This window comes from Citrus clementina, unplaced genomic scaffold (assembly GCF_000493195.1).
Source record: "Citrus clementina cultivar Clemenules unplaced genomic scaffold, Citrus_clementina_v1.0 scaffold_7, whole genome shotgun sequence".
Classification (NCBI taxonomy): Eukaryota; Viridiplantae; Streptophyta; class Magnoliopsida; order Sapindales; family Rutaceae; genus Citrus; species Citrus x clementina.
Genome location: NW_006262075.1, coordinates 9,830,976 through 9,889,192, shown reverse-complemented (window position 1 = coordinate 9,889,192; position 58,217 = coordinate 9,830,976). Strand labels below are relative to the sequence as shown.

The 58,217-nt window shown below is 35.3% G+C and overlaps 4 protein-coding genes and 2 pseudogenes across 6 annotated transcripts; 1 reads left to right on the top strand and 5 right to left on the bottom strand.

Moving 5' to 3' along the window:
- Window positions 1-3,639: 3,639 nt before the first annotated feature.
- LOC18036905 (F-box/kelch-repeat protein At1g15670) lies at window positions 3,640-5,125 on the top strand. The gene has a single exon (XM_006427024.2). It carries the CDS (start codon window positions 3,898-3,900, stop codon window positions 4,963-4,965), a length of 1,068 nt encoding a protein of 355 aa, XP_006427087.1. The 5' UTR covers window positions 3,640-3,897; the 3' UTR covers window positions 4,966-5,125.
- A 9,411-nt stretch (window positions 5,126-14,536) lies between these two features.
- On the bottom strand, window positions 14,537-18,623 carry LOC18036904 (annotated as a pseudogene).
- A 1,044-nt stretch (window positions 18,624-19,667) lies between these two features.
- Window positions 19,668-22,622, bottom strand: LOC18035873 (annotated as a pseudogene).
- Window positions 22,623-30,812: 8,190 nt separating this feature from the next.
- Window positions 30,813-33,464, bottom strand: LOC18037170 (probable disease resistance protein At1g61300). The gene is given in 2 exon segments (XM_024180895.1): window positions 30,813-31,582; window positions 31,585-33,464. Coding segments are annotated over 2 exon segments (2,619 nt in total). The 5' UTR covers window positions 33,437-33,464; the 3' UTR covers window positions 30,813-30,815.
- Window positions 33,465-40,194: 6,730 nt separating this feature from the next.
- LOC18036867 lies at window positions 40,195-45,979 on the bottom strand. Its single transcript, XM_006427020.2, has 5 exons — window positions 45,782-45,979; window positions 43,941-45,063; window positions 42,651-43,567; window positions 42,109-42,165; window positions 40,195-40,597 (listed from the first exon to the last, which is right to left on the bottom strand). The coding sequence occupies exons 2-5, from the start codon at window positions 44,917-44,919 to the stop codon at window positions 40,352-40,354; spliced, it is 2,199 nt and encodes a 732-aa protein (XP_006427083.1). The 5' UTR covers window positions 44,920-45,063; window positions 45,782-45,979; the 3' UTR covers window positions 40,195-40,351.
- A 3,285-nt stretch (window positions 45,980-49,264) lies between these two features.
- LOC18036866 (protein MLN51 homolog) lies at window positions 49,265-57,937 on the bottom strand. 3 transcript variants are annotated; one of them, XM_024180260.1, is made up of 12 exons: window positions 57,657-57,937; window positions 54,406-55,122; window positions 53,475-53,577; window positions 53,158-53,366; window positions 52,259-53,055; window positions 51,478-51,592; window positions 51,018-51,140; window positions 50,712-50,761; window positions 50,578-50,629; window positions 50,236-50,460; window positions 49,760-49,848; window positions 49,265-49,662 (listed from the first exon to the last, which is right to left on the bottom strand). In XM_024180260.1, the coding sequence occupies exons 2-10, from the start codon at window positions 55,029-55,031 to the stop codon at window positions 50,421-50,423; spliced, it is 2,115 nt and encodes a 704-aa protein (XP_024036028.1). In that variant the 5' UTR covers window positions 55,032-55,122; window positions 57,657-57,937; the 3' UTR covers window positions 49,265-49,662; window positions 49,760-49,848; window positions 50,236-50,420. The 3 variants fall into 3 exon arrangements, with proteins under 3 accessions (XP_024036028.1, XP_006427082.1, XP_006427081.1); XM_006427019.2 differs by lacking the exon at window positions 57,657-57,937 and having other exon boundaries at window positions 50,236-50,314; window positions 50,391-50,460; window positions 54,406-55,521; XM_006427018.2 differs by lacking the exon at window positions 57,657-57,937 and having other exon boundaries at window positions 54,406-55,521.
- Between the last annotated feature and the right edge of the window lie 280 nt (window positions 57,938-58,217).

Genomic DNA, 58,217 nt, shown 5'->3' with positions numbered 1-58,217 from the left:
GATATTTAACCCAAATAAATAAAATCTTACCAAGTTAATTGGAATATTGAACGCAAAATTACTGGAATAATAATTGAAACATATAAACCCACAAGGGAGAAAGTATAACCAAAATTAGGGACTTATTTAACCAAAAATAAAATTACAAAAAAATAAATTTGGTGCTTAACGCAAATAATTGGACTATCTCCAAGTTAATAGGAATATTCAACACAAAACTAGAGGAATAATTAGATGAAACATTTGAGCCAATAAACGAGAAAATCTAACGAAAATTAGGAACTCATCCAACGGGAAATGAAAATTACTTGGAACTAACCTAAAATATTGGTATTGAACGAACTTAGTAGGAAAACCTAACACAAAACTAGTAAACTAATAATTTGAAACATGTGAACCTAAATATGAAAAGGCTTAACCAAAATCAGGAACTAATTTAACTAAAAAAAGATTATTTTGATATTTAACCCAAATAAATAAAATCTTACCAAGTTAATTGGAATATTGAACACAAAATTAGTGGAATAATAATTGAAACATATAAACCCATAGGGGAGAAAGTATAACCAAAATCAGGGACTTCTTTAACCAAAAATAAAATTACAAAAAAAAATAAATTTGTTGCTTAACCCAAATAATTGAACTATGTCCAAGTTAATGGGAATATTCAACGCAAAACTAGAGGAATAATTAGATGAAACATTTGAACCAATAAGCGAGAAAATCTAACGAAAATTAGGAACTCATCCAACGGGAAATGAAAATTACTTAAAACAAACCTAAAATATTGGTATTGAACGAACTTAGTAGGAAAACCTAACACAAAACTAATAGACTAATAATTTGAAACATGTGAACCTAAATATGAAAAGATTTAACCAAAATTAGGAACTAATTTAACTAAAAAAAACGTATTTTGGTATTTAACCCAAATAAATGAAATCTTACTAAGTTAATTGGACTATTGAACGCAAAATTAGTGGAATAATAATTGAAACATATAAACCCATAAGGGAGAAAGCATAACCAAAATTAGGGACTTATTTAACCAAAAATAAAATTGCAAAAAAAATAAATTTGGTGCTTAACCCAAATAATTGGCATATGTCCAAGTTAATGGGAATATTCAACACAAAACTAGTGGAATAATTAGATGAAATATTTGAACCAATAAGCGAGAAAATTTAACGAAAATTAGGAACTCATCCAACGGGAAATGAAAATTACTTAGAACAAACCTAAAATATTGGTATTGAACGAACTTAGTAGGAAAACCTAACACAAAACTAGTGGACTAATAATTTGAAACATGTGAACCTAAATATGAAAAAGCTTAACCAAAATCAGGAACTAATTTAACTAAAAAAATCTTATTTTGGTATTTAACCCAAATAAATGAAATTTACCAAGTTAATTGGAATATTGAACGCAAAATTAGTGGAATAATAATTGAAATATATAAACCCATAGGGGAGAAAGTATAACCAAAATTAGGGACTTTTTTAACCAAAAATAAATTGCAAAAAAAATAAATTTGTTGCTTAACCCAAATAATTGGACTATGTCCAAGTTAATGGGAATATTCAACACAAACTGGAGGAATAATTAGATGAAACATTTGAACCAATAAGCGAGAAAATCTAACAAAAATTAGGAACTCATCCAACGAGAAATGAAAATTACTTAGAACTAACCTAAAATATTGGTATTGAACGAATTTAGTAGGAAAACCTAACGCAAAACTAGTAGACTAATAATTTGAAACATGTGAACCTAAATATGAAAAGGCTTAACCAAAATCAGGAACTAATTTAACTAAAAAATGCTTATTTTGGTATTTAACCCAAATAAATGAAATCTTACCCAAGTTAATTGGAATATTGAACGCAAAATTAGTGGAATAATAATTGAAACATATAAACCCACAAGGGAGAAAGTATAACCAAAATTAGGGACTTATTTAACCAAAAATAAAATTACAAAAAAAAATTTGGTGCTTAACCCAAATAATTGGAATATGTCCCAGTTAATGGGAATATTCCACACAAAACTATAGGAACCATTAGATGAAACATTTGAACCAATAAACGAGAAAATCTAACGACAATTAGGAACTCATCCAACGGGAAATGAAAATTACTTAGAACTAACCTAAAATATTGGTATTGATTGAACTGAGTAGGAATACCTAACACAAAACTAGTGGACTAATGATTTGAAACATGTGAACCTAAATATGAAAAGGATTAACCAAAATTAAGAACTAATCTAACAATAAAAAAATTCGAATATTGAACGCAAAATTTGTGAAATAATAGTTGAAACATATAAACCAAAAAGGGATAAAGTGTAATCTAACCTAAAATATTTGTACTTAACCAATTTAGTAGGAATATTATATATAAAACTAGTAGATTGATAAGTGGAAACAAATAAACCAATTATTGAGAAATTTTAACGAAAATTAGGGACATGTGAAATTAATTTGAAACGTCTACCTAATAAATTGATATTTAACCAAAAGAATTTGAACATGGTTATTTTACTCTTTTTTTTAACTTTCTTTTAAATTAAAAATATTTTTCTCACTCAAATCTTTTTAATCTTAATTGTTTATAAATTTCTTTTTTTTTTCACATTAAAAACAAATTTTTAAAAAATTATTAGATGAACAACCGGTAAAATACCAGTTGTTCAAGTTTTTTTTCACTGTTGAAGCAGTTGCATTACATACAGCGGCGTACTATATGATGACTCGATAAGATGACACCGTCCTTCGTTATTTACCAACAGAGAATTATTATTTTTTAATTAAACTAAAATAACAAATCAAGAAAGAGGTGGTCGCCCGCTATTTATATCCATCCACCTGTCTGCACATGGTCACCAAATAAACAATACCCTAAAAAGCCCTAATGCCGTTATCGTTTGCCAATCTTTTTAATATTTTTGTTTTAGTTCCCATTGGCACAACACAACCACAAAAATCATCAGCTCAATTTTTTAGTACAATTATTTCTACTAATCAAAACATCTATATACGTACATAATTACATTTTATTGCCACGTCACTATCTATCACAAGTTGACAACGAATAATAACGTTTTTGACCGCCAACGGAATAAGTCGCAAGGATTATTAACTTATTATCAAATTGTTCCATGTAACTAGAGAAAAACTGATTTGATCCATAAATTCTAACATTCCTAGGAAATTATGGAGCTAATAGTGTCAAATATAATCAAATATTATTTTTATAAGTCACAAAGAATTAGAGATTGAAGTTCAATTTGAGATTGGGACCAACTACGGTTAAACTATTCAATATTATATTATATTTTTATTTTAATACGGTGTATTGTGGCGGTCAAATTATTTAACTACCACAGTTCAATATTTCCGTCAAAACATTATTTTAATTTTTTTTCTTTTTTGGCATAAATTCTTTAAAAAAATTATGTGTTACTACTTTTATTTTGACAAATTGTTAGATGGATAGCAGTCACAGCATGGCACATGACAATGACGGGGACTAACTTGGCACGTACGGTAAACGCATCGGTCCGTAAAGTGAGATGTACAAACTATAGGGACAATTCTGATAATGATGACCACGTAAAACAGGAATAACGAGAGGAAACGACTGGCCGTTTCCGTGAGGCGGCTTCTGTGGTCTCCGTCAGTTTTGTTCTAGAAGAGCCAATCTTATCTCAAAGCTTCTAAAATGTAGAATTCCAACACTGTCACTCTCTCTCTATAAAAAGAAACTTCATCAATCATCTTGATTCGCTAAAACCCTTCGCCAGCTTCATCAATCATCTTTATTCACTAAGACCCTTCGCTTTAAATTTCTTCCTTTTAAAAGGGGAACAAAAAAAAAAAAATTCGACTCAGTAATGGATCTAATCCCGGATCTTCCCAACGAAATCGCCCTTGAATGTTTATCTCGGGTTTCCTACAAGCAGTTCGCCACCATTTCGTCCGTTTGCAAAGGCTGGAAGTCCGAGATATCGCGTCCCGAATTTCGCCGAAGCAGGAAAGACACACGCTGCAGCGAACAGCTTCTGTTTATGACCCAAGCCCGAGTTGACCAGAGCAGGAAATCGGGCGTTCCAAAGAGATTCGCTACCCCTGTATACCGGATTACGGTTTTGGAGCTTGGTTCCGGTGAATGGTCCGAGTTGCCGCCGATTCCCGGATTTCCTGATGGGTTGCCTCTGTTTTGTCAGCTCTCTGCTGTCGGGCCGGAGCTTGTAGTGATTGGCGGGCTCGACCTGGCCACGTGGGAGGCATCAAGTTCCGTGTTTGTTTTTAATATCATTTCTGCAACATGGCGCCGTGGGGCCGACATGCCGGGTGGACGGCGGATGTTGTTCGGATGTGCATCCGACGGCGATCGGACGGTGTACGTCGCTGGGGGGCACGATGAGGACAAAAACGCTTTGAAGTCAGCAATGGCGTATGACGTGGCCAGAGATGAGTGGGCCTCGCTTCCCGACATGTCAAGGGAGCGTGACGAGTGCAAAGCGGTTTTCCACTGTGGCAAGCTCCTCGTCATTGGAGGGTACTCGACCAATGCGCAAGGTCGTTTTGAGAGACATGCCGAAGCCTTCGATGCCGCCGCGCAGCAGTGGGGCCCGGTTGAAGAGGACTACATGGAAACGGCCACGTGTCCCAGGTCATGCGCGGGTGTCGACAGCAATGATTTGTACATGTGTCGGGAAGGCGAGGTGATGGCACTGAGATGTAACACGTGGCAAGCTGTGGCGAGGCTACCTGCTGATGTGTGCAGCGTGGCATTCGTGACGACGTGGCAGGGGAAGTTGATGGTGACCGGTTCGGCTAGATTCGGTGAGCCCCACATGAGTTACTTGTTGGATTTGAAGAGCTGCAAGTGGACACGAACGGTGACTCCTGATGAATTTTCAGGACATGTTCAATCTGGTTGTTACTTGGAGATCTGAAGAGACGATTGCTCGTTCTTCTACGTACAAATACATGAACATAAAAATAAAATAAAAAAGGAAAAATAGTTTTTTTTTTCCTTTTTAAAATTAAAATAGAATTTGTATTGTTGTTTTTTTTTATAAAATAGTTAATGAGAAATTTTCATGATCAACTCAAGATAATCTAGAAAGACATAATTATTAATGTTTTAAAACTCAACTGAGTTACTTACTAATGGAATTTCAGCTCATCAAAAATTTAATACGCTCTAATGAGATTTGAATGAACAAATTTGAATGAGTCCAACAGAAGTTATTTATATATGTTTATTGTGAGTACCAATTGTTTCAATTGTTAAATTAGCTTTAAAATGGCATCACACGCTCATGTCATTTAGGATTTTAAGCCAAAGTAATTGAAACCCGTGGCAGTAGCTATTTTGACGGTGGTTTCAAACGCCAGCAGAAAATGAAGTTTCCCGATTCAAGATCACTATTTTTGGAGTATTTAAGGCTAGTTAAATAAAAGGATAGACATGAATCGCCTATATTTGCCTATTCGATGAGCTTAAGAGCAATCTATGTTGAAAAACTGAAAGTGAAAGAAACTTGGCGATTAAGAAAAAATGTAAAAAAATATATAAACAACTTTTGAAAAGAGGGAACTTATTATTCACCGACAAATTGTTTTTCACTTTTTTTTTCTGAAAGAAAACGACGAAACGGATAAGATGTGAATGAATGGAAAAGCGAAAAAATACAAATAAAATATAAAACATGAATACCATTCTTCCTCTTCGACTTTTTCAATTCATAAACAAACAGTGATTGATTGTTCTGTTTGCTTGCCGCAACTCTCTCATTTGACGATACTTGATAAATATACAGCATGTGAATTGTCAAATTTTGGCTGTAAACTGTTAATTTAATGTAATAATTAAGATTTCAATATTTATTAAAGTAGTTGAATTCTGGACTTTTTTTTTTAAATGTATTTTGCACCGTGAAAGACAAACAAAGCTCCTCCTTAAAGTAAGAAGGAACTAATCTCACAACCAATAAATTGGGAAGTAATTCTTCTAATATATAGAAAATTTATAATATCTTTTATTATTTTTTGTCAAAAAAAATTATTTAAAAGCCGAACATCTCCTCAATACTAAATAGGGTCTTAGCCAAATAGGCCAACTACTTTTGTTATGACCCAACCCAGACCTGTCAAGATATTGTCCGCTTTGAGCCTTAATAAGGCCTGCACGGATTTGTTCTAAGGGCGCCCATACACCCCAAAACGCGTCCTGCCAATTGAGGTGTGGATCAACCCTTATAAACCCAGCATCTCTCCCGTGCTTTGCCGATATGGGATTCGCCTAGTGTGTTACATCGGCAAAGCATAAGAGAGATGCTGGGTTTATAAGGGGTGATCCACACCTTAATTGGCAGGACGCGTTTTGGGGTGTATAGGCGCCTCAAGAACAAATCCGTGCGGGCCTTGTTAAAGCCCAAAACGGATAATATCTTGCCAGGTCCGGGTTGGGTCATGACATTATGGTATTAGAGCAGCTACGCCTGTCCTCTTGAGCGATGGTGGGGCAAACCTCAGCGAGAACGCTGAGTCCCTAAGGCGGGGTGTATGTAACATCCTAGGCGAATCCCACATCGGCAAAGCACAGGTGAGATGATGGGTTTATAAGGGGTGATCCACACCTTAATTGGCAAGACGCGTTTTGGGGTGTATGGGTGCCCCAAGAACAAGCCCAAAGCGGATAATATCTAGCCAAGTCTGGGTTGGGTCATGACATTATGGTTTCAGAGCGGCTCCGCGTGTCCTCTTGAGCGATGGTGGGGCAAACCTCAGCGAGGACGCTGAGTCCCTAAGGGGGGTGTATGTAACACCCTAGGCATATCCCACATTAACAAAGCACGGGAGAGATGCTGTATTTATAAGGGGTGATCCACACCTTAATTGGTAGGACGCGTTTTGGGATGTATGGGTGCCCCAAGAACAAATCCGTGCGGGCAGTGTTAAGGCCAAAAGCGAACAATATCTTGGGGCACCCATACACCCCAAAACGCGTCTTGCCAATTAAGGTGTGGATCACCCCTTATAAACCCAGCATCTCTCCCATGCTTTGTTAATGTGGGATTCGCGTAGGGTGTTACATATTTTTACTAGCAAAGCCCTCGTTAATTATGGTATAAAGTGAATATGGAGAATTTTTTATGCTCTTGGCCATGTGTACGCTTGTACTACTCTTTTTTCATTCACTTCTTTCCATGTGTACGCTTCAATCAATCATGATAATACGTATCGCCATATGGTAAATAGTGAATGAATAAGGAGCTAGCATCAAAGGTTTTCCTAGTGAATATAGATGCACCTTTAATATCAAGGATGGTTATGCTGGTATTTAGAGTATTAATTCGAAATTTGGAGGGTAAAGTTATGTTTCAAGCTAAGGGTCTTGCGGAAATATTTTTATCAAATGCCTCAAATCTTAATAAATGCCTCAAATCTTAATGATCATTATCACATAAGTTCTTTAGTATCATCTATTAATGGGCAATTACAAAATCCCAGCTTAAACAACTCTATTTTAATGAATAGAGAAGAGATTATTAAATTTGGTTTCGGAAGAATAGTAATCTATGTTTACAAGATAAACTCTTGCAATGGTAATGTTCACGGACTCATACGAGACGACAGGAAAGGAGATTAAAAGTTTGAAATTTAATTTGAAGGAGAAAACGAGAAAAGATAGAAGATAGAATAAATAGGATACAGGAACAGGGTTAGAGAACTAAAAAATCAATTTATAGGATTAATAACCTACAAATTTATAATAGAACAAAATGTACTTTTAATTATTTCTTTTCAATTCTTTCATCCTCAACCTTTCCTCCAATTTTATAATAAAATATTGAAAATCCATCAAACCCTTTATACTATGCAACCGATGAAATAGTGACGAGCTCCTAGCCTCGAAATTTCAGGAGGTTCATGCCTCTTCTTTAATCATGACTACAACACAAGTGACAAGCTACTTCATTTTCAGTCCTTTTTTTTTCATTTTTGGGTTTCCATTTTTAAAACTCATATTGAATTTATTTTATAAACCATTATTTTATTGGTTTAAAATCTTATATTTATCGAAATATGCAACGAGTACAAAATCATTTGCTTGTACCAATTAATGCAATTATTACTTTGTTTTTTTAAATTTTACCTTTGAACGATGGGATCCAGAAGCTTGATTTTAAAAATAGTAGAGTGAATAATAAATGTGAATAGACTAGAGGTTAATATATAACTTATTTTATTTTAATAAAAATTGTTGATAAAAGCAGCCGTTGTCAATCACGCATCCGACTTCCAACCATGTTCATCATCCGCCCGTGGATGGCTGAGATTGAGTGACATTAAATATATTATATATTTTAAAATAATAATAAGCAGTGGAAGAGAACTCTTTTAATACATCATATTTGATTAATATTCTTAGTTCCTCCTCCCCCCCCCCCCCAAAAAAAAAGAAATATTGCCTTCTTAAATATATTTTTTTCCACGGTCATCAAATTTTATATAATTTCCTAATGCCGTTTACATTCATCAATCTATAATTTCTCGTCAGCTCAATTTGTCATTATCAAATTATTCAATGTAATTAAAGAATGACAAATTGGATCCATAAGTTTAACACTTGAGCTAAATACTTTCGCAGCCAGAGAGAAACCTGTACATTTTGTCGAATTTTATTCAACAGAGAGGGAGAGCGCTCTGTTGACCAGCTTTGGCTGGCCATATAAGACCTGCTCCCCCCACCATGGTTGAGTGGGTCTGGTCATCTATGTATATATATTTTTATTTTTATTTTTTTTTACCATTTAATTTCATTTAATAATATATTAATTACAGTCAATAATAAATCTATTATAGATCGTAGGCGGCCATTGTTAGTCATCGTCAACTACTCATTGCCACGGGAAACTATAGCAATTGACAGCCGACCACTGCACTTCGGTGTCAATTTATAATAAATTTGATACTGTTTGAATTCTCATCATCGTAGCTACAGAAATGTACAAATATCATTTAGAAAGTGAGTTTTTGTTCATTTTAGATTTATCCGAGACCATGATTGTAGATCTATAGCGAACGAAAACTCCGTTTTCATTTATTAGATACCATCGTGCAGCTTCTGTGACGAAGATTTTAAAGGTACAAAATTGAGTTAATTAATTGGACAACAAAGTACAGTGATTAATTAGTGGTAGCCATTGGCGATATTGTTATTTTTACATAATAAATATAGTATTAGCAGTAAAAATATTACTAATTTTTTTGTACACAAGTTTTTATTCATTAGATGAACATTAACTCAATGGTCGAGATCAAAGCTTACATGAATTTTGTATTAGAAGTTAATGAGTAAGCAATGGATCTCATCAATAACCATAAATTACTTTCTCATTTTATTTTATTTTTTTCCCTCTACCCCTCGTATTACGATTTTATGCATGGTGTGTTCTCAGATTTCTCTCTCTTGCTTGTTGTGTTCTTCATTTCGTGATAATCACACTTCAAGTTATGGTTTAGATAATCATTTTTTACGCTTAATTTTAACATGGAAACTAAAACAAAAATTTTAGAGTAGTGTTATACATCCTATTTTTTTTTATTCTAAAAATCTATTTCGAATGATATAACATTTATCAATTAGTTTGTAAGATAACACAGTTAATTTACTTGAATTTTGTAAAGATTTATCAATCAGTTAATGAATAACGCATAATTTAGGATGCATGTTATTACTCAAAATTTTATCTCGATTTTCTAACTTGCTATATATTATTAATCAACAAAATACATATTATTCTTACAAAATTCACACGACTAAAATCAAAGCCTGGCCATTTGGTACAAGCGACATTGAATATTTTCCGTTGCTGAATATTGACGAATTCATCAATAGTATTCCTAACCTAATCGAACAGCCGTCACCTCTTAGTGATCATCAATATAAATTGAAACTTCAGCATCGTAACTATTCGCAAAACCCTTCGTTTTATATTTCTTGCTTTTAAACAAAAAATTAGAACACTTTTTTTCCAGTTTTTATTTCATATTAAGAAACTTCCAATTTCAGCTTAGGATAGTTTAGAATTAATAGAATTAATGGCAAATCATAGTGTTTTAAAACTAAGTTGAGTGGTATAATAATGAAAACTATTTAATTCCATACAAATAAGCTATAAATAACAAATTTGATTCAGTCAAATTAATTGAAGTTTGAATTCAACAACGAGTTAATTGGAAAAATATTTTACCTTGAGTGATTCTCGAGGAATGATGGATTTCTCTTCTTTGAACTGTTACTTACAGCTCAAGGTTCAAAGGTTGGTCTGAGACTAGATCTGTCATTCCTAGAATTTAATCTAGTCCTGTAATTTCGAAATTATTATATATTTTATAAAATTAGTGTTCTTCAATAATTTTTAATGAATCACGTGACTTTAGGTGTCTCATTTATATTTGGAGAATTTGCCATATGCTACTTGATCTTTTAAGTGATTCACACGACCTTATATGTTTTCTAGTGTTTCACACTCATTCTATTTGCTTGCCTCCATAGTCATCGACTTCAGAATGCTTTCCTTATTTTATTTATTGCCAATAGGTGGCACGATATAAGGGGTTAATTTTATGACACTTACCGTTACCGAGGGTATTTCAACAATTTTAGACATGTGACTCTCATTTATTGGTTGTCCTCCCTCATGTGAGGATATTTGAGTAATTTGTCTTATGGCCCCTTGATGGTAACACATATGAGCTTGGTAGGTAAGGAAACCTCCAACCGCCTTTTTGCCTTTAAAGCTGAACATGTGGTAGACTTCGAACCCCATGGTCATGTTACTTTTTTGGTGGTATCAAAAGAATAGCTGATGTGACCTTTTTTTATTTCTTAGCTAGAGAATCTCAATTCTTATTGGCTTCTCATCTTTAGCTAAAAGAAGATATTTTTGTTCTTTCTCATGATAGTGTGCACTGTTCACGTGTTGACCCTAATTTACAAAATCTATCTTCTAATAATACCTTTTGATGTTGAGTATTTTGCCAAAACTGTCTATTTCTTCAGGAAGCTTATCTATTAGTTCTCTATGAGCTATATTGTCATTCAGTCAAACGAGCTAACCTCACTTATTTGACATTCTTTACCAAGTGTTATTGAGTCATTGGTCTATATCAGCATCCAAAATTTTCCCCAATCATAACCTAGTCTTGACGCAACCGATAGGATTAACCAAAGTAATCTAATCAAATCCAGTTAAAACAGAATCAATCACACACTACAAAAGGTTTGCAGTGGTTCGGCTATTAATGTGCCTACATACATAGTTAAAAGAGTGATAAGATTTCACTATTCCAAAGTGTTCGAGATACAATCTTGAAGAAGAGATGTAACTCTACACAATGATTCTCAGATCTGATCGTAAGGCCTTATACATACAAAAGAATTGATCCAGGAAACTCTCCTGATAACCAGCCTATCGTTTCTAGGTTCGCTAACGGAACTCAGGAACTTCCCGCTTAAACCAACAGAAATAACAGCTCGCAGGACCACTAGGGATACGTGCCAAATGTTCATTCAATCTGAGCTTTAAAACGACGTTAAGCACTGCCGTTTAGCATAAGTGACACACGTGACAAATCACAGGAGTAACTTACTTCACCATCCGACAATACGTCATTGTCACACATCTATCTGAAGCTGTAGCACCGATACGTTATATTGGAACGAACGACACGTTGTACACCTCTGGAAATAATGATTGACTTGTCATGCTCAAACATAAACCCAGATTTGAACTTCACCTTTCAACAACTGGCTTATAAATGGCACTATTCATGCACCCTAAAATGAGCTTTCACAGCTCAAAATCATGATTTTTGGCGATTCGAAATCTAGGTTAGTATCAAACGAATGGATAAACAAGAATATCTTAAACAAGAATATCATGATTTTTGAGCTTTCGCGCGACGTTGGATGTCTCATCCATATTTGGAGAATTCGTGACATGCCAAATGATCTTTTAAGTGATTCATGTGACTTCATGTGTCCTCTAGTGCTTCACACTCATTCTATTTACTTGCCTCCACCGTCATCGACTCTAGATGGTTAATTTTATGATACTTACTGTCACTGATCTCATGTTACTGTAATAAGAATATGTTTGTTGTGGGTAGCAATTGATTCAGTTGTTAAAGGGGCTCATAAATGACAGTAATCATGCATCTCAAAACGAGCTTTCACGGCTCAAATCCTGACATTTGGACAATTCGAAATCGAGGCTAAGTAACAAACAAAATCATAAACATAAATATCTTTGATCTATCTATTTGACTTGAAGAGTAGCTAGTGTCCACGTCCATTTGACAATTTGAAAGGTTTCTGTTATATTAATTAGCTTACTGGTCGGCTGATAAATTGCTTATTTTGTCGTTTGACCTTCTTTAATTCACGAACACATTATGATTGTTCTGCTTAATTGCTTGCTTCAACTCTCCCCATTGACAATAATTAAGAGAATATATTATCAAATTCCGGCTGTTATCTTATTGTGATGATTAAGATTTCAAAATTACTTAAAAGTAGTTGCATTCCTTTTTTTAATCAGGCTGCTAATTTGTCGTGATGATTAAGTTTTCAATATCTGTTGCAGCTGTAGTTGAAATTAAGACCTCTTTTAATGTACTATCATAATCGTCTTTTGATTCTTTATTTACATTTTGAGGCATTTTTATCAGACATGTTGCATAATACTCATTGAGATTTTATTTTATTTTATTTTTGCCCTTTCACGATAATTGATTAATTAGGTGAGACTGTACTCTTTATACCCATAAATTCATGAAAAATATTATTACTAAAATGTCCTTGATCAAAATTACATTTGTGTACAAAAAGAGTACATTTTATGTCTTCTAAAAGAAATTCACTTCCAAAAGGATGTGATAAAAATATTGTATTTTTTGCACTCTTCTAAAATTCATATCATCCTATTCATGATTGTTTAATTCAATTAGCAAGTTAATTCTGCGTTCATTAAACCTTATCACTATTTGCTTTTCTAGCTTAATTACTTACTCCTTGTGAATTTTGATAGAGGCAAATCACTCTCAATTTTATGCCATGTTTACGCATAAGTATACTAAATTATTTTTCATTTTTTTTAAAGAAAACTCAAAAGTAATACGGCTATTATTTCTTTTTTATTTGAATTATCAAACTTCTAATCAGATCCTATTTGGAGGTTTGATTGCATTCTTTACAAACGATACAAAACCATTAAATCAACAATGAAGAAGAAGAAGAAGAAATAGAAAGAACATATATATCACCTTTTTGTCTCTTTTATCAGTTTAAATTCGAAATAAGTAATAAAAGTTAACAAAGAACTATTTAAAAAGTATGACAGATTGCGTCATTTTTTTATCATTTTATAAACTTGCAAGCAAAAAAAATATATATATATATATTTTTTAAATTCAAAGTGCATTCAATAAGCAAAAGCTTCAAGAAAAAGAAGCATTTGAAAACCGAATTACGATAATTTTGTAGCTATATTTGAAAATTTAATCCCAAAAATAGAGCATTTAAATCTGCTCTGAAGTGGGATCATGAAACAAAGTGAACTTTGTGCAGTGAATTATAAAAATTTAGAAACTTAATTGTTGACATAAAACAAGTTCTCTCTTTCCTTTTCAATTATGTTATGATAAATGTATGTTACAATCATACGTCTAAACCCATATTATGATAGCATGGAAGTAGTGTTTTGAGAACAAAATCTACTCCCCTTATAAAAATTAAGAGAGAAAAACTACTCCCAATTTTCATTAGTGGGCTGAGAAATAATTATTGAGTTTTTCATACTGCTTAAGTAGAGGTCAAAGCACTTGAGATAAATCCTAGAATATTAGATTTTCGATAATAGTACAGCCACATGAACCCTTTGTATAGCCACACGAACACTTTGTATAAATAAGTATATATAAATTGATGTGATTGAATAAAAACATCATGCGGCTCACATAATTACTATCATTAACTGCTAATAATTAAAGGCTTTTTTTTTTTTTAAAAGTAAAGGCTTAGTTTTCGATTAATAATTGTTTTCATCATTCGTATATGCAATATCACTTTGTATATACTAATTAGCACATAGTGTTTATGACTGTAATTTATTCTTAGATTTTATACATATCTTAAAAAAATGTTGGACATGGCCTTGATGCTTGAAATTAGGAAGATGGAAAAGCAAATGTAAAGCACAAGATCACCTGGGCATATTGAATTTATTAAAATGCAGACAAAATATACGAGTTTTCATATAATCACATTACACGAATGAATAAATTTTCTCAAGAAAGCAAGTACACCATTTGGAGTCCGCACAGCTGCGCACACACAACAAATCTCTGACAACATAAACACTTTGCAGATTGGATGCACTTCTTTAGCTCTCTGATCAATCTTCAAATTCTATAGTAGTTGGCCAGAAAAGCATTTATTTATGGAGACAATCAAACAATGCTGCAATGCAATGAGAAGCAATAATTATGTGCGTTACAAATTGGAAGAAATTAAAAATAACAATGGAGGAAGATGAATTTTCACCTGAATACATTTCGTCGATCACAAGATGCAGCATGCATGGGTGATTTCTTCAGTAAAGACGCTACAAAATTATGAAGCAGCAGAATAATTATATTAAGGCATTTAATGAATTTCACCATTACATTTATTTATCACTACTACATGAAAATTCCATGTAGGCATGTAATTTTTTTTTCCCAATTTATGTGAGCGGGGTGCAAAACACAAATTTACAGTATTTACAATCTCAATGCACATATTTTAAAAATGAAAATTTGATTATATATATAGTCATTCTCTAGTGCGGACGCCCTTATTTTTTTTTTCATACGAACACACTTTAAAATTGCAGGGTTTAAGAGAGTTAGTTTTTAACTCCCCTTAAACCACACGGTTTTATAATTCATTCAATAACTAACTCTTTTAAACTGCATGGTTTAAAAGTATGTCTGCATTAAAAAAAATGCAGGTGTCCACACCTGAGAATGTGTGTGTATATATATATATATATATATATATATATATATATATATATATATATGTAATACATTAAATTTTCCACTTCTATGCATATTAATTCGTACCTTGGCCTTATTGTTGCTTCGTATGTATAACTTGGCTGGGGTATAGACATACCAGTTTGAGGAGTTGTGATAATAAGTTTTGAACTGAAAACATGCTTAGTGGCTTCATCATCCCACTCCAGTTGGTTCCACCATTCTTCTTCTCCAATCAAAACTCCATTTCTCTTTCCACTCTCTAAGCTCAAGGGGAGTTTTCTTAAACTTGGGCAACCGTGTACATATATCCTTTCGAGGCAAGGAAACGCCAGGGCTTCGTGGCATATGCTCTTCAGATTTGGTAGCTTGAAAAAATATGCTCGTCTAATTAAGATGAAGGAACATACTGAGATTTTCTTCTGAAGGCTCAGAGTGCAGATCAATAGCTATTATTTCTTCGAGCGAAGGACAATCTTTCGCAAATAAGAATCGAAGGCGAGGAATGTAGAGAATGCATGTCAGATCTTTTATTGAACAATTGATGATGGATAGATCTTGAAGGTTTTGGGAAAAATGGCCCTTCATCATTGTTGTCAGACTTGAAGATGATATATCAATTAGTGATGATAACTCTGGGAGCCCCATCACTTGTCTTCTAACGCAACTCTGTAACTTTGAAGATGATTTGAGTTTATTGAGAGAATCAAGTGTCAATATGATGACACTTATTTCTTGCAAGTGTTTCAAGCTCTCCAGCTCCTCTAGCAACAAGACTGTGACACCAGGCACTGATGACCCATAGTTAAACCCAGCATATCTAGTTGGTACCCAGCTGAAAACTCGTAGTGACAAAAGACTTGATAGCATTCCTGCTGGAATAGCTTTCAGATTCTCTGACCATCTAATAAAAGAGTCCGCAGCTGAGTGCAACTCTTAATCCCAATTGGCAACTCGCATATATTTGTATTTGACAAATTAAGATATTGCAAGTCGATCAATTCACCCTCCCCCACATGCAGCTTGGACAATTTTGCGTTTTGTGACGAATCAAGAACTCTCAAGGCATGCATAGATTGAAAAAACTTGTTTTCAAATTCCTTTATCATAGTGTATCTTACAAGCAAAGTTAAGAGACGGGGACAACATGGCGGTGTTGGTGAGAGAGAGTCGATACTAGGACTCCGCCACAGTGATACTCGTACAGCCTCATTCCAGCTAGCAGTTTCTTGGACTTTAATCGACTTATCAGTTTCCTGAAATACCAAAATCTTGCTGGCCCCTTGTGATGAAGCAATCCACAATGCCATATCACGAAGTATGTCATGCATCTTGAAAAAATCTTCAGAATTATTAACTTCAACCTCCTCCAATAGGCAAGCAAGTTTCAGACTTTCAAGAATCAAGTTTCCTTCCCTCTTTGCAGCAGCAATGTTGTGAGAATCACGTAAAAGTCCCTCGCCAATCCAAAGCTCAATAAGTTCATCTTTCATAATAATTTGGCTCCTTGGGAATAACGAACAATATAGGAAACAAGTTTTGTGTGTTTCACTTGTCAATCTATCGTAGCTGAACTTTAAAAGAGGGAAGACACGAGTCCCCATACCTTCAAATCCGGATGGATACCTTTGCAACTCTTCAATTGCATATCGCCAATTATCAGGGTCTCTCCTGCTAGCCATGGCGCTTCCAATTGTAACAAGAGCAAGCGGCAAGCCTCCGCACATATCCGCCACAGTTTCAGCAAGTTCTCGTATCTCGGGATGAGAGTTTAGAACGTCGTCAGTCACCTTGAGTCGGAACATTCTATTCGTTCCCGTAGATCATCAAGCAACAAGGCAAACTTTTTGTTGCTTAACCTCCTGAAAATTTCTGCGGCGCTGCCTTGCTCATCTCTGTTCTTCCACTTGTCCCCTTCCGGATCAATCCCTAATCTAGATCGAATAACTTCTTGAATTTTACCCATGTTCAATTCAGTGGATGCCTTAACCATAATCACCGCACCGAATTTATGGCTCATATCACTGAACATATCGTTAAGTTGCTTTAACAGGGTGCTCTTCCCCACGCCTCGTACTCCATACAGGCCAATGATTTTGACACCATCATCTTCAATGTATCTCCAAACTTCACTCAATCTAGATACTATGCCCACAATGTTATTCTCCTTCGGTAGAATCTCGACGACTGGTGGTGGCCGTGGATCAGCAACAACATCAAAGTGCCCTTTGCTAGTTTGATCCTTCACAGCCTCGGTCATTTCAACAACTTCTTTGCCCACATTATAGCCGGACCAACAATTCTTGGAACAAAAACCTCCCAAACATAGCTTTGCTTTCTCTTTTTCACCTCTCTGCAAAAGAGAATCCACTTCCTTTACCTTCTGTTCTGATGTTGCCAACCAGTCTTTCACTTGCTCTCTAGGCACAAGATCAGCTTCTATTGCTCGCTCAATTCTCCCACTGACATCTTTAAAGGTGCTGTCAAGCTCTCGCTTTGCCTGACTCAAAGTGTCTACGTTGGCTTCGAGATGACGGATGTAAGAGCTGGCATTGGCGGTGCAATTCTAGCATCCTTTGACAATGTCCCAGATAATGCCCAAAAATTCCATGGTTTCTTTTAGGAAGGTTACAGAAACTCATAAAGCTGAGAAATCCTGTATGCTATATTAGGAAATTCATAGGATGCGCAAGACACTTCAGCGAATGCTACCACATAAACACAGTCAAGTTACCTGTGTCGTCTTATCATCTAACCAGACATTAAAAATGAGATAATAATTAATTGGCGCTTTATTATATTTCCATTCAATGTACATTCAAAATGAGAAACAACTACAGACCCATGGTTTCCAAGTTGCTCTGATCAATTTGAAGCTAATAATGAGAAATAGCCACGGTCCCATGGTTTCCAAGCGGCCTTTAATTTGTCAACATACCATCAACTTGGAATTAAAAAATGAGAAACAACCATAACCATGGTCCATATCCAAGTGGCCTTTGTCAACTTGCTATCTACCTGAAATTTTGAAAAGACAAGACTCATAGGTAAGATAAGATCACAAACACACAAATGTAGCATTGTTCTCTTTCCAACTCATTTCTTTTCCATATCCCCTGTTTCCTCCCTATACTACAGCACCATTTGCAATCTTTCAATTTTCTTCTCTATACGAAAGACATATCTTTAATTGAACTAGTTCCTTATCAACTATATCAAAAGAGAGAGAGAGAAAAAAAGTTATTGAGATGGTGCAGGAAGAAGAAATGAAGAATGCAAGTGTCATACTAGTGTACATTAATTAGAACAAAAGGAGCCTTCACTGGACTTTCTCAATTTATCCGCGGTCAAGAGTGATTATTTCTTCTAATTATGAGAAATTCTTTATCAAAAGATTTTCAAGTGTAGGAGCGCATACGAGCCATGACAAATCTTCTATCTGCGAGCAATTACACATTAGTACATAATTAAGCTTGCAGAAACCATTATTAGAAGTAAACCCTCCTATACTCTCCATTTCTTCGGAACAAAATTTAATCTCCTCTAACTAGTGACAATCACCTATTGTATCTCTAGATTCTCAGTTCTCCCATGATTGAACAAGATACATCAAATGAAAGCAATCCTGAGGATTTCATTGCTAATCCTTTAAAACAACTCTGCAACTTTCAGGATAGCCTCCAGCGTAGATAACGTGACACCAAGTTCATTTATATCTTGCAAAGTCCCCAACTATTGTCATATCATCAAAACATTGATTATGCAACTCATTTGGTCAGCCATGATATCACTCCAGCTGGAATAGCTTCGAGGTTACTCACTGAATGCTGAACACTTGTAATTCATTTATATCTTGCAAAGTCTCCGACTCTTGTATCACAAGTTCTGCATGACAGCGATTTGCAAATCAAAAGTCGAATTTCATTCAAGGAATTTCCTTCCCCCGTTTATCTCCATGATTCTCTCTACAATATTATCTCCTTTTAAGAAAGTGTTTCCAGTAATTTTATTCTTAGCAATGCTGCAGTAATTAAACTGCATAAGTTTGCCTTTTATTCTAATATGCATATAAACAAGGTACCCTGCTACATAGTAAAATACGAAGTAGAATGTGAAGCAAACATGATATTTGGATATAAAATTATACAAGTCAATACAGAGGCACAATAGCAATTGGAGTTTATCAGGTTTTGTACAATCTTGAACCTGAACAATTTTCACAACCAACACACTGAAAATAGAAATGCTAGAAAGATGACATGATGGGACCAAACACCATTTGCATTCTACAGTTACCCTTAAACAACAGATTCGACACACCAAACTCTACGAGCTCTTGATTCAATCTTCAAGCAACACTATCTGGGGGAAAAAAAATTGTGGAAACAATTAAACAGTATGGAAAGTTTACTGTTCATATCATCATCATAAATGGCATAATGTGAAGGCATCAAAGCATAAATCATTGCTGTTGACAATCAAGAAGAAGCATAATGCATTGTAAAATATTGATATCTAAGTAAATGGAGAAAATTTTCAGATTTTTTACCTCCCTGTTTCACTCAATTGTTTCTGTTTATTCTAAAATAGTCAAGTACTTATCTCCATCATACGATGGAATGATGAGCCAATACAAAGCAATTATCAAAAGAAAAAAAATCTTAATGTTCTACTTAATTACATCAAAAAGTCACTAAAACAATAATGAAAATATATAACAGATCAAGAAAGGTTTGAACATACCTGTATTGCAAATGCTTCGTATCTATGTGTCTACGCTTTAACATGATGAATTCAGAGTTCACGGAATTTTGCAGCAAAGACATGCTTGGTGGCTTCATCCTCCCACTGTAACTGCTCCCACCATTCTGCACTTCCTCGTATTGAGACTAAACTGTTCTTTGCACTGTCGAAGTTAAAAGGGAGTTCTCTTAAATTTGGGCAGTTGGTTACTGATACATTTTGGAGAGAAGGGAACGGCATGGTTCCATGGCATATCCTTTTTAGGCTTGGAAGACTATCAAGATCAATCACCATTAGATATGCGAAATAGTTGTGGCTTTCTGCAACTTCTGAAGACCCAGCTGATTCTATTATTTCAGATAATGCTTGACAGTTTACTAAAGAAAGAAACTGAAGGTTTGGAGCTTCTCTGATCCATGTCAAATCTCTAATAACAGGACATGCACGGATAGACAGATGATGAAGGTTATGGAAATTGGTCCATCCATTAAAAGTAGGATCTACCCTCTCCAGAGAACATTCAACTATATTAAGTGTTTCAAGATGCCTCATATTCCTCAAGTCGATGGAGTGCGAGTCCAAATTGTGCATGATTGTTAGTCTTTTAATACGGCTACATAATTTCCAAGAGAAATTGATTTTAAATAGGGCACTGGCAGAACCTAAAGTGAAACTTATCTCATAAATTTGATTTCCCAGGCACTCTAGCTCATCTAGGATGGTTGCATCATTCGGAGGCGTACAATGCAATTCAATAAGTTCAGTTGAGAACAAGCTAAATACTTTTAATGACAAAAGACTTGAGAATACTCTTGCTGGAATTAGGTGAAGATGCCGCATACCATTTAAAAGTAAAATTTTCAGGTTTTTCAAATACATAATCTCACTTCTTCTCAAAAAAAAAAAAAAAAAATACATAATCTCACTTGGCAACTCTTCTACACTTGTATTTGAAAGATTAAGATAGCGTAAATTGATCAATGCACCAATTCCCGCAGGCAACTGAGTTAAGTCAAGATTGTATGACAAGTCCAAAACTTTCAAAGCACCCATAGATTCAAAGAATCTATGTGGAAATGTTTCCAACACAGTAAACCTTACAAGCAAAGTTTGTAGATGAGGACAAGAAGGTGTTTCAGGGAGAGATTCGATGCTTGAACCCCACAGTGACAATCTAAAAGCCTCCCTCCAGCTATCAGCTGATTTATTTGTGCAATCACTAGACCTTTGTACCAAAATCTTGCTCTCATTAGAAGCTAACCACAATGCCATATCACGAACAATGTCATGCATCTTAACAAAATTTTCAGAATATTCACCAGTTTTAAGTAGACATGCAATTTTCAAACTTCCAATAATATATTCTCCTTGATTCCATGCAGTAGTTATGCTACGGAAATCACTTAAAAATCCCTCCCCAATCCAAAGGTCTATAAGCTCACCTTTCCTAATGTTAATCTCCTCTGGAAATAAGGAACAATATAGGAAACAAGTTTTGAGACTATCGTCTGTCAAGCTATCATAGCTAAACCTCAAAATAGGAAAGACAAGATTCCCCATACCTGCAAATCTAGATGGATTAGTCCGTAATTCGTCAATTGCATACTGCCATTCCCTGGGGCTTCTCCTACTAGACATAGCACGAGCTATGGCAATAAGAGCAAGTGGCAAGCCTTTGCATTCTCCAACAACAGCTTGAACAAGCGTTGGTATCTCAGGATGGGAGTTGAATACATCTTCTCCCACCTTGTAGCGAAACAAATCCAGGGCTGCTTCTGGTGACAAACACTCCACTTTAAATTTCCTTTAAGCTTCCATGTGACCACATACCTCCTCTGAGCGAGTTGTAAACACAATTTTGGACCCATTTTGACAGTCAGAAAGCGAAACTCCTGTTTTTGAGAGATCTAATCGCTCCCATACATCGTCCAGTAGCAACACAAACTTTTTTCTTCTCAAACTTATCAAAATTTCAACAGCTCTATCATACTCCCCTTTCATGTTCCAAATGTAATCGGAAATGTCCAATTTTTTGCGTATAACCTCTTGAATTTTCTCTAAATTTCCTTCTTTGGACACCGCAACAAAAATCACCAAATCGAAACAATGATTTACATCCAGAAACTTATTGTTAGGTTTCTTTAAGAGGGTGATCTTGCCAACACCTCCCATTCCATATAACCCAATAGTTTGCTCACTCTGATCTTCAATGCATCCCCAAACTTCATCCAGTTTTGAGTCTGCACCCACTGTTTTCTCCGTCGCCATCCCATCCACCGGAGGTCGTGGTAGCTTGTAGGTAAAATAAACACTTTCAAAATCTTGCCCTTCTAGTCTCAGTAATGTTACTTTAGATATCTCCTCAGTCACTGTCTTTCCGATCTTGTAACTAGCGTAACAATTTCTAGTACAACAACCTCCCAAACATTTTTTTTCAATCTCCTGGCATCCCTTCTGTAGAATACCATCCACTTCTTTTATTTCCGATTCTACAGCATTCAGCCAGCCTTCCACTACTTTCTTACGCTTACGCTGTTGCTGCTGCTCTTCTGTCTCGACCCTTCTCTTGATATCTTCATTGAGATCTTCAATTTGACTCTTCTTTTCACTCAAAGACTTTAGGTTATCTTCAAGATGCCTGATGTAAGAGCTTTTAGCTGCAGAGCAGTCCCACAATCGAGTAAAAATGTCCAAGATTGGGCTCACACAATCCATGACTCTTTCAGAGATCCCCAGAACAAAGTTCCAGTTCAGAAAAATGGAAATTGTAACATGCCCTCACAATAAAACTAAAGGATTACTTAAAAGATGCAATTGTTATGATTATAAAAATATTTACTGAAAGCCGCCAGAAAAGACTTACTCCTCAAACATGAAAGTGAACTTTTGAGCATCAAACTCATAATAATTTTAAGGGTTAATATCATTTGACCTCACCCCAGTCTGTTAAATGCTATTTCGTCCTTGAATAACTTAAAAATGAATGTCAAATTCAAGGGCAATTGCAGCAACCGCAGCGTACCTTCACCGGTGAATGCCGTCCAGTGCGTCCACTTACGCCGCCGCCGCCGGCAGTTACACCAATGGGTTGCTACTTGCTAGCACACAAGGATCCATTTTACATCTCTATACCTTCTGTTTTGGGATAAATTTGTCAGTTGATTTTGTGAAAAAGTTTTTTTTTTGTTTTGCACTGACAGTCAACCGTTGGACCTAACAATGCTGTGAAGTCGGGTCCGGAATAACTAGTTCTGAAAGGTCTGAGCGTAAATTGAGGTTTTCTTAAACATCGAGGGGGTTAATTAAAATTAATCCTGATTTTAAATAGAAGACTTGATTTTGTAATGAATCAATTGAGAGAGTACTCAAATATAGTACAAAAAAATCAAGGGACCCCCTATAAGGCTATAACTCTCTCTGGACACTGGAATGATGATTGAAAAGGTTGATTGTTGATCGGCTGCTGCTCTGTTTTTATACTTGGTTTGCAAGTTTGTTACAGAGCTGTAACAACTTTAACCAACTTGAGCAGTGGCCTTCGCCACATCAGCAGCCACTTCACCAACGTAAGATAGACAAGACTTTTGGGGTGGGTTTGGTAACCATTTTTGCTGGGTATTTTTTGTTTTCCATAAATGAAAAACACAAAAACATGTTTAGACTTGGTTAAGCCGATAATTCTTAAAAAAAATTAGCGAACAAAATATTTTTATTTTTTTAACTTTTGTAAAGAAAAAGTCAAGACACTTTGGAAAACAATATAAAAAAGGCAAGACAAAAAGCCGGCGCTTGCGAAGAATTTCAAAATACTAAAGATAAAAACCTGTAATTAAAACCCAGAGAGAATGTCGGAGAGCTCTGAAACCCCTAAACCCTACGAAAACCCTAGTTTACTGAAAACGATTCCACCGCCGTTAGCTGAAGATCGTTCCACCAAAGAGGCTAGGTTTCGTAGCCATGAAGCGGACGCAGATAATCCAACCCCCCTCTCTTTTAAGGATGCGCTTGTGCACCCAGAACAATACAGAAACTCTGACGATACTGAGATGAAAGAAGAATGGGACCTTAAACTTGGAGATATAACCTTAGGAGATGATGGCACCATGCCCACTATCAAATTCTCAAAACGAATCCAAGATAAATTGATTAAACCTTGGCAGAACTCTGTAGTGGTGAAGCTGCTGGGGAGAAACATTGGGTATAAAGCCTTGTGTAATCGGTTGAAGGTTATGTGGCATCAAATTCATGATTTCTCAGTGATTGATCTTGAAAACAATTACTTTCTAATTCGCCTTAAATCATCGGAGGATGTTGTATATGCATTAACCGAGGGGCCATAGGTTATCTTTGGGCATTATTTAACAGTGCAGCCGTGGACGCCTTAGTTTGACAGCACCCTTACTGATCTTGACTCTGCCATTGTTTGGATTAGGTTACCTGGCATGGCTTTTCACTTATATGATAAGAGGATTTTACGGAAGATTGGTCAGCTTGTGGGGACCGTTATCAAGATTGATTACCATACTGCACTGCGGGAGAGGGGAAAGTTTGCAAGAATTGCTGTCCGCATCTCTCTTTCTCAGCCTCTGCTGTCTCGTTTTAACATGGACGGGAAGATACAGAAGGTTGAGTACGAAGGGTTGCCAATCATATGTTATCAATGTGGAAAGTATGGACATAATAGTATCATTTGTCAAAGCAACCAAAGTATGAATGAGGCCAATAATGGTAATTCTGAGAGCATTATACCAACTAATGCGGCAGGGGAAAAAGATGGTGCTGTAGACATGAATACCGAAAAAAGTGAAAAGTTTGGACCATGGATGATTGTGGCACGGAAAAGGAAGCCCAAGTTCGTAGTGGAAAAGGAGAACACTACTGCTGTAGAGAGGAATCAGCGAAGTAATATTCCTGTTACATCTTGGTTTGATGCCTTATCCGAGGATTTGTATACAAATAATACGGTGGAGGTTGCTGTAACTATCCCAACCTTGAACCCTCACAACGACAACCTAAATCCGTTACCGATCACTTCCACACTCGGAAGAACCTGCCTTTGAAAACTCCTAGCATTCTTAAACCTCATAACCAACTCTCCAAAGGAAAGCAAGTGACCAAATCACAACACCCAGTATTGAAACAGCAGACTATCACAGCTTCCACCTCCCTGCATGCAAACCTACGACCCAATAATACAAGAATCCTACCCTCCATTTCAAATGTTTCCATCCCGAACCCTTCAAGCATTTTACCTAGCTTCCCCCGAGAACCTACCTCTACTATTACTTTAACAACCTTATATCCTCAAAATCATACTGCTATAACTTTTTCTAGAAAAACCCATGAAACTGTAGGCAACCCACCAGGTTTCCCATGTAAACAAACTTCAGTTAACTCTGATCAGCAACCTCACTCAACAAAAACAAAAGAGCCTTCTGAGGGCAAGGATGAAGGAGATATAAAATCAATGGAGGATTATGCTGGTGATCCTCAGTTTGCATTCGGTAATAATGCGGATGCCACCATGTCTGATGATGACAACTCCTTTGTCAATGAAACCCCGGAAATGTGTGGCGAAGCAGAGCTGGAGCTTTGCACGTAAATCTCTCACGCTCACCCTTCTGATTATATACGCTTCATGACGATATCAATATTATTCTGGAATGTACAAGGGGCGGGGTCCCCATCCTTTCGAAGAGTTTTTGCTACATTAGTTAAAAGCTATAACCCTACAATTGTCGTAATCCTCGAGCCAAGAATCAGCGGTAAGAAAGTAGATGACTTCATAAAAAAAAGTGGCTTTGACCGCTCTCATCGTGTGGAGGCTACTGGTTTTTCGGAGGGTATTTGGTTATTGTGGAGAAATTTTTTCGACAGCGAGATCGCTTTCAATCATTCTCAGTTTATTCACTTAAAAATCAGTGTCCAAAATGTCATCCAATCTTGGGTCACTGCAGTCTATGCGAGCCCAAAATTAGCTGGACGTCGTGCTCTTTGGTATCATTTGAATAGCATTGCGGAGTCGATGCATGATCCTTGGATTATGGGGGGTGATTTCAATTCAATCTTATATGCTGCGGAAAAACGTGGGGGTTCGGCGTTGAGCACTGGTATTTGTCCTAACTTTAATTCATGGTTTCATGCTAATAACATTGTTGACTTGCAGTTCAGTGGCCCTAGATACACATGGACTCGCGGGAATCTTTCGAAAAGACTGGACCGTGCTATGAGCAACCAGGAGTGGATTCTAAAATTTGATAACTATTCGGTTACTCATTTACCACGAGTTGAATCTGACCACAGGCCGATTTTGGTCCGTTTTGAGCGACAGTTTGGATGTATGGGAAGTGCTAAACCCTTTCGCTTTTTAGCTACTTGGATGACTGATAACCGTTTTGGGGACTTTATACGGGATAGTTGGCATAAAAATCTTCCTTACTCGCAAGCAGCTTCTAATTTTACCAGTAAGGTGGTTAATTGGAATAGAGAAATTTTTGGCAACATATTTAAACGAAAAAAGCAGTTGCTAGCTCGTATTGGCGGGTTTCAAAAGGCCTTAGAGAATAAACCCATTCGCAGTTTGTATCACCTTGAGGCAAAGATAAAACAGAAGTTAGAAGAAATTCTATCTCAAGAGGAATTATTGTGGTATCAGAAATCCCGCAGAGATTGGATCAGATATGGGAATCGGAATACCTCTTTTTTTCATCAGAAAACTATTACAAGGAGGGCTAGAGATCGAATCAATGTTATTAAGGATGATAGAGATATTTGGCTTTATGACACCAATGACATTAAGTCCCATGCTGTGTCTGTCTTCTCCACTCTATACTAGTCCGATCAAGACCTTCATCGCCCGTATACTGTGCAAGGGTTTTTTCCTAGAATTGATCACAATAGACTGTCAATTCTTGCTAGCTCGATTGACAACAAGGAAATTCGTCAGGCGCTCTTTCAGATGAGACCATTCAAGGCGCCTGGAATTGATGGCTTCCCTGCTGGATTTTATCAAACCCAGTGCCATATAGTTGGAGATTCTTTTTGTTTTGGCATAAAGGATATTTTCAAATCCCACAGTGTTCCTAGTGAAGTTAATAAAACCCTTCTTGTACTCATCCCAAAGTCCGAGCATTCCACTTCTTTTAAGATGTATCGCCCTATCAGCCTTTGCACCGTTTTCTACAAAACAGTGACTAAGATTATCGTCAACAGATTGCAAGTTATACTCCCTGATCTAATTGGCCCCCATCAGATAAGTTTTGTCCCTGGCCGACACATCACTGAAAACATTATCATTGCTCAGGAAGTGGTCCATTCCATGCGACGAAAAATGGGCAAAAAAGGTTTCATGGCTATCAAGGTTGACTTGGAAAAAGCTTATGATAAATTGAGCTGGAATTTTATTTCTGAAACCTTAACGGAGCTAGCCCTGCCTTTGGATCTTATTCGTTTAATAATGGAGTGCATTACTTCTACTAGTATGAATATCTTATGGCATGGTGAATTAACAGATGACTTCTCTCCCAGTAGAGGTGTAAGACAAGGTGATCCTTTGTCTCCCTATATTTTTGTTCTTTGTATTGAAAGATTGAGTCATGGGATTTATCACTCAATTCATCAAGATCGTTGGAAGCATATCCGCTTATCTCGGCTGGGTACTCCCTTAAGCCATTTTTTTTTCGCAGATGATCTTCTCCTCTTTGCCGAAGCTACTAGTGGGCAAGCGCAGTGCATCAATTCAGTCTTAGGAGATTTTTGCTTGAGCTCGGGCGCAAAGGTTAATCAATCTAAGACACATGTTTACTTTTCTAAAAATGTCCCAAATGCTGTTGCCATGAGAATAGGGTGAGATTTGGGGTATACAGTCACGAAGGACTTGGGTAAGTATTTGGGCATGCCTTTGCTGCACAGTCGTGTCTCGCAGCAAACATATCAAGGGATTTTAGACAAAATGGACCAAAAGCTTTTGGGTTGGGCAGCCTCTCAGCTTTCTCTTGCAGGGCGTATCACTCTTACCCAATCTGTCCTTCAAGCAGTCCCTATTTATGTTATGCAGACTACAAATTTACCGGGTAGTATTAAGACTAAACTTGATCAAATTTTTAGACGTTTCTTGTGGAGTGGAAATGATGATCTACGAAAAATGAGCTTAATTAGTTGGCACAACATTTGCCAACCAAAAATGGCAGGTGGTCTCGGGTTTAAAAGGTTGGATATCATGAATGAAGCGCTGCTATTGAAGGTTGCTTGGCATTTAATCATTGAGCCTAACAAACTGTGTGTCCAAGTGCAATCCACAAAATATAGAGTTCCTCCATCGGAAATTTCTCATGCTCTACCTACTCGGTACGGCTCTCATTTGTGGAAATCTGTGGGTCGAGTTTGGGATTATGCTAAGCGCAGACTACGCTGGAATGTTGGTAATGGGTTGAAAGTTAAATTCTGGTAGGACTATTGGGCAACAACACCTCATAATCTTGCGGATTTAGCCTTACAACCGATACCTCCTGAACTTTGTGAACTGTTTGTTGCTGACTTTGTTTCTACAGATGATTCCTGGAATTGGCCAAAGTTTAGTCACATCTTACCCCATCATGTAGTGATGACATTTGCTTCAATCCACCCCCCGTCAGCTTGCAATGGTGTTGATCAAGTTTACTGGGCAGCTTCACCACAAGGAAACTTTACGGTTAAATCAGCATATGAATTGTTGGATCACTCTCGTGTGCAGGAAAGGGACACTTACTGGAGGATAGCTTGGTCATGGAAGGGCCCGCAAAGTATCAAGATTTTTATTTGGCTGGTGCTGCACAATAGATTAAAGACTCGGGCAGGACTAGCATCACGACGTTTGAACATTGATCCATCTTGTGAAAGGTGTGGTGCTGGTTTAGAGAATACAATTCATGTGCTCTGTGACTGCCCCTATTCGAGAGCGGTTTGGCTACGGCTTATTCGAGGTAACAGTCAGCAACATTTCTTCGAGTCCAGCCTTGCAGACTAGATTTCCGAGAACTTGCAATTCCAGAGCACCTCCCTAGGTAATAAATTTGGCGAGTCATCTTTGGCGTTGCTATTTGGCGGCTTTGGTTTTGGCGAAACCGGTTTATTTTCACCAAAGATCATTGGGAGAGCAGTACTATAGCAATGGATATAAAAGTCAGGGCAGCTCAAATTCAAAGATGCAATTCTTTCCTCATTGCCACTGACAGGATCCGTATCGAAAAATGGATTCGCTGGGTTGGCAAATCGGATATTGTGCTAACTTAGGCGTTTGCTCAGTAACATCTGCTGAGTTGTGGGGTTTATTTCATGGGTTGTCCATAGCTTGGCTATATGGCTATCGTAGGGTAATAGTGGAAGTAGACAGCAAGTGCATCTTGCAGTTAATCTCTAATTCAAGCCCCACCATCAATGAGCATCTTTCTCTAATCAAAGCCATCCAAGAGCTTACCAGACGAGATTGGTTGATTCAAATGAACCATATTTATCGGGAAGCAAATACAGCAACAGATTTTCTTGCTACCTATAGTTTATCTTTTCCTTTGGGTCTACATTATCTTCAGTCTCTTCCTTTAAATATGCTTAGCATATTAAACAATGATGTTTCTGGGGTTGCACACTCCCGTTTAGTGTTGCCTTAGCTCTTTTCCGAGCCCTTTATTAATCAAAAAAAAAAAAAGCTGGCGCTTGCCCACAGCTATTATTTATTTAATTATTATTTTATTAATTCTTTATTCAATTACTTTCACCTTATCCTCTCAATTTTACTTCCTCCATTCTATACCTTATCTTTTCCTTCTCTATTGTAACCACTCAACAGGCTCTTATCATATAATTAACACAAATGAACTACTTAAATGTCTATTATAAATATAGTGGTGGTATAGTGGTATGAATTTTTATTTTGTTATATCCTAATTAATTCTACATTTTTTACTTTATTTTTCATTTTTATTTTGTTATATACTAATCAAAATGAAATTAAATTTCATATAGCAATAATAATTTTAAGAAAACCCTCTCATAACAAAAAATAAAATGTATAAACAAATTAAAAAAATTATTTTATAAAAAAATCTATATTTTCAGACAAACAACCAAATACATTTTTTATTATTTTTCACATTTTATATAAACAACCAAACTCATTTTTACTGTTTTCATTTTCATATGTTATTTTAAAAATAAACTATCAAACAAATTTTCATTTAAAAAAATCACATAAAAAATATCATTCTCTTTCTTTAAAATAAGAGTTAAAAACATTAGTTAAATAGCATTATCATACGCACCCTTAACAGTTTTGAATAACTTACATGGACGATATAGATATAAAGCACTGGCAGCAGGTTTATTATATGTAAGAACAAAAATCACAGGCCACGAATTTGGTAAAATCTCTCTGTATCTACTTGAACACTTTTCAGACCCAACACAACTGAAAAGTAAATAATAAAAAAGACGCATCACCCGCTATAAACACCAGTTGGGGTCACATAGCTTGTACGAACATTTCTTCCAACTTTCCGAACCCTTGATGATTCAGTCTTCATATGCAATCTTCAAGCACTCTTCAGATGCTATCTGAAAAATAATTTTGGAAATAAGTTGTTTAAACTCATAACATTGTATGGGAAACAAGTTGTTTCGAACAGTCATAAAGAGAAAAGTGAAAAAAAAAAGAAAAAAGAAAGCGAGAGAGAGAGAGAGAGAAAGAAAGCTACCCTTCCGTGTTATAGTAGATCTAAAATAATGGAGATATGCTTAACAAAGGATTAGTGATATACCATATTCTCAATTTAAAGATTCTGTTAACAATCATATGAAGTATAACAGATTAAACGATTTTGAAGGTGATATATGAGATGACAAAAAACTAAAACGTTTCCAATCTAACATTAATTTCAAGGTAACAAAATGAAAATGAGAGGTCAAAGAAATTGAACATACCCATACGATGAATTTAAAGTGCAAGAAATTTTGATGCAAAAACATTCTTGGTGTCTTCATCCTCCCACTCTAGCTGATCCCACCATTCTCTACTGCCACGGATTGCATTCAGACTATTCTTTGCACTTCCAGAGTTTAGCGGGAGTTTTCTTAAACCTGGGCAGTCGTATACAGATATAGTTTTGAGGGAAGGAAGCGGCACTGCTCTGCAGCATATGCTTGTTAGGCTTGGTAGATGCTGAAGATCAATGACCATGAGGTTTGAGAGAAAGTGATGACTTTCTTCAATTTCAGAAGTCCCAGGTGATTCATAAGTGCCAATTATTTCAGATAATACTTGACAGTCGCTAACATAAAGAAATTGAAGGTTTGGAGCGCATCTGATCCATTTCAAATCTGTCATAAAGTGACAGTCTTTGACAGATAGATGACGAAGGTTGCGGAAACAGTAGGTCCTTCCCTGATCTCCAAAATAAATATTTATACTCTCCAGAGAACAATCAACTATTTCAAGTGTTTCAAGATGATCCATCCTAAAGTCAAGTGAGGAGAACCAAGGACTCGCGACCGTTAGTCTTTTGACACAGCTTTGTAACTTGGGGGAGGACTGGAATCTACAGAATGCATGGGTATCCACAAAACACAAGGTGATACTTATGTCATGAATGTTTTCCAGGCTTTCCAACCCAGCCAAAACAGTTGTAGCACAGCAAAAATTATGATGCAACGCAACAAGTTCAGTTGAGAACCAGCTAAATACTTGTAATGACGAAAGACTGATATCACTGCTTGAGGTATAGTTTGAAGATACAACATACCATCTAATCGAAGAATTTTCAGGTTTTTCAAATATTTAATCCCAGCCGGAAGTTCTCTTATTTTTGTGTTTGAAAGGTTCAGATGGCATAAGTTAATCAATTTACCAATCGCCTCGGGCAACTCAACTAAGTCAAAATTATATGACAAGTCCAAAACTGCCAAGGCATGCATCGATCCAGCAAATCTACTTGGAAATTTTTCCAATACACTGAACCTGATAAGCAAGGTTCGCAGACGAGGACAAGACGTTGCTTCATGGAGAAAGTCAACACCGGAGCCCCAAACTGACATTCTTAAAGCCTCTTTCAAATCATCAGACTTGTTCTGTTGGTTAGGCTTTTCCCGTACCACAATCTTGCACTCCTTAGAAGCTAACCAGAAGGCCATCTCACGAATAACGTCATGCATCACAACAAAATCTTCAGAGTATTCCCCCTTTTCCAGTAGACATGCAAGTTCTAAACTTCCAATAATATATTCCCCTTCATTTCGAGGATCAGCCCTATTTAAAAATCCCTCGGCAACCCAGAGTTCGATAAGTTCATCTTTCCTAATATTATGTTCTTTTGGAAATAAAGAACAATAAAGGAAACAAGTTTTGAGGACATCATCACTTAAGCTATCATAGCTAAACCTCAGAATAGGCAGGACAAGATTTCCCATACCTGCAAATCTGAACGGATTACTCTGTAGTTCATCAATTGCGTGCTGCCATTCCCTAGGGCCCCTCCTACTAGACATGGCACGTGCTACAGTTATAAGAGCAAGCGGCAAACCCTGACATTCTTCAACAACAATTTGAGCAAGCCTTGGAATCTCTGGATGGGAATTGAATACGTCTTCACCCACTGTGAGCCGAAACAAATCCATAGATGCTTCTGGTGATAAACACTCCACTTTAAATCTTCTATGAGCTCCCATTTGACCGCATACTTCTTGCGACCGAGTTGTAAATACAATCTTGGACCCTTTCTGATTGTCATAGAGAGACACTCCTATTTTTGAGAGATCTAGTCGCTCCCATACGTCGTCTAAGAGCAACACAAACCTTTTGCTTCTTAAGCTTATCAAAATCTCAGTAGCTTTGTCCTCCTCGCCTTTGTTTTTCCACATTTGATCCGAAATGTTTAATTTTTTCCGGATGGCTTCTTGAATTTTCTCTAAATTTGCTTCTTTGGACACCGCCACCCATATCACCAAATCAAAATGATGATTTATATCTATAAACTTATTGAAAAGTTTCTTTAAGAGTGTGGTCTTCCCCACACCTCCTATTCCATACAACCCGATGATTCTGTATCTATAGTCTTCAATGTGTCCCCAAACTTCATCGACCATGGAGTCAAAACCCACAGTCTCCTCCATCACCATCCCATCTACCGTAGGTCGTGGCAGCTTGTAGGTGACTTGAAGATTTTCGAAAATTTCTCCTTTTTTAATTAATTCTTTTACATCACGGATCTTATTAATCACTTTCTTTCCAATCTTGTAACCAGAGTAACAGTTGTAGATACAACAACTTCCCAAACATTTCTTTTGAACCTCTTGCTCTCCTTTCCGCGAAATAACATCCACTTCCTTTATTTGCGATTCTACAGCATCCAGCCAGCCTTGTACTACTTTTTTGCGCTTACGCTGTTGCTGCTCTTCTTCCTCAACCCTTCTGTTGACATCTTCACTGAGATCCTCGAGTTCACGCCTTGCTTCACTCAAAGACTTGAGGTTCTTTTTGAGATGCCGGATGTAAGAGCTGTTAGTTGCGGTGCAGTCCCACAATCGAGTGAGAATGTCCAAGACTGGGCTAACACAATCCATGACTCCTTCAGAGATCACCAGAATAAAATTCCAGTCCAGAGAAATGGATAAGCTAACCTTGTCTTACGCAAGAATAACACTGGCACACAAGTTGTAAATTTTGAGGATGGGAGATGTTTTCAGATTTCTGTCGATGAAATTGCAAAATGGCCTCACAATAGAACTAAGGGTTAGGTAGCGTCGGATAAGGATCATAGGCTGTGAGAAGACACAAGTGCTACCATTGCTTTCCTCGTGTTATAAAAATTTATTTACTTTTTTCTTTTTTCAAAGAGTCTTTGTGGTTCATGTTTATTGGAAGCCATAAAGAAGACTTTCTCCGACAGTCAATTTTGGAATTAACCGGCAAAGCTCTAGCTTACTTGTTAAGGAAGCTCATTTGATACGGAAGAAGGAGGAGGAGAATTTTAAGCTAAAGAAAGGAAACATAATTGTGACGTCAGAAGCCAGTAAGCAGGATGACAGCTCAGCACAAGTCGTTAAAGTTTGTTACGAAGCAACTGTGTGCTGTGTGTTGAAGTTCAGCTTGTAATTAGTTAATAATTAGTTATCAATTAGTAATGTGTGTGTGGCGTTTTAGAGATGTATAAATAGAGATTGTATTTCTTGTAATTGATTAAGCTGAACAATAGAAATAATACAGATTTCCAGAAGCATCTTCTCTGAGCTATTTTCTCAGCAACCAAACAACATATCTGTTTTTCTTTCATTACTTGAGATCAATTTAGTACTGTGATTGGGCAGTCGTAACAATATAATGTTTATAAATTGATTTTATTTTAAATTTATATAATAAAAAATTTATAATATCTTTAATAAACACCTCCGAACCAAAACATTTTACACACAACATCAAACTAATAGTTTTAAAGGGTTAATACCAATTAACGCCACCCCAGTCTCTTAAATGCTAAATTCGTCCTTTGATAGCTTAGAATGAATATCAAATTCAACGGCAATTATAGCAACCGCCGCGCACCTACGCCGGCGAATGCCGTCGAGCGCGTCCTCTTACGCCGCCCGGATGGCCGCTTCCTAGTTCTTTAATCACCATTGAACACGTCTGAGCTCCCAAAACTTCGACCGACACAAGCCACTCTGCACCAGCGAGCGCGTACACTGTACGGCCGCTTCCAGCCGATGCATCGTAGGCGTATTTGAGCACATTAATTATCAAGCATCATCATATCATATCCACAAAATCAGTTGCTACCACCGCACGGCTCCATTTACATCTCCATACCTTATATTCTGGGGATAATTTTTGTCAATTGAAGAGTAATATTTTGTCGGTCAACGCCAGTCAACCATTGTAATTAGCGATTTTGTAAGCAGCTCACAATTTTCACAAAGGTCTAGGTGTAAATTGATGTTTCCTGAAACATGAGGGAGTAAAGTAAAATTAAATTAAATTTGAAGGGTGATGATAATTTTACTCCAATTATTAAAGGTATTGTGGTATGTGTTTTTTATAATGTAAGTGTATAGGTAGGATTTAATATTTTTATTTTTTTTATATTTTATTAATTACTAATCACTCATTAATATTTTAGACAATATGAGATTAGATTATAAGAGACACTTAATCTATTTCACTCCACCCCATTCTTTTTCGAATTTCAGTCTACAGCAAATTGGCATCTACAAATGGCGTAGATTTCATCCATAAAATCACTTGCATATGGCAATTAAAACCTGAAGAAAAGTAGAAGTTTATGGTTGGTAATTGATTTTTGCTAACATATATATATATATATATATATATGTCGGTGACCCATAAAGAGAATTACCATGGGAGCCTACATGATCAAAGTTTCTCAACTTGATTGAAAAGTAATTTAAACGTCTAAAGAACCAATCTTGTTCCTCAAGTCAATTTCTCCCATTCCACCTTGCTGCAAATCTGCTTTCTTTTTTTTTTTCTTTCTTTTTTTTTTGTTTTCCAACTTTCTTTGTAGCTCTTGATAATCAAACTATTGGTATGATTTCTTGTGTTGTTAATAGTTTTATGACATTCTCTCCTTCATTGCAGAAGAGTTCTGGAAAACTTGGCAAGCTTCCTTGCATACTGAGCTTTTCTTTTTTGTGAACCGTTTTTTCGGAATATTCTTTTTCAAGAACTTAGAAAACAGGATGTGAGTAAATAAGAAAATTGAAAACGAGGAAAAAAAAATCATTATTATGGGGTAAATTTGGTATTAATCGAATGTAGTTCAATTTGGAATGTCATTATACAAATATTAGGGGAAAATTAGATGTGACAAAATGGGTCACGATACAATTACACGTTATGGACACGATTGTTTCGTAATTCATTTTGACAAATATTGACATAGTTAATAAATAGATTTGCATAATACAATACGATAAATGAACGTATCATGACACAAAAATTAACTAATATATATATATACAAACTGAACACTAGATTAATTATATTCGTGTCATATACATATGTATCATAAACTTCTTCATGTCTTATTTAAGTCATATTAACTTATTTATAACGTATTTTATTGATATATTTATTATTTTTTAAATTAATTTTTAATTATTTATTAAGTGTGTTAAACATATTAGCACAATTAATATAATTAATAAATGAATAAACACAATTACATCAATCGATTGCTCGGGGGAAAATCTACCCTAATTTTAAATAGAATCTATGTTTTGAATTCATCAAAAACAATAATAAAACATTTCATTTTTATCCAATCTAAGTAGGTCGATTATACTTGAATTTCCTTAAATTGTTAGTTTGAATTGAATTTCAATTTGAAGTAGAACGATTTCAGGATGATGATCGAAAAGATTGGTTGTTGATCAGTTGCTGGCTGTTGCCAGTGACCGTGCTACTACGGGATTTGCGGGGCAGCCACCACATGTCTTAAAATTTTTAGAAGATATATTTTGTCCTTTTCAATTGAAATTATAAACTTAGCGGCGTTTGTTTTTTTTTTTTCTGACATTTGAATATATCTAAATTAGTTTGAATTCTAAATAGAATTGAATATTTGAATCTAAATGATATGTTTTTTTTAATTGCGAAATATAAATATTAAGTTGTTTTTTTTTTAATTTGAAAATTTTTAAATTGGTATTTTTATATTTATACCGTTACAAACTATAAATGTTAAACAAATAATAGACATCTCAAAGAACTTAAATAAAATAATACATTATCATAACATAAATCATGTTCAATTGAATACAATCATTTATATTCTAAATTAGCATATATTAATCAATTTGATTGTAGTTTATGATGCTTTTATATGAAAAATATTCATAAAAAATTATGAAGATAAATAATGCTAATTTGAAGAAATTAAAAAGATGAAAATAATAGTAGTCTTTCACTATATTATCGCAAGTTTTAGAGATAGGAAATAACGCTAATTATTAAATTCTATTTAGATAAGGATGAAAATTAATTAATTAGATAAAGATATTTTGAAAAATATCTTTGTATAATATTATTCAGACTTTTTAGATTAAGTAAAAAGAAAAAAAAATTGGCTTAATAACTCAATGATTTAATGACTGAAAATTTTCATTAAATTGAAAAAAATAAACAGACTTAATGACTTAACCGATTGAAATTAAGTCATTAAGTAAAAAAAAAAAAAAAAACCTTACCCTTATGATATTCATTATTTCATTAATTTGAATTTAAATTATTTTTAAAGTATCTCATCTATATATTTATAATTTTTAGCCCAATTGTAAAATTTAAATTAGGCACAAATACCAAATAAATGCTTAATCAAATGTAATCCATTGAACTCATTTTTAAGAAAATAAAACAAACTAAATATCTAAAATCGTATTTTAACTTTTCATGATTCGGACATTTTGCTGCCTTTCTCTTGAAGACTAAAGCCTCGATTTCTAAATAAAACTTTGGTACGATGACGTACACGCGTTTATCATTTCTTTACATTTTATATTAGTTAAATAATAATAATAATAATAATAATAATAATGATAATAATTTCCCGTAGATTCGATTTTCTGACCTAGCCATCGGCTGCTGCTGTACCTTTATACTGTTTGTTACCGAGCTACAACAACTTTAACTAACTTGAACAGCGGCCTTTGCCACATCAGCAGCCACGTCACCTACCGAATTAACAAACTTTTAACAGTTTTTTTTTTTTTTTTTTCTTTTGCAGCACACCTTTTCTTCACAGTTAATCGTTTAACCTTTATCAGATTCATTAACATGTAAGTTAAGATGTAAAGCACCAAAAATGCAAGTTTAGTAAAGCAGGAACAAAACAATCACAAGCACAAGCCTCAACATCAATAGAAGTTTATCAGGTTTTGCACAATCCTCGCATCGTACACGGTACATACCAAAACACACTGGAAAAATAAACGCTAGAAAGATGCACCACGCGATAGAAACACCAACTGGGGTCACGCAGTACTTTATTTTGGGTGATGGAGCCTACTTTTAAAGTGACTCTGATTGTGAGAGTGTTCATTCTAAGTGACCTTAATATCAGCCCTTGGATCATTCCCGTTCTGTTTGGTTGTTTCTTTTTCTTAAAAGAGAATTTTTGCAGGGAGATTGAAGAAAAGCCGATTGAATCATAAATGAGAGTCCCTCGCAGATACAATTCAAGCCACGCAGTTTCTATTGCTGTGCCACTTATTGGCTTTTCTTCAATCTCCCTGCAAAAATTCTCTTGCAGGGAGATTGAATCAAGCCGATTCAATCATAAATCGCTTATCAAACGATTACCGGGATAACACTTCAACATCTGTTGTCACATGGAGAGAAATCCTTTCTCTGATTGATGTAATGTTCGGATAATGTGCATTTACTTTTCATTAAAACAAGCATTGTCATGTTGTTGAGAAACTATTACGTTAAACTGTTCAATTTAATTTTGACAAGTGAGAGAGAGGGATGGGACCATCCCATTAAATTTAAGTTTCGAGTGGGCATTACCAGCATTGTAATCATTCTTTCATTTTCATGCTTGTCAAATCTAAATTTGAACACCTCACCGTGTCAGAGTGGTTATATCAGAATTGTCTCACCTGGGTTTCTATTCTCATGACCTCTTCTAATAGAAAAAGTCTTTGGTTATTCCTAATCAGTGGCAGAATCAAGATTTTACTTCGAACAGGCTATAGTGATTAAACAATAATCTTAAGTTGGTTGTGACATAAAGATCGGTGTTATAAAGTGTTTTACAACATGAAAGATGATCATTCTCTGTTGTCGCCTCTTTCATTGGACTTTTGCCACTTGCATGCCGTGAAATTTTTTTCTTCTGAGTCAGGTTAAAAGCCCTCGTTTAGCAGGTTAAGAGCGGCCAATAATTTGAAAAAAAATTACTAAAATTCATTTAATTGATGAATGTGACATTATTTTGATAAATCAAGTGAAGGCGTGATGTACTGGCTTACTTAAAATTATTGCTTGAGTTCTCTTTAAAAAAAAAAGAAAAAGAAAATTACTCGAGTCTTTTTCAACTAATTAAAATATAGCTAATATTATTAATGCTTTGTTGTTTGCACCAGTCTTTTTCTCCATTGTTTTTCTCCTGTGTTTTATCCTTAGGCTCCCATTTTATCACATACTTCTTGTGACCAAGTTTTAAATACAATTTTGGACTTTTTGGTTGTCATAGAGAGAAACTCTTATTTTTCAGATATCTGGTTACTCCAATACAAGAAACTTTAGAGTACATCAAAGGTATTATACCCAATTAATATATTTATATATATGACATGTATAATTCAATTAAATATAACTATTAATTAATCTTAACAATCGTCACCCTCTCACAGTATTAATCTTCTCCCTTGTTTCCTTGTCCTACCACGTAGTTCATGCAACAACAACAATTCCCCAAACATTTTTTCTCCATCTCTTGATCGCCTTTTTGTAAACTGGAGTCCAATTCTTTTAGAATAACTTCTATGCTTTGTAGCCACGCTTTCATTTTTGTGTGTAGGCCTTGCACGTTGTTGCTGCTGCTTCTTCGTGACATCAACTATGCCTAGCAAATCTTCTCTGATGCTCTAGAGTTCATGCTTCGCTTCTCTCAAAGAATCTTGATTCTCTTCAAGATCGAGGATGCAACAGCGATGTTTGGTGATCAATTGCAATATCGCCCAAGACTATGCCTCTCAGCCAAACCATTGCTCTTAGGATGTCACAGAAAGAAAATTTCAAAATACTTACGCAGATGTTCTGTAAATAATCTTTGCGAGATGAAACAATGCACTTCCTAATGGTTTTAGAATTGTAAACAAATCAGTCCAAGTCAACTTTGATATAATTTCCTTTTAAATAATCAGGTTGTTATTCATTTTCAACAGATTACGATATTATTTAGTATCATAGTAATCTTTTGATCAGCAGATATTTTAATTAAAGATCAAATTTGCCAATTGATGGTTTAATTTCAACTAACCTGTCTTCTTTTATTACTCTTTAATTAATATATGTTGAAAAAAATCAAAAACAGGGGAACCGAAGATTTGTTGCTGTAAACTGCAGTTAAGAGAGAAAAAATGAAAATGAAAAAGAAAAGAAAAGATTTAATTTTCTTTTCTGGAACAGCAAGCATTTGGTTGTTAAAACATTTGAGGTTTTTGAGTTTTCATGCTTTTAGGCTTACCCCGATTCATTTCATTCTGTGGAAAGCACAGGAAGAAATTTTATATACACAAGAAAGAGTGAAACTGTTTATGAAACAAACTCCAGAGCTACAGATACAAACCAGGATAGCTTTTTGATCAATCAACAAGCATTTCATTTCCTTAGGAATATCACAAGGCAATAACGTTGCATCGAATCAATTGGTTGGAGTGACTCATCTTGACAATATTTGTATCACCCTTTCAATTTCCGAAAACAATTAAAGAATGAGTATGAAGGGGTAGGCCTTATTTGGGTTTCATGCATTTGTAGATAACCTGTGACAATTTCTTGTACATCTGCTTCTTCAAGTACATTCTTTCCACCTTTTTTCTTCCTTCCATCGCCATGCGCTCTCTCACTGATGGATTTTTAAGCAAATATCTGAGGTTTTGAGCAAGAACTTGAGCCCCTGGATGGCCTGGAGGGTGAAGAAGCCCTGTTACATTATGCTCAACAATTTCTTTTGTGCCTCCAGCATCTGTTCCAAGTACCTGTTCCAAATATGGGAAGAAAAACAAATTCCATGACCTGTTTTCGTACTTCTTCATATACACAGCTTCGAAAGAGGAAAAAAAAATCTTTAAAATGCGTAATACAAGCCTAAGAGAGATTAACCACCTGAAGTGGGGTCTTTCCTAGAAAGCTCTATTTGTGATATATTTTTCTGACAAGATAAAAGGCGTATGCAGGATGTTCAGAAAAATTATACAATTGTTTGATACTTCATTTTGTCAATGATTTCACTCTACCGACACAATACTAAATAGTTCTTTTGTTCATACATTCGAAAAAAAATTTACTGTAACAAATAAAAAAGGGACTTGCTCCCGTGGCTTATCTTCCCTACATGTTTTAACTTTCAAGATCACATCTCTTTGATTTTGTCTAAAATAGGCCACAATCCATAACTGGTAACTTTGTATGTTCAGGTTACTGCACACCACACCACAAGGGGATAGCACACTAGGCTTGCCTCTTGCAATGGAAGCAAGAGGTCTAGGGAGATCTTTATTTTTATTTATTTATCTCTTTTGTAAGGAGAGGGAAGACCTAGCATTTCATTGGAATATTATCGCCAGGAGACTACATCAACAGAGTTAGATTACACGTTTGAAAAGGCAACATACAGTCTCAAACATATGGACAACACACACTAAATTTACTAAATTATTCTGTTCTATATACACCCTTTGCATTTATCTTTCTTAATGTCCATTCAAAACCATTAATTTAGACAAATTTTTACATCACAATAACAGCATACAGAAAATGCAAAGCAAACATCAGGGATATGTTATTGTAGAAAAGCAAAAAGCTTCTAAGAAAATATTCCAGTAGGTAGAACAGAACGAAGTCTGGTATAAATGACAGATTAAGAAAGATAAATTTCTTTTAAAGCTACTTAATATATCAAGAACTAGATATGTAATCCATGAATTAGGCTGACAGTAACATCTCAACAAACTGCAACTAGACCAAATTCAGAAAGTTGACCAAAATTATGATTGCAAGCACTCAAAACATACGCTTATACAACGCATGAACATGAATACGCACAGAAGTATATGAGACGAATCTTGGAAGTTCAAGCAAACCTCACTATATTGGGTATCTAGATGCATATTATACATGACCAATGAGCGTATGCAAGCAAACATTAAATAAATACAACTGCATTTGTATGTTTCCCTTTGATGCAAGCAAGCAACATTTCAGAAAGCCAGACAGGTTGTGAGTTCAAACTGCAATGCCATATGTCATTGATTACGCAAAGCATGCAAAAGATAAACGAAATGTGATGTGTTGCAGCAATCGCTTTTCATTTTTCTGTTCGTTTCAGGGCTAAGCTGCAGAAACTAATGGATCATGTAACAGCAATCACTCATATGCTTTTAATTTTCTGAAATCTATGAGTTAAGAAATAACTCCGGATAACAACTATCAACATCAGCCAAAAGATAGGGCTCAATAAACTTGGATGAAATCCAAGTTGGATGCTTACCGGAACACCAAATGCCATTGCTTCAATTGTCACTCTCCCAAATGTTTCTCCCAGTCCCTGCGTGTCAATGTTTAATCAATTAGTGCTCCTGATAAGCAAGAAGGTCCTCAAGCTGACTAGCTGAGCAATAATCTTGCTACTATTGTGGATTATAAAAAACAGTAAAACAATAATAATAACAATTCTTCTACTGCCAAGAATTCTAAAAGTTTAGTTAATGCGATAGAAGCTCAAGTATGTTATATTTCTTCCCCTAAGCATATATTCAAGAAGTAGGCTCATTTACTTGTGCATTTGCATTTTATAGCCATGGTACAAATAAACAATCATGTCATTCACAGAATTTGCATGAAAACATGAAAAAAGTTAAGGAAATAAAGCACTGAACCTTATTAATCATTCAATTGATCAATAAATATACACATCAACTCTCACATTTACATGAATGCATACATGTACACACATCCGCACACAAAGATCACACACACACCGCATAGATGTGCATGAAAGAAAGATAGCTGAAAAACACAAAAAGAGATTACCTGGGAGTTTATAACATAAACATCTGCTGCAGAGTAAAGTGATGCAACCCGTGTAGTTGCTGGAGTCCACAGCATAGCCTTTGACAAGTTCGAATGCTGGGATAAGAACTCTAGAATCTCCTTGACATAAGGCACTTTATTGCTCTTAGATCCAACAGACCCAATAAGAATTTTAAGAGCCTGTTGCTGTTTCCCGTCAGATTTAGACAACACTTTTCTTCTTAAATGACCACTACCGAAGCTCACAGCATCTGTATTGCCGATTGAGGTAAAGAGACTAGGCGACAGTAAATTTTTCCTTACAGGTTCATTCAATTGGGTAAAAGACTCACTGGAGACAGACAATTCATTCGAAGATAAACCAACATCATCTGACATTTGAAGCAGACCTCGACCTCTTAAATGATGTCTGGAAGTCAACGAAGATTTTTTCCGGCCTACATTCCTTGATTTTCTTATTTTAGAATCGTCCATTGAAGGTTCTTGTTCAATCATCAGCTGTGCCGACTCAACAAGCAAGAGCTGGCCCTTTCCAGGGTTTATACTACTAAGAGACAACACAAGCATATCCTGGTCAGTCAATCCCATTTCTTTCCTAACTGAATCTCGTAACAGATTTCTTTTTTCACACATTTTCTCAGGGCTAGAAGTTGGAGTATTTAGTGAACAAGTAAAACCAGCTACAAAAGCCAACTCATCATTCACAGATAGTGGAACAACCGCAGGTTGAGATCTTAGCTTGAGTTTTTCTTCTTCACACCAGGTAAGCCATTGTTTGGTCTGTGATTCAGAAAGAAAAACCAGCATCTTCACTCGATCAAGAACGAGCTTTGCCCGATCAAAGTACTCACGTCGATTTTCCATGATCCACCAGACAACTTGACTTCCACCAGCAGGAAAACGAGTTATATATTGATCTGAAAACAAGAATATGATTCAAAGTTAATAACATATGACAGATGAAAGTGTGAAGCCTCAAACAAATCCAAGACCATACTTCACTCAACCACGTAGCAATTTAAAAATTGAAGTTAAATGATAAAAAGCGATAGCAAGGCAACGCATAGAATGATATTCAATGTTTTCAAGAAAACAAACACAAGAACGGACTTTTAGTTATAAGAAAATAATTTCAAGTGTTGCCTTGCTGAGAGACAAATAATATTCTAGAGATGCTAATGGCAATTGAATTGTGCAATTTCATAAAGAACTTCAGCATCTTCTCGACTATTGTAATTATATTAAAATGAAATTAAGGAAATCAATGAATTATTACCTAATGACACTCACCAATCCATGTTGCACAGACTGCAGATCCTGCAATGACAAGATCTGCCTTCATTGAAGTTTTGAAGCTCGGTTCTCCTCTGTCCTCAAGCACTTTGATCTTTCTCCTAGCAAGCTCTGGCATTAACCCACCCCTCTTACTTAGAACTACAGCTGAAACTGTGGCTCCACAGCTCAAAAGCTCTGTTGCCAACTCCATCATAGAAAGAGGAGCCCCAGTCATTGAAAGTTCATGGAATATCAAAATGAATTTCCTGGACCAAACAAATCGTGCGAAGTCCCCCTTCCGATCACAAGTCCCTGATCGCTTTTCTGGACTCCATTCTAGAATTCTATCCTCAGTCAACCCAAATGGACCAACAAGCAAACCATAAGAAGCATTTGTCATGGGAATTTCAGGCAGCTGAGCTTCCATATAATTGCTCTCAACATCCAATTTCGCCTTCTGTTTACCCCGCCCTTTACCACGCGAACTACGTTTACTCTTCTTCCTTTTAGCTACACTCCGGCGAGAAGCATCATTATTCCTTCTCTGGGTTAAAACCATATCTATTTTTTTAGAATCTGCCCCCAGAGTTTTAATGGTTCCATTATTTATGTCCAGGTCACTATGATTGGCAATCAAATCACGTCGTTTATTCTGGTTGGAGTCCACAATCTCATTTCTGCGTTTACCACCAAACCCCAAGAATTTGTCATTGTTCTCACCATGAGCCCACCTGGACTGGACATAAAACCCAAGATAAGTCCAGAGAGTAATCAGAAGCAACCAATACACTAAGCGATTGCTTCGAAACCACTGTAAAGAAGCGCTTCTAACTTCTCTTCGTGGAGTTCGGCTAGCATTCAATCTCCGAAATGAAGGAGAATTCTTTGGTGTCGATCTTCCTGACAATGAGGACTTAAGGCTGCCACCCTGCCTGAAGGATGACTGTCTAGCGACATTTACATGCAAATCTCCTCCATTTAAACTGTCCTCCATAAGTTTCTATTTGCTACCAGAACACCATAAGGCTTATTTCACATGTCCACAGGATATACACCATACTAAATCAGCCGAACTCCAAAAAAGGGTCCCATACACTGAATTTTAGCACATTCTTCTACAGCTCTTCAGGCTTCAATGCTACATGAATCAAGAAAACAGAAATTTAAATATCAATAATAATTTCTTTATATTTTTTAAATAAAAAATATGTATACTCAGTTTCTTATGGTTTAGAGCCTAAATAAGGTAAAAGCATATGTAATAACCAAAAACAAGTTACTGTTAATTCGCTATATTTTCTCAGCAACCATAAGAGAATTTCATAATATTCACAAAAAACTATCCAACAATTATCCATTTACTAATCTTCCTGCCGTTTCTCAATAACCAAACAAAGATTAAAATCCACCCAAAAATGTCTCCTAGCCATCACATCTACAAATCTCAAACACATACCCAACATACAAGCTCACTTAAGCAGAATGCTTTGTTTCTTTCATTTTTCCTTCACTTTCTTATCAACCAAACAGTTACTCATAGTAACCGATCACTAACTAAACAATAAATAAACACAAATACTAAGTCAAATCACGATCATCAAACAAAGCCGGAAATATACAAATCCAGTTTAATCACTTACATTTTCTCAGTAACCAAACAAAATAAGTATATCAGAGCTATAAAATATAAAACAAAAGTACAAATATTTAAAAAAAGAAAAGAAAAGCAAACAAGCGTAGCTCGCTCCCATTTTTGTCGCGGCAACTCAATCAAGAGAACGAAACGACAGTTGCAATCAAAACTAAAGTTATTTTTAAAAGCTTAAGAGAGTAAAAATAAAATTTACTAATCTCACCTGCGCGACTGATCTCTTCAGCTCTCAGCTCTCAGCTCTCAGCTCTCAGCTCTCAGCTAGTGGAGAGAGAGATGCGAGTGAAAAGCTTTAGTGTTTTGAGAGAGAAGAAAAAGGCGAGTGTCTCTGAAATGTGTTGGAAAAAACGGATGGCACGTACGAGTCGAGTCAACTCGTGTGGAACAGTTGCTGAATTTTTTTTTGAAAAGGCGAAGGTACTTATTTTTAATTAACTATTTCTCCAAAATTATTTTTAAAAAATATTAGTTCGCGATTTGAAGGAAATAACTACCAATCATAAGCAGGCATTTGGTTTCTTAATATGGTGTCGGCGGGTTTGACGATTTTATGATGACCGTTGGATTGATCGGAAGAGTCTCTTGTTTTTCATATAATCTAATAATACCTATTAAATTATTATTATTATACACATATCCATCTGTATCCTTTAAAGCTTTCACCTTTACCCAGACGGAAAAAGAAAGAGCAAGTGGCTTATACTTAAGCTATAGTTTAATTAGTAACCGACAGACTCCCCTCTTAATATCATAAATAAGGCATAAATTACGTAAAACAAGTGGGTGACACTGTGCTGAAAACAGATCTATGAATTAGTCATTACGTTACTTTTCATATATATTTATGTCGATTACAGTACCGTATCCACAGTCTTGATGCCACTGTGTAATTGGAAAATTAATAAAATATGATTATTTGACGATTCCACGACCTTGCATCATTAGATAATTAAAAAATTAATAGAATTTAATCATCTAACAATCTTAAATTGTAGGATACATGCGTGAATACCATAGTCAAAATCATCTACTCATCCGTAGCAATAGATTTAAACTAATAATTACATATTTATTCTTTTCGGTACTATTATTAGATTATTTCAGTTTAAAAAATAAAAATAAATCACACCTACAATCCCTGAGGTTTGAGGAATACACTTTTAATTTTTCAATAAGGGACACTAATGTCATGGGCAAGCGAATAGCCTAATTTCACGAGCCGAAGTGAGCAAGCCTGGCTTGATTCTAGGATCTCTACAACTCTCTACACTTATAGTTATCTAGATAATTTTATGCTTATGTATAGCTAGACTTCTCTAAAACTTATGAGATATTTTGCACAAGTTGCCTAAGTTAGTGGAAGGCTCTAGACCTAGGCAAGCCACTCTATAGATAGAGCATGGCACCCACCATTTTGAACAAACACAAACACACCTAGCACAAGCAACTCTTGTAAAGCTCTCTTGTATTTTCTCTTACGAGTAATAAAATTCGCTTTGGCCATATTGCTCTCTTCTCTATATCTTTCTCGCAAACATTCTTGTCTACCTAGCCTGATAAGTTTAATCGGCTTACTTAACAATTTTTTTTTTTACTTGAAATTGTTTAAGTACCGATTGGGTTGTTGTCCAGCATACTCATCTCGTGACATTAAGATCCCTTTTTAACTATGATACTTTTTGTCTTTATTAACTCAAAAAAGTTTAGTCCAATGTTTTATAATAAATGTAAATATAAATATAATATTAAAATATATATATTAAAATAATTTTAATATTATATAAAATAATTTTAATATTATTAATGCATAAGATATTTTTATTAATGGCAAAATCTTTTTAACTCAAAGATTTATTTAAAATTTTTATAATAAAATAAAAATATATCACTAAAATAAATATAATAATTTATATTTTTAAAATTATTTTATGGATTAAAAAATATTCTAATATTATTAGTTAAACTATTTAAATCATACTTACATTTATTTAAAAAATCTTAAAATCAACTCTTTTAGTTACTACCCATAAAGGATATTATAGTCAAAAGAAAATGTTGATATCCCTACCAATAATGTTAGAAATCCCAACAATAAGTCCCAACTTGATTCCCAATGCTATATATCACTTATGTATTGAATGACAGATCTTATAGTTAGTAAAATTATTTAACCATCATTCAATAGATGAATACCACCTAAAACTCAATTTAGGGTTTCAATATTGGAATCATAAAGCCATAATTAAAAGCCAAGTACTTAGGAATGACAAAATCCTCTATGGATTTGGAGCCCACGGGGTCCTACCCAAAATGAGATAAATTTTGAATAATTTTTGGAGAGTGCGATAGGTAATAAGGGAAAAATAATCTCCAAATCTTTAATGGGTAGAATTTGATTTTGTACTCCTCGTCCCAATCCTTATTATATATGAATATTTTTTAAATTTTTGTTCAACAATCTCTGTTTTATCAATTTCAATATTGGTTAATAAAATTTATTTTTATTTTTATGTAATATAAATAGGTTATAACAAAAAAAAAAAGCTCTCTAAATTATAATCCTTATTTAACTCTAAAATGTTGTTATATTTTCTTTTCTCTCTAAAGGTGTTGTTGTCTTTAAACATTTTTCAATTTAGATATCGTTTCAAGATATTGTTTCGGCCTTATGGAAATTTTTTTAAAATAATTTAAATACTTTATATTATGATAATAATTTTATTTAAGCTTCTAATTTTTTATTTACTGAGATCATTTATCTGTACTATAAAATAAATGAGAAATGAGATAAAAATGGAAAAATCATTCCTCACATGAAGATTTTCCATCATTACCCCTAAATTTATTAGTGCTTGAGGCAAAGAATAGAGGCAAAAATTTTGTAACGGGATAGAAAATGGGGTAAGCTTTCCTACGTCACCCCATCATTGTCTCTACTAGTAATCTACTGTTAAGTCAGCAACTCAAATAATTCGAATAGGTAGATAGGATCAGAATAAAAATAAATAAAAAATTAAATTTCACAACCGAATCCAAAAATGAAATTAGCAAGAACTCGAATAAAAAATATTTATAATCGATTTTGTACATTAAAAGAAAAAAAAAAGATCAAGCAGCTAGCATCCAAACATCTTAATGTTTGCTTCGTTTTTGGAACTTCATTAAATAGCATTATCAATACAAAAAGGAATCAAACTTGAGGATCCAGCTATGGTGCACCATAGTTGAGTCCTAAACGTATCCAGCTCTGGTGCAAGTGTAAAACTATATCACAACTGCACCCAGCCATTGGATCCAATTATGATGAGAGATCCAATGGCTAGGTGCAACTGTAGTATAGCACCACAGTTGCACCATGGTTATGTACTTGAATTGTGAAAATCAAAACTGCTTTCCCACAACAACCCAGCATTGAAAGCATAACAATTTCCTTCACTGATTGAAGTGGAATATCATACAAGTAGATGTTATAAAAACTTCGTTTAATGATCTAATATAATATAGGATTCTGGGGCCTTTCCTTTATAGTCAATTCTTGTAAACCGAACCCAATTAATCCTAAGAAATCTGCTCAACCATCAAAGATTCTGTGCCTTTAATGCAAATGAAAAATACAATAGAAGTGAACTTCATTATTTAATCACGATTAAACTGATTATCTATGTCATCGGCAAACCATTGCACAGTCTACACATAAAAGCTTGTTAAATTTGCTGAAAATCCAAATACCCACTAGCCCACTCTCAGTATACAAAATACCGAGGCATTCAGAGTCCATTGAACACATAATACTCTACCCCCACAATTTCTTTAACGAGTTAAGGCAGTCCAGAAAACAAGAAAAATCTGAAAATCATAGTAAGTATCCCCGAAACCACTACTTATCTTTTCAATGATAAGTTTCTCGATAAGGATAAAGAAAAAAACACCATCTATATAAATATGAAAAATGCAAATTAACCAAGCAAATAACTGCGGCACAATAATTCTTGGTTCTTTTTTCATCAAAGTCCTTGAAGAAGCCCGTCCACATTCCTCACAAGCTTCGTAAGACAAGAAAAAACAAGCCACAAAAAGAAAAATAACCTGAAAACAAAACCACCGGCAACATCACAAGTTCATCCAACTATTCACCCAAAAAAAAAAAAAATTCAAGGCAATCTTATTGGTTGCAGATTCATACCGCAAATTTGGAAAAGGGACTACCCCCTCTCAAGCCACAATAATATTTTTAAATTGACTGCAGCATGAGCAGGTGTTTGTCGTATATAACTGGAAGATCAAGAAACAATGAAAGAGAAAGAGAAAGAGAAGTAAGAAAACAGAACAATCAAATGAACAAAAAGTGATTCTCAGTATCATCCACAATGCCAAATTGGTCGTCAGACTCCAACATCCATGAATCTCAACTCCCCCACAAGGTTAAAAAACATGCATGCAATAAGCAGAAAAACAGGACCTTCTAACCAAATATAGACTTTTACTTTTATCTCTGAACCTTGAAATGCTCAACAGGAGAGAAACAAACTTGAAATCTAGCATTTTATTTATAATTCAAGTAGATACTGGATAAGGACTAGTTGAACAGAATAAACAAGGTGAAAAAAAGTATTTCAGATCAAGATGAGCTATTAAAGGATAGAAGCCAGCAGTGATTACCTAAATTATCCTGGAACCAACAGCGGCCCAAAGCGCTCCAGAACAAAAGCTGGAGATCACAAAGGGCCTGGAAGACGGCCTGCACCACCAAATAATCACACTAAGAACTTTGCAACACCCAAATGGCGTAAAGTCTTATTGATCATAATTTTAACCTTCATCTTCTTATTCAAACAGGGCCCTTTTTATCTAAGTACATCATTGGCCAAATTCATTGCTGAGTATCTGCATCAAAGTAAAGAAAATAATTCAACATGTAGTGATGCACAAAACACAGAGCCAAAGAAGAAAACAGGGAGTTGCACCCTTTAATGAGAGAACTGGGTGAAAATTTTGACTTGCCTGCGAGGCTGAGGCTTATTTTGTTGTTGCAGATATTCTTCACTACCAGACTCTGCAGAAAACAACTTCAGCTTAATCACTGTTTCTATATGGCATGTCAACAAAGATGTACTTGAGGCAACATCAAGTCTTACCAGGTCTCTGGGAAGGCTTCCCTTCAGGTTTGTTAGTATTGTTCTCTTTGCTGCAATCAAGATGGAAAAATGCATACATCAAGACTGGTACAGCTATGTTTATCTAGCAATCACTTCCGTCGGCCAAAATAGAGGCTTACACATATATATCTAATAACATTAATTCAAAATGGTGATCAACATAGTCATGATAGTCAAGATCATTCTTAAATAGTACAAAAGCTTTCAAACGACACCCAATGTTCCCAAATGATTTTCATTTATTGCTGTATGAAGGCAAAGCAGAAAAGAAGTATCTGCACTAACCTTGATGAAGCCATTGCAGATGTCTGCACTGCCGGTCGAGCATTATAAGCATTATCAACAGCAAGATAAGGTGGACAATATGTGGCCCCTAGAGCTCCAGCAGCACCCGCCAAAACCGGAAGCCTAACATTGTCAACACAAAAAAAAGAAAAAGAAAAAAAAAGGCATCAATACACTAGTTCAACAGATGGATTCCATCAGCAGAAACTCTCTTGTTTACACCTTTTTGTTCCCTAAATATTTTTTATCATAGAGATTTTATTGCAAGACAGGCAAAGACCTCAAGGCCGTGGATACATAAGAGGAAAATCTGTAATACCGACTAGAGAAAAGTAAATGTTCTCAGCTCTATGCAGAATATTCATTGGCCACTAAGCCACCAAGATATCACCTTGCTGGAGAATAAAAGATGAAAGGGAGAACAAGGAACCATATACGCTTAAGAAGAAATTTACTGTACCACGTCATTTCAGAATTCCCCATGCCAAGCTGTGGCTGAGCAACATATCCAGGAAATGCCATGCCGACCGCAGGAACTCCCATACCACCAGGATGCTGGCCCCCAAATTGCATAACTGCAAGAAAATTTATCAAGTTAGGAAAATTCATCAGTCTCAGCTCAGTGAATAAATGCAGAAAACAGTGCAGATTTAATCGGCCTTTAAACACCAAACACATTTAAGCAATAGATATGCATACAAACAGATCAGTGTATGGAAGCCCTAATCTATACTCCAAAACAGTTTTGTGGGGGGGTGACAGGATCCATCAGTTCAGCGCACCCAAGCTCTATGCTCCAATCAATCAAAACAGGGATAAAGAGTTACAAAGAGAAATTTGGATGCCATTTCGCAGTTGACAATCTATTTATCAAAACACAGTCAACTCCAAAAATATTGAGAAATCTTCCTATTAATTACTTCATAAATCCACCAAGAAAAAGAATATTACTTCATTTAGAACAGCAGACCTCCGGTTAGTTAAACTGCATTCCGATACTTATAGCCTGGTCTAAAGATAGCCCAAAATACTGGTTTACTAGTGATTAACTTAGAAAAGAGGAAACAAAACACGTGATAATTTTACAATCAATTACTGACAAAAAATAAACTTTTCTAACATACACTTTGGAAAAAAAAAAAAAAAAAAAGTCTATGCCTAGCAAAAAGATAAACAATAAACATTTTAAAAGTTGAAGCACAATTTACAGCATGAAACTTCAGCCAAAAAGTTTGCATTACCTGGCAAAAAGGCAGGGAAGTTTTGATCACCATGACCAACAGACATATTCCCAGCAGCTCCAATAACCGGAGCCCCACCATACAGAAATGAGCCCCTTCCTTGGCTGCCTTTTCCCTTTCCAGCCAAAGCACTTTTCAAATTGCTCGATTCTGATGGTGATTCCACTTCACCAGAATTATTTGAATTTAGTGCTGAAGCTGATTTTGGTGGAGAAGATGCTTGGGAACTGCTAGCAGAATGCTGGCCTAACCACTGAGTAGCTGACTGTACAGAAGTTTGAATACGATTTTGACCAGGACTTCGCTGAACAGCTAGTTGTTGTGTTAAAGAAGCTCTATTGGCTTGGTTATGAGGTGGTGCTGGTTGATAAGCTATCTGCTGAGGGACAGCTACACCTCGTCCTTGAGGTCGGGACTGAGAAGGTGGAATTTGTAGATTGTCCAGAGGCTTAATAGCAGATGAAGAACTAGAATCATTGATATAAAGCCTGTCCGTGCAGACATCAGCTATATTTTTCCCTCGCTGCATTGTATTTGCATGTTGCACAGAAAGACTCTCATCTATGCTCGAATTTCGAAGATTCCTGCTCGTACTTCCAGATTGTACATCCTTTTTGTGTGTTAAATTGATATCTTTATTGGAAGAGCCTGATGGATAAAATGGTGGAGAAGCAGAACTCAGACTAGATGCGAACGCCTGTTTCCTATTGGAGGCAGTATCAGATTCAGAATTTGACGTGGGTGTGAAAGCTCTCCCTGAATTAGTATGTGAAGTTTTCTCAAGAGGCTTCCCCAATCTAGTAAAGTCAGCATAAAAATAAATAAATTTGGCAAATCATGATTGGCAGAAAAATGGCACCTAAAAATAGAATGTGACGAAGATCAAAATTTTTACTCACTGTTTGTTCCGTGGTGGAGGTGCATGATTGCTGTTCTTCCTAGCAGGTTCATACTTTCTAGGCCCCCTTCCTCTTACACTCTTAGGTGCCTGGCTCTGATTGTTATTATTGTTGATGAATGCTTTAGACCTGTTCCCTCTTGGATAAGCTTGGTCTGAACCCCGATTTTTTCCGCGACCACGGTAACGGCCTCTAGAAGCCCTCCTTCCCTGAATATAAACATTTTAAACAGAGCAGAATTAAAAAATGAATAAATGGATAAAGGAAAAAGAAAATAAACACTACTCAAGCATTGAACAAATATGTACGAGAATCACCTCGTTATAGTGCCTTTCCTGTAAATTCATCTCCTCAAACTTGTCATGGCCCCATTTCCTGTCATCTTTTGACTCCCACAACCTCCTCCCACCGTGCGTTCTCCTATTAAAAAAAAAAATTAGAAATCAGATGCTCCAATACAATGTTGTGTTCTATAGACTAGTAAAAATAAGAATTACAATAAATACAAATTATGGAAGCAAGAGCATAAGATGAAAGTGAAGACAAGCCCTACCTTAAGTAGGGGCAAAACTATTTAGCGCATAAGTTTTAATTCATCAACAACACAAATAATCTTTATTAATTACTACTAATTACCGTACCCAAAATAAAGCAAAAAATTTACCCTTCATGCATCCAAATGACAAAAGATGTATCATTCCCCAGTTACATTCAACAGAAAGCATTTAGAAACCCACAAATACAAATACATAAATAGTCAAATAATCAGTGGCCATCTTCAAACTAATACCAAACCCAAACCTAGATATCCTACTCTGTACCTGCTTGGATAACTCATATTAATCATTTAACTATGTCTAACAGAACCTTACTAAGCACTTCATCACTCAAACTTAGCCCAAAATGTTTACACTACACACTTTCAAATAGACAATGAAAATGAAAGCATTCACTGCATATTTCATATACCGCTGCTTTTATAATGCTATCATAGCTCATGATTAGCTCAGCATCACTCTGTTATCTAATACACTTTGTACCTTTTAATAATATTCCATAAACCACGGATGTTTATTGGAAAGCTTTCTCTCCTTTGACCCTGCTAGGCTAAAAACCTTTTAGACAAATTTTAGCAAACAATCATCATACAACACCAAAAAACGAAACTACAAAACTAGACTAACTGACAAGCCACTAATAAAAATAAAGCCATCAGTTTATAAATTGTCACTCAAAATCAAATAGTACCTGTGTCGACCAGCAACATTTTCCCTAAATCTATCATCGTGCATATAAAAAGCCCCAGCTGTTGGAACCGCAAAAGGCTCATTACTCTCCTTCTTCTCTTCCTCCATTCCCTCCTCCACTGCATCGTTCTTTTCAGCACCATTACCATTATCATTATTACCTGCACTCACTTCCACAGCCCCCTCCGTACTCCTCCTTACATCATTACCCTCTATTCCTTTAACTTTAACTGCCCCATCAATACTCTCCTCTTCTTCATAAACTTCTTCTTCCTCTTCATCCTCATAAACATCCCCCTCTTCTTCTTCTTCTTCTTCTTCCAATTCTCTGTCATGTTCTTCATCATCATCATACTCAGCTGGAGCACCACCTTGGCCATCAGATTCATCGTAAGAGTGAATGTGGACCCTACGATTCGTTCGATGCTCAAATTCTTTATCCTCCTCCTCATCATCGCTTGCTTCCCTTCTCCGCATCACAAGAGAGTGTTTCACTTCATCTGGATCGCTCTCATACTCATCCACAGCCTCGGCTTCTCCTGCAGGAATGTGGACACTTTGAACTATTGGAAGCTCTGAATCTTTATCCTCCTCAACCTCCTCATCGCTGGCTTCCCTTATGCGCATCGCAAGAGAGCGTTTCACTTCATCTGGATCGCTATCATACTCCTCCACCGCCTCTGCTTCTTCCGCAGCTGCGGCCGCCGTTGTAGTATCGCTAGCCATCAATTAATTATTAAACGCCCAATCGTTTTAGGAATTTTAATTTAAATTTTATAAAAAAAATTCGAAATTGCACTTAACCCTTCAAACTGAAACCGTAACTAGAGGAAATTGCACTCAAGCAAAACCAAATAATCTGAAAATCCCTAAAATTCCAAATTATTTTCAGAACCGAACAACAATTGAAGGATACGAGACAAGCAAAATCCCCTAAAAGTACTAAATTTTGAAGCGAATCCTCGACAATTGAAACCCTAGAGAGGTTAAATTGAGATTTTGAAGGATTGGGATCTAGGTTTAGCGATTCTTGAGAAACCCTAGATTTTTAGGGAACGAGGAGAATTTTTTATAATTTCCCCTTTTAAATAAAGACTAAGGATATGTCGTCATCAGACATCAGTCGAATCGAGGACAGTATTTACATGAGTAGAGTGAAGGTAATTATCTTGACTTGGTGAGGGTTTCTTTGGAAATATAAAGAAAGTTCGGGGATTGGTCAGAGAGTGACACGTGGAATGGGAACATTGTTTACCTTCTAGCGTAAGATAATAAGATATGATTCGGTCACTATGAGTTACATTTGCTTGGCCACAGCCAGTCAGCCGCAGGCTTATTAACGCTTATTATATTTGTTTTGCAGTTGTGTTTGCTTCAAATTGAATCTTGAATCTTGAAGTTGAATCTAAGGCGTGAAGAAAAATGGACCAATGAGATTATGCCATGGAAGCATCTAAAAAAAGGGAATGCCTAAGTTACGATCAATGTATCTTATGATTTTTGTCTTTTTCTTCTTTGACTAATTTCTTTTGGGTCCTTTTATTTTTTAACTTTTACAATTGTGGATGTATTTGATTTCTTTCATCCCTTCTACACCTATTTCTTATTTTTTATAAGGTTTTGTTTATTTCCTTAAATAACATTAAATGGTTATCAAATTCATATAAATCTATAATTTCAGAGTAGATTTTTGGTCCTAAATTTATTATTCCTATTCTTTCTTGTTCTAGTAAATCTATTTTCTGATTTATTAGAGTTATATATGTATTTAATATATTTTCCCATCCTAAAATCATATGATCTATACAATCTGCTAATTCATGTATTATATTAAATGCATGTTGATTATGATTCATAATGCTTCCTTCTTATACCAATATACTAGAAATTTTATAAATTCATCAATAAACTTCATTTTCTTTTCTATTAATATTTCTCCTCCAGTTGTGTCTATTTGCCTTTCTCTAAGTTCTTCTGTTAATTCGAGTTCTATATTTCTTATATTATTTTTATTAGTTTTTAAAGCCATTATAAGGTTTTTTATTTCTTCTTTGTTATATACTTTTAAAGTATATATGCTATTAACTATTGTTTGTATTGGATCCATCAATTAGACTTATATGAAATAAAATATTATCAAAGTTTTAATTCGTAAGAGTTATGATTCTAGTTATGGCTCTGATACCATCGTGTTTCTGATGAAACTAAGATTTAAACAAATTTAAACAAAACTAAGATAAGATTTAAACAAATTTAAACAAAACTAAGATTAACTAAGATTTAAACTGAATATCAAATTTAGACTGAGAATTAAAATTTAGAATGACTGAGTATTACAAAAAGATATATTTCATTTATTATGTGTATGTCAAAACTTTCTACAATATATATCTATCATATCCCGTGTCACTATTATTTCTTAAAAATATGGCTATAACTTGTTCTCCATCAATTGTTCTAGGGAATGTATTAGGAAGAGTAGGAACATATAAGTCATAATAATTATTATCAGTTTCCAAAATATATGTAGGATTAAAACTTCCTGTTACATTTTCTGAATAAAATATTTTTACTTTTATAAAATATATATTATTGTTTATTATACTAGTGTAATACCTGATTTCATTATAAATTTCATGATTATAGATTGATTATAGGTACGTGGCTTGTTATCCCAAAGTACAGAGGATACTAATGCCCAGTCGGGATCGTCTATCCAATTTACGTCATGAGTTGCTCGCTTATATACCTTATAATCCTTATAGTATATATTTTATAGTTCAAGTTCTTCATTATCTGAATTTTCTAAGTAGTTTATGTATGATGGTCCAATTTCTCTACTTCCATGTTTTACATATGCCAAGGCTATGTCAATTCCTTGTTCTACTGTTAACATAATTATGTTATGCTTTAAAGTGTCTATTTCTATATGGTTTATAATTTTTCTTTTTATTTCTTTTGGTAATTCAAGCTTATACACTGCTTGTAGTTCTTCTGTTCTAACAAGTTCGTCTTTATTTAAAAGATAAGAACTTTGTTTAAATGATCCTAAATTAAAGTCTATTATCATTGTATAATCATTATATGTTATCCTAGTTGTTGGGTTTATCATATATTCTTTAGAATTTCCTAATAAGATATCGTTATTCATCAAAATATTTCACTTCAAAAAATTAGCTCTTCCTCCATAAATCTCCTCATCAACTATCATCAACAAACTTCCACCAACAGATAAGGATTAAGAATTATTACCTAAGTTATTCTTGTTCATTTGCCTTATGATCTTTCTCCAGTGACCTGCAGCCTTGTTGTCCTTATTCCTTCAACGGCCTCCTTGCCTCAACGGGATCAGCGGACTCGAGTGGCCTTACTGTATGGAATACGATCGTAGTGCTTAGGAATTTTGAATAAATTTAGGTTTCCCTTTCCTTTCTATGGTGATTTTTGTTTTTGATTAGTGATGTATTGATTTAGGATTCTGAGCTAAAAAGAGGTTTTAGCTGATCATTTTAGAACGAAGATGATGGAAGATAATGGAGTTATGGCTGAATGATAAGCTCTTAGAGCTTATTGCTTTTATTTATATCCCAAGTCACCTCGGGTTTATGTTTACATTTCTGCCCTTGATTATTGGGCTTTTACATTATTGTTACATTTTTGCCCTTGTATTATTGGGCTTTTACATCATTGTCAAGCATTTTGCTGTAGTTTTATCATGCTCCTTATCTTGTCAAGCAACTTTATCATGCTTCTTATCTTGTCAAGCAACTTTATCTTGTCTTGTTGTAGCTTTATCATATGCCTTATCTTTTT

What these genes read in the sequence shown, in the direction of transcription:
- LOC18036867 (XM_006427020.2), bottom strand. Translation starts at nt 44,919, where the DNA reads ATGGAGGACAGTTTAAATGGAGGAGATTTGCATGTAAATGTCGCTAGA. An exon ending in AGTCTGTGCAACATGGATTG is followed by an intron (nt 43,568 to 43,940) that starts GTGAGTGTCATT and finishes TCTTGTTTTCAG; the next exon opens with ATCAATATATAACTCGTTTT. An exon ending in CAATGGCATTTGGTGTTCCG is followed by an intron (nt 40,598 to 42,108) that starts GTAAGCATCCAA and finishes TATTTGGAACAG; the next exon opens with GTACTTGGAACAGATGCTGG.
- LOC18036905 (XM_006427024.2), top strand. Translation starts at nt 3,898, where the DNA reads ATGGATCTAATCCCGGATCTTCCCAACGAAATCGCCCTTGAATGTTTA.
- LOC18036866 (XM_006427018.2), bottom strand. Translation starts at nt 55,130, where the DNA reads ATGGCTAGCGATACTACAACGGCGGCCGCAGCTGCGGAAGAAGCAGAG. An exon ending in GAAGCCTTCCCAGAGACCTG is followed by an intron (nt 50,630 to 50,711) that starts GTAAGACTTGAT and finishes TGTTTTCTGCAG; the next exon opens with AGTCTGGTAGTGAAGAATAT. An exon ending in AATAAGCCTCAGCCTCGCAG is followed by an intron (nt 50,461 to 50,577) that starts GCAAGTCAAAAT and finishes ACTTTGATGCAG; the next exon opens with ATACTCAGCAATGAATTTGG.